Source organism: Mercenaria mercenaria, chromosome 5 (genome assembly GCF_021730395.1).
Source record: "Mercenaria mercenaria strain notata chromosome 5, MADL_Memer_1, whole genome shotgun sequence".
Classification (NCBI taxonomy): Eukaryota; Metazoa; Mollusca; class Bivalvia; order Venerida; family Veneridae; genus Mercenaria; species Mercenaria mercenaria.
The window spans coordinates 88,614,495-88,668,290 of record NC_069365.1 but is presented as its reverse complement, the minus strand read 5'-3'; the positions used below and the strand labels follow the sequence as shown (position 1 = coordinate 88,668,290).

The 53,796-nt window shown below is 31.6% G+C and overlaps 1 protein-coding gene across 1 annotated transcript; it reads right to left on the bottom strand.

Moving 5' to 3' along the window:
• Positions 1-6,317: 6,317 nt before the first annotated feature.
• On the bottom strand, positions 6,318-46,818 carry LOC123558624 (uncharacterized). The gene is made up of 27 exons (XM_053544758.1): positions 46,635-46,818; positions 45,987-46,130; positions 44,830-45,156; positions 44,069-44,452; positions 43,281-43,402; positions 26,814-26,964; positions 25,822-26,033; positions 25,356-25,509; positions 24,640-24,756; positions 23,796-23,978; positions 21,749-21,965; positions 20,087-20,268; positions 19,629-19,739; positions 19,103-19,271; positions 18,410-18,558; positions 17,589-17,702; positions 15,999-16,061; positions 15,300-15,413; positions 14,191-14,314; positions 13,293-13,367; positions 12,916-12,953; positions 12,364-12,541; positions 11,736-11,833; positions 10,925-11,119; positions 10,422-10,591; positions 7,381-7,537; positions 6,318-6,618 (listed from the first exon to the last, which is right to left on the bottom strand). The coding sequence occupies exons 3-27, from the start codon at positions 45,068-45,070 to the stop codon at positions 6,599-6,601; spliced, it is 3,738 nt and encodes a 1,245-aa protein (XP_053400733.1). The 5' UTR covers positions 45,071-45,156; positions 45,987-46,130; positions 46,635-46,818; the 3' UTR covers positions 6,318-6,598.
• Positions 46,819-53,796: the final 6,978 nt, after the last annotated feature.

The window sequence follows — 53,796 nt, the reverse complement described above, 5'->3', positions numbered from 1 at the left end:
CTAATTTTTGGTTAAAGTTTTGTATGTAAGTTGGTAGCTCGTTACCGACTTAATGGAAATGGAAATGTATTGAAACTACCAACACTTGTTCAACGTGACGATCATACATGCATTGTACAGGTTACATAACTCTGATTTACATTTTTACAACATTATGCCCCTTTTTCAACTTTTATTTTCATTCAGTTGAAAAGGCTGTTGAATAGTCCAGCGTTGCTATCCTCCGGCAGCTCTTGTTATATTTAGAAATAACTCTGATTGTACATATATCATGCTCGCCAATAAAATGTTTTAATATGTTTTTGCTTTATTGCATATTGACATCATTATAACACAACGTCTGTAAAAATATTAGATTAGTCATATGTACAGTATATATCTTCCCTCAGTCATCAATAATTCAGGTATTCAGTGAATTTACACTTATTACGCAACACTGAGAGTTTGCCTATATAGCTTTAAATACTTAGTCCACAGACAATAAAATGCCAAAATTATATTTGTCAATTAGTAAACGAATTCCAAATTTCAGAACGCATCAAGATATCGGCGAGACACGCAGTGTTGCGTTAGAAAACAACTAAAATTTTCCAAAAGGAAAAGATATGTCCCTATACCGCAGCTTCTTTAAAGTGCAATCAACGGTATTGCATGCATATACACACGCACGACCATCAAGCACACACGTAGGTGCACGTGCACGCAAAGACATGAGCAAAACAAAAAACAGACAGCGGAGACGAAACGAACAATTAAAGGAGCGCAATGGGGAAACCGTTCTGGAACCGTGGCAAAAACACCACCACGGAGCTTAAACCAGTTTATTGTGCGCATCAAAACACACTCTTCATGATCCTCCTACTTGTTCCAGAGTCACAGCACAGTATAAATTAAAGTAACCCTAACAAACGCAATGGTAAGAGAAGCCGTCACATGTAAAACTCAAAACTACCCAAAGACATGTAAGTTAACATAAAAAGCAACTCTAAATAACGTTAACATTTATTTATATACTTTTGCAAAAGAAACAGCGTAAACAACACCATAAAGTGCTCGGCGAAACATAAGACCCATTCACCTCTCAAAACTGTCTAGTTAACATAATATCCTGTTCAATGACGTTTCTGGTAATCGATGAAAATTCCCTTGAATGTTCGTAATGACGACAATTTAAATATCGCAATTACTCACTATGTATGTACACAATACTATACCTAATGCCAATTTGGCCTGCGATGCATCTGCGGAGCCCGTAGACTGCCCGTATCCTCCTTTCCGAGTGGCGGCCTCCATGCGAAGGCAGGAAGAGGTAGTTCGGTTTTCATACGGATTCATGGACTCCACAGCCTCTACGGTTTTGTTTAGCGAAATGTTAAACAAAATCGTAAGCCCGTAGCCCGTAGCCCGTAGACTTGTCGTAGGCGGCATTGCACAATCTCCGCACGGGCATCGTCCGGAGATTGTAGAGACGTGGGACCTTCGCGCGGCCATCGCACAGCTGCCGCAAGGCTGCCCGCGCAGTACACGTAAAATCACACGGATATTGAGCAATCATCGCGCTGCAACCCTACAGCGTGCGGTGGCCTTGGTATGAGCAAAACATTATATATATATATATATATATATATATATATATATATATACGTCGCTCTCTCCGTTTATGAGAAATGCTAGTTGTAGCCAAACCAATCACAATATTTGGCAATTTTTCATGAATAATTATTATAACGAAAGACGTTGGCCTCAAAGGTTCCCCTAATATAATTACGTTCGGATATACACGGCAATGGACATATGAACATGCATTATGATTGCTTTTCAAATAAAGGTGTTGTATGCTACACCGCCAATCCTAACCTTCACATCCTGTTATTAAAGACCTCGTCGCGGCATTTTTACATGCACTAATTTATATCTAAACATATTTATTCACGACTGTGACAATTATCTACACGCTTCACTTACCGAACATCCTTAATTGGTGTGGAAAATTGTGTTGTTTTTTTTATTTATCCGGCTTAAGATATATATGATATTAATACTACCCGCTGTTCCAAATCACTAGAACATCTATAACTTTGGGTCGTTTTTGAATTTACCCACTATTTTTAGGTTATTAGTTATGTATCAAGAACTTATGCATGAGTTCCGTATACTTCTCGATGTTGATAATATTTTTATTACATACGCATCTATTCTTATTAATATCATGTAATATATATTTTGTTCTTAAATCTGAGTAAATTTGAAAATATCGTCGTTTTAAACAACAAACATGAACATGACTTTACAGATGACATCACGCATCAGATATGAAAATTAAAACGTCTATATGGAAAATATTGACGATTTATGTTTATTATCAGGTTGAATGGTCAGCAATGGAAAATATTCATTTATACATGGTTTCTATGTTCGCATTCGTAGAAATGTTACATTTGTAATGAATATAACCCATTCAAATGCAAACTATTGAAGTATAAACAAAATCCTCAGCCCTGAAATATATTTGCTCTATGGCTTTGTTTTGGGAGCTCTATGCTTCCGGAAAATCTACCCTTACCTTTTATCTTTTCTTGATGTTATTTCTTCATAAAAGAAAAGCCTTGAACAAGCTTTGATCTTTGATCTGCATTGTACTTACTGAACACTTATTAGCAGAGCTACCGGCGAAAAGGCGCCGACAGCGTCGCATTACGGTTAGACGTGTGAAAAGGAAAATGAATATCGTTTATACTATTGAGTTGAAAACTCGTGGTAGATTCTACTTTTTGGAAGCGGTGCTGTTCGGGGTTCTTCCAGTACAGTATGCGCATAGTAATTATCGGAGTCAGTAGACGCTTGCTGTTTACGGATGACAAAAGCGTCTCGCTTACTGCTTTGAGCATTGAATAAAAAATGTAAAAGAGCGTTTGGTAATAAGAAATTAGCACTAAATATATTTCCTACGTAGAAAAAAACAACAACAATATTTTCAATGTGGAATGATTTTCCTCACGCTGCTTAAATTTATTATATATACATATGTTTGTGAGGTATGACGTCATAGTTCCACTGGCGCGTTCGCTTTGAAATCCAGAGGTCGGGAGCTTGTTCCCCACCAGAAAAAGACATTCTTTTTTTTAATTTCTTTTTTTTTTATTTCACTATTTTTTTTTATTGTATTTATCATGAATTTTGAAAATATTGTAACAAAAGTAATTCATGTGAAAATTTAACAAGCGTTTTGCTTTGATGTCAAGTTGCCTGTACAGTAGATATAACTTAAAAATGTTTTGGGGTCAAAATTAACAGGCGTTGTGCTCTGAAAAGCACATATTGCTCTTCTCTACTTTCACATATATTTCATCCAATATCTTTAAAATCACTAGGAAATAAACTATTGGCTAATACAAAATGATGAGAATTATCAATAAACATCAAAAAGGTTCCTACTACCATCCCTACTCTATAGAGCTAAAAGATTAACCTTAAAAAAACCCCCAAAAGACTGTTAACTTAGCAGTTCAGTAAATTAAACAGGGGTTGTCGAGAAATTCGGCAGTGTTTTTCTCTGAGTAAAATTCTGATCATTAACTTTTAAAAATGGCTTATCTCTTTTGAATTTAAGCAAGCTTTGTACATGTAAATGATTGTTCGTCATTCTCCCATACCAGACGTCTATCATAGCAGTATTTTTGCCCGAAAGTTGGACCCATTCTTCCTTCCAAAAAAAACCCCCGTAATTTGACAATAATGACATTAAAAAGAATTACAATAGTCACTGTCTACGATCCCAGGATTACGTAAATTCTGATCTCTATAAACTTTAGAATTGGACATTAAGTCCTCATTTCCAAACATTCACATGAAAAGAGACACAAGTTTTTAGGCTATAGGCCTAATGAAATTCTGTTAGGTTTAAAAATTTCACAGTCCAAGCTTTTCAATTTGAAGCAGTTATCATTTGTGACTGGTTTCTATGATAATAATTTATGTAAAATTGTTGATGCAGCACGTTTTAATATGAATAACAGAAATTATTCAAATAAGTTTTTCTCTTCATCTTGCAATTGGTGCAGATGTAAATCTATACCGAACTTTATTTTGTTTAGAATATTTGTCGAGTTTTCACATGTCGAGATTTAATCTTAATGCAGTCTAAGACATAACAAACTTATATGCATTCAGAAATCATGAATTGTCAATAATAGAAATAATTGTAATAGATCTAATAGAACATAAACGTCCTAAAACGGATCCATAATTCCAGATATTTGCAGCCACTGCAATAACACCACTCCTTTAAATTTTTATAGGGCACTGGTAGTTTTTCAAGGGAGCTCTGCCTTTTAGGTAACACCTAAATTCATATTATGACGTAATGAATATGTTTTTATCTACTACGTGTAAATGTATTGTGTGAATGATTTGATATATAATAAACTGATATTGGTTTGTGGTTTAAGTAAGTGAACACGAAATAAAAATCGATAATATCCGTGCGTTTACGTATTCTTTCTAGCGATATCGGAATTCTCCTGTATAAATGGACAAGCAGGTGTTCGTATGGGCTACATTATTGCCCGAAGAATCCCGAAACACCATACAATAATACGTAATCACACGGAAATTATCGACTGTCATTACAGCTCCACTACCTTAATCTGCATTCGTGCAAAACTTAATGTAACGTTTTAATTCCATTTTGCAATCGTCTCTAATATTTATTGCTTAATTATACTGCTTTTAGCTTGCCATTCAAAGACGAAATTAAATATAATATAACATCAATATATTTGAAATGGAGTTGAGGGTATGCAATACAAACAAAATATAAGTCGCTGGGTTTGCTGAACATGGATTAGAATATTCGAGCTACACCCTCGAGGAGAACATGGTCGTTGATCTTGAAAATAAATTACGGCATTGAAAATGTCTTGGAAAAACTATTAACGAAAAATAGGCGTATAATGAAAATATGGATCTGTCTTTAAATAATATGTCATTCTTCCCGCTGTAATGTTTTGATTCACTGCTTATGTTAGCCCTGAATTACATTCCTATTAAGAAGTCTTGCAGTGGAATATATATTAAAAACAATATTAGGTTAACATTGCAAAATGCGAATGCAGGGCATTCACACGGTGGAAACTAGTTTTACTTACCAAGCAAACACCGAAACACAAAGGTCTTATAACACAGGAGAGAGGACAGCCCCCAGTGAGTTTTCAGAACTGCTTATCATAGTGTTAACCGCATATTACATCATACAAACTTAATTAGTACAGACCATTACTATGGACACCAATACACAACTTACGACTCACTATATTAATTCGAAGTAAAAATAGGCCAAACACATGATGTCAAATTCCTCATTATGGATTTTAATTACTCTAATTGCTAAGTATGGTTGGCAGTTGTCATTTAATAATTCTTAATATATCAATGCTATTAATTATTTAATGAAAGGAAATGTATTGTAACTAATCGCTGATATTTACTGCCTAGTTCATTGTGTGCATGGTATAAATGTGTCACACTTCAATGTATTTTATATTACATGTATTGCTCATTGCCCTTGCCTGGATTATCATATCAATATTTGACAAGAAATAAATAACTGGTTTAAGCGGATAATTTACACAATATAGAGAAAATCGCAATATAATGAAACTGTATGTTTTGGTGAGCATTCATATTGCCAACATTTGTTTTCAGTTTATACAATATTCATTTCTTAAGCGACAGAAAGGATTGCATAATCAATATTCCTGTATAACTTTTAGTAAGTTGACGTTTATATTCTCTCTTGTATATTTTATATTCTTAGCAAGGTATATGATAATGTGGAGTACATTAGGTAGTACACCTTAATCACTCTTTTAAATAGAAACCTACTGAGCTATGTTGCAGTATACTAACTGAAACAAATACTAATATTAACTTGTCAAGAAATGTGCAAGCATAATGAAATGTTATTTCATCAGTTATCATAAAATGGACTCGTCCTCGCGGTTCGGCGGGAATCGTGTTATCACTGGGGAAAGTATAACTTATTTTGTTTGTACACAACAAAGTCGCTAGTGGGCGTCCTTCCTTTCGTATATTTTTTTTTAACATCGTTTAGCCTTAAAACCCGATGTGACCGATCTAAAGTCACCATAGGTACCTTGTTTCAGTCTCAAAGTATCTCGAAGTATCTGATATCTATGATATCATCTCAAACGCATGATATAGTATCTCAAGCGCTCGAATTTTATCTCGAGCCATCGACTTATAATCTCGTGCGCTGAAATATTTCGGACGCATGACATAAATTGAGAAAAGATGTCGAGCGATCGAGATACTACTTGGCACCTTCAAAATAAGATATTGAGAGCTCAAGATATTATGTAATATAACAAAATATTCATTGTCACACTGGGAGTGTTCCCCTTTTTCCCAACAACACTTCATTAATTGATTGAAGTTTTATTAATTCGAATATAAATGAAAGCAACATAACAGATAAAAGAATAGGAAAATTCTATACATCTTTATAAATCTGTACAACACGCTGTTTACTGTCTACGCCTTTCTTCTCCATTCTAAACAAAGTTGATAGCAGGTACAGTTATTGTCCAAGCTTCAAACCTAAAAAAACACAGTTGAAATAAGACGTGGCTGGAGTATATCTATACTGTTTTATCTGTTTACATTAAGCCTGCTGGCGGCAAGTGACTTTGCCTTAGCGACCAGTGCAGACCAAGATCAGCCTGCACGGACTGTTCGCTATAAGTCAGTAAATTTGCAATAAACATCCCTCTGAATAATAAGTGGACCTGCCAAAAATAAATGACGGGCCAGTCCATTTTAGAAACTTAGCAGGGTAAAGGTTAAGCTTATAAGACTTCCTCGATTATCAAGGTGGACTTATCTCCAAACTTCTACCATTATTTTTGAAAAAAATGTATAAAGTACTTTCAAATATAGAACCTGGTAGTAAAGGAGCAAACACAAATGGTAAGCATTTTATGTACAGTTTATAGATTATGTAGCAAAACTTATTGTTTTATCTAATAATGAAAGACTTTAGCTACACCTTTTTAGTATAATCCTTAAATGTCCAACAAATTAATTTTGTTTGTAGTATTTACAGAAGTTCCCTACTGTTTACCATATCAATATTGTGATGTACAATAGTGTTGAGGTATGTCCAGCACCATAGACTGGCGACTTTTACAGGAGACACCTTTAAACTAGGACTTCGGTCGCAAAAACAGGAAACGATTTAAAACTATCAGCTAGGATTCAACTTAACAAAACCAAGTGAATTAGATTTCATAGCTAGGAAACAACTAATATAGATATGTTTCAACATTTGCTTTACGTTTTCTTTACATCTTTAAAAAAGACCTGTCACATCTTTAATCCATTCTCTGTAATTTGCCACTGAGGTCAGTACGGTCGGTATGAGGTCATGGAAACAACTTCTGTACCCAAAACTCACCAAACCAAACAATTCCCACCGTCCACTGTTCGCCTTACAGACAAGAGGTCCACCAGAATCACCCTGAGTAGAAATAATTTAAGGTACATTTTAAAACAGCAAAGGCCATTAATAATTACACATGTATATGATATGACATTCTAACATGACAAACCGTGTTAATAATTAGAATACACAATGATGCCAGGTCATCCTATTATAGGGACTAAGAAATTTATCTGTCTGCACAAACCAAACATATTAGAATCGAAACAATATATAACAAAAGAGTATACTGTATCCCAGTACTTAGTGTTGATATTATTTATGGCCGCCTGGGAAAACGGAGCCTACTCCATGTTTTATAACAGAGTTCCGACGAAGCCAGTGCAAAGGCAGGTGCGGAGGAAATGGGAGTGAGATGTATTGCAGAAAACTGTTTTAAACAGACTAATTCAAACCGAATTTGCTTTAGTTTATACATAATTTATTTTAGGTCGATTGTGAAGGAAGTTCTACAACTTATATTTATCACTCTCGACACCTCATTCCTGATGGAACCCATCGCCACGAGGGTATGAGAGAAGAGGCCAGTTTCTGCCCTTTTAATGCTGAGCGCCAAGCAAGGGAGCCACTGGTACCATTTTTTACGTCTTTGGTATGACGCGGCCGGGGATCGAACCCACGACCTCCCGCACTCGAAGCGGACGCTCTACCACTAGGCTATCGAGGCGAATTTGCTTTGATTGCTAGTTAATTAGCAATTATTTTGGTACTCTAAAAACGGACGTACAAGAAACATTATGTAAACAAAAATAATTTGTATATTTTTCACTTTAAGTCTTGGAAAAGCGATACCAAGAAACCAGTGCCTGAACAGCAAGTAAAGAAGATAGCCAAAACAGATGCGCTTGATTGTCAGTAAGAAACAGTATAACAAACATGAACTGAAAGTAGAAAACATAAGGATGGGAGATGAGTGTATCCCTGTGACCTTGATCTAAAGGCCACAGCCCCAAAATCAATAACGATTTTTCTGAAGTGGTTATTAATCATTTTGTCGAGTTTGAAAGCTGTAGTTATTTTACTTGCTGACTTAAGAGTCCGGAATCGAATAAAAAGCCGACGTCAAGCATTATCCCTATGACATGACGCCTTTGACCTAAAAGTAATAGGGATCTGTCTCTAGCAATACTTAATCATTATGTAAAGTTTGAAAGCCATTAACGTTGCTATAATACTTCACGACAAAGATTCTTGAAACTATTTTCCGTCACAGTTTTTGACCTATTAACCCCTCCACCCGTGAGAAGATTAAAAGTCGTAGCTAAGAAACTTTATGACATAGTATCCGAAAATCATTTTAAGTCTTCAAGTCACTTTGACCTTAACCTTTGACCTAATGAGCTCCAAACCAAGAAATATCCCCCTCAGGTGGTGCACAGTCGTTCTGTACAGTTTAAAAGCAGTAGTCACTGTACTTTCTCTCTTTAAATCATTTGATAGACGATAGACAACGCTTTTGCATATTACGTCCTTTTTTTTTTCAAAAACGGTGATACAAAACGGTTATACGTCGTAAAATAAATATTTTGTCCTCATGAATTCAGTTTGCAAGATACATAACCGAGGGCAGTATCACATTACATTTCATGATATTTTATAATTAATTTCATTGTTTTGATTTACATAGGAACTTGGTGCCATATTAGCAATTACGAAAAGAGGACGTTTTTTTATTCTGTATAAACTGTACTTACAAAACTAATATCCCTCGTTCTGATCCTTAATGAGTTCAAAATGTCGTTTTATTCAAACATAAAAGGGATCCTATGTCACCACTGGCAGCCAAATAATCTTACACTTAAAAAACAGTATGCTGCTCGCGGATTATCTATGAAGGTGACCATTTACATTAAAAAACAAGCGCTAATTTTAAAACACGTATGCCCCCAATGACCGTCTGTCCATTTTCATTTCCGAAATCTTTGACCTTTGACAAAATGACTCCAAAAAAGGGACAACCTGCTCGTCTACTAACCACAGCCAATCATCATTAGAAATATAATCTATAGCATATATCCTTTGGAAGCTCAGTATGCAAGTAAAATAAAACAGACTTGTTTTGATTGGATTTGTTCATGAGTGGTCATGAATAATGTAACCCCACTCAGGTCTCCTAGCATCGGTTTAATTGTAACTCTGTAGTTTTCGAACTGTGTCGAAACATTCGCAACTCAATAAACAAAAAATAATTTCAGTATCGACATCAGTATGACTTTGACCTACAGACCCCCAAAACAGTAGGGAGCATCTTCTGACCACGGACAATCATCTAAAGAAGTTAGATACATTGTCGACTATAGGCTAGAGTATTCCATCGTTACTGAGCAGAAAGCATTTTTAGTCTCAAGGTCACTGTAACTTGACCATTGACATACTGACCCCAAAACAACGCAGTCATACTACTGACTACAGGAAATCGTCCTAAGAAGTTGGGCGACTTTGGGCACATCTTTTTGAACGGATAATCGGTTTTCAGTCTCGAGTTCCTGTGACATGGACCTATGAAATGTTTACAATAAAACAGTTGGGGACATTACTGATCACTGACAATAATTCTTTGATCCTTGATTACAGAGAGACCGCCGAGTATTCTCTAATTATTGATCTTAAAGCAAATGCTCTACAGACCGACATACCGACAACAACAGAATATAAGCAAAGCACATAACAAAACGATGAACATTGATCCTCTCTGTTTGTGTTTCTGTTTGTTTTGAGTTTCAAACCGAACCTGCAACATTTTCTTTTGTGTCGTGTTGAGCGACCTGTGGTTTTCCACTTTACTATTTTACCAATTCGGATAATTTCTAGCCTTACATTAAATTACAAAGCACGATGTACACTTAGGCATATTTAATGACTAACTAGGGCTCTCTGTGGTATAACAAAATCAGTTACTTACAAAACACACCGGTGAACTCGGACTCTCCGTGCCAACACAGACAACATTCTCTGGGAAGCTATCCGGATACAGACTTAAAGGGGTCCAACTTTCTGTGCAATATTCTTTTGTCAAAACCTGTACTTGTTTCTTCTGCAAGACGTCTGGGAGGAGATCAGCTGACGTAGGGTCTGTAATTAAATGCTTTATGTGAGATTTAGCAATAATTGTATTTTATTTCGGTCGCCGGTAATAGAGACAGACGTAGTTTTACACATGGCATTTGTGTTGAAAACAGATCGATATGGCTTTATTTCGAAAAGTTCAATTATTCTTTGTATTAATCATGCCAGCTGTTCGTTTCTTATGAAATGATGTCAATAGTTTAGCTTTTAAACGCACCATACATTTTTATCCAAACTGAAAATAAAACTACTGAACTATTCAGGATATACACAACACTTTTGAAAAGGATCCATATCAAACATTAATAGTATGTTCTTCCGATACATCCAAAATATTACCTGCAAAAAGCTTTTCTGACGTTCCTAGACCTATGACAAAACATTCTGCAAAGGGGCCTTGTGTTCTGATGTCATTAAGTGACGTCATAGTGGGCATGCAGACGGGTCTCGTGAAATTGTTTATTAGCGCTGGATATTTGAGTTTCAACAAGGTGATGTCATGCACAAGCCAAGGTGAGGTAATATAACCATATTCTGTGGAAGTTATAAAACATTCATCAATAGTCATAATTCTATTTTATCAATTTTACTGTATCTTTCGTATTGACCTAACTACATATTTATTAAATTTGTTGGTTAGAAATCATTAATAAAAAATGCATACTCTCTAAACAAACAAATAAATATAACCATCAGTGTTCAATTATATCTGAGTCATACTATAGAAACGAAAATATAAAAAGGACTTCAGTTTTAATCAAAAGATAAAATCTTAGTATTCCGGACAAAAAATTGCTTTCACTGTTAAACAGTATCCTAAACAAACCAAGAACGAAAGTCCAAGAGGAAAGAGTGCAGCCATCCATGCAGCATAAGTCGCATCTTTGGTTTTGATCCTTCGAATTGCATTTTTTTTTTCAAATCAAATCATTCGTGTTGTATGTATTATTTTTTTTTTCAAATTGTCTGGTTTTGTTTATCTTACAAATACACTTTCTGAGATAACTGGATACTATCAATTTTTCGCAATACACAAAGTATATTGTTTAAGAATATGAATAAATCCAAGTTTTAGTGTAAGACAAAACACAGAAAAACTATTATCGTAAGATTGTTTGACAAATTTAAACAACATCTTTTAAGGGCTTACCAAACATTTCTTGGACAGGGATTTCTTGATGCCATTCACCGTCAGAGCCTGTGCTGTCCGTTCCAAAACTGACAGTGTAAACTACGTGGAATGAATATCTGTCGAGGAAATAAATATTTCAGTTTTGAAAAGGTTGACTTCTTAGAAATCTCACTTTTAAGTATTACTACAAACTTCAAAGGAGTTTAGATTTCATCATCAACTACGGTCTTGCGAAGGGCCTCTTTACAGAATTAATTCATTGTATTTAAATCTGTTCGAGTCTATTAAAGCATATTTTAAAATGTTTCCACGTAAGCTGGTTCCTAAGGTGTGAAGTGTATAGTACCTTTTACAATCACGAATAGTCTTTCGTCTGCTTCCAATGATTATATTATCTTTCATAACCGACTGGGCAACAAGTAACTTCAAACAGTGTTATTACTGCTATCATGTAGTCCCTTCAACATAATACACGGTAGACGTCTGCTTACGTTTATGCTTGATTCCGTTTTCTGCAAAGGGATGTTATAAATTATTCAATATTTGAAAGAACTTTTTTAATCAGCAAATTGTTACTGATTATACTGTCCTTACGCAAAGCAACGGTTACCAGTCAAGCATTCAGAAACGTGTTTTTGGGACATACCTTCCGAAACAGTGTGATGCTGTTATTGCCCATAACGGATCAATGAGAGACAATCCACATATAAAAGTTCCATTCAGACGTAGATGTCCATACCAAGGCCACTCTTCGATAGACGCATCTCTTCCGTTTATCACGAACGGTTGAATGAAATTGTCCTGTATCATCGTGGTGCCACATTCTTTTATGAAGTAATAAATAGATATTACGAGAAAGAATTTTACATTTACTTAATTAATCTACTATTTCCAAGAAAGACTATTTATATTTTGCCTGCTTTATTTTATTAAAGACCATTAATAGTCTTAGTTTAAGTTCAAATTAATGTCATTTATAAATTTAAGACCTCAAGGTACCATCTTGATCTACATTATAATTTCTTTTGAAATATTGGATTTAAAAGTAATTTTTGTCAATTTACTGCTTTAATGACTATATACGCTATGAAAAAATTGTGTGGTTATCTACTTTTTTAAATTAAAACTTTCAACTAAATCAAACAGATCGGTAACATTCAAGTATGCGAGTCGTGCAAAAGGGGTATTAAAATAATACCTGGCATAGAGCACTTAAGTCTCAGGGGAAAACAGTTTCTGAAAAAATATATAAATACAGCTTGACTTACAATAGTAAATATGAGGTGTCTACAAATCATTAACCACCATCATAATCAATCATTCTTAAGTTACACAGTAGCAAACGACATTAAATATTAGGTGTGTTTACAAATCATTAAAACAAATCACTATTCACTATCAAAATCAATAATACTAATTTTTACAGTAGCAAACAATATCTATATAAGCAACAGCCATCATTAACAGTGTTGTTTTTAAATGATAATGGTATGCGTTATTTTTATGACTTATGTTTGAAAAAAAATTCAAAAGTAGTGCAGCAAAAAACTAGTAAGTAAATAATCAGCTAATTACGTCATGGGTTCAAATGTGACCGGATTTATGCCACGCTTTCTTCTTTCAAAACCACTTGATATTTCTGCAACGTCGCTGTAAATAAGAAGAAATTCAGTACAATTTAAAACATAATTATAGGAAAAAAAACATTCATCACGTTTGCTCTTTTCAATCAGGTAATGTTATTTCCCCAACCCCCATAAAAATAACTCTCACACATTTTCCAAAATATATGCTTACCATATTCATGTCCATATGCTTAACATACAAAGTCGTACCTTCATATTAGAACTGGAGACATAAACCTTTATTATATGAGCCGCGCCATGAGAAAAACAACACAGTGTCTTTGCGACCAGCATGCTTCCAGAGTCTGGTCAGGATCCATGCTGTTCGCTGACGGTTTCTCTATTTGCAATAGGCTTTGAAAGCGAACAGCATGGATCCTGACCAGACTGCGCGGATGCCACTACGACTGCACAGCCACTACGTTGGTTTTCTCATGGCGCAGCTCATAATTATAATACTTACAACCCAAGTATTATTTAATGCCCTAGTTATTAGGTTATGTAAACATCTGAAATGTGCTTTACACATTATTATTAACATCAGCAGAAGTTTGGGATAATTTGTATAGACAAAGTTAAAAAAATGTACCATATGTCTCATAATTATTCAAACTAATGAATTTGTTTTAACATTATCCGGTACATCCACCTCTTATATATTGTTTTATAATTAATTGAGTGTTGTTAACGGGTCTTTGAAATATATATCCAATATGGTGTTTCTTTTTGCGTTTGCGGTGCTCCATTTGTTCAGGGATTTTTCCACTTTTATTTTCACATTTTTGCAATTTCTGTACGTGTTAGATATCGGGTTAATAAACTGATAAAAAAAACTTCATGTTACATACCCTTGACCAGCCATTTGACAAAACAGATCAGCTTCTTCAAATCTAACATCATCTACACAGACTGTTTCCCGAGTAAGTGTGCTGTTCATAAACACAGACACCTCAAAGTTGTCCTCTATTTGAACTAATTTCAAAACAAACAATATTAAACAAGCATGAATATTTTTTACTTATCTTGTTTAACTTATAATTATTCTGATCTCATATGATAATACAATTGACAAAATTAGTCATATAGGCGCTAGGCGCTTTGCCGTAATTGGTCTGATATATTGTGGTGGTGATTTAGTTCGTATAAATTCTCTCTACTATATATATATATATATAGTAGAGAGAATTAATTAATACGAACTAAATCACCACCACAATATACCAGACCAATTACGGCAAAGCGCCTAGCAGTACAAACGAACGCGCACATGCCACAGCAAGTCCACTAACCCAATAAGATTAGTTTCGATACTGCTTTATATACGAGCCCGAATTGTACTACACATTCGTACTGGTTCAACATTTGCATATATATACTCAAATCTCTGTTTTCCTGTCTCACAAATCAGTAGTGACTTTTTAGTCTTTATAACTGATTGGGACCAGAGAAGCTATATTTTCTCTCTCTGAAAGTTAACTGGATCTCGAGGATACATTGAATATATATAGATAATATATATATATATATATATATATATATATATATATATATATATATATATATATATATATATATATATATATATATATAAGTTAAAAAAATCAGATTGAGTTGGAATTGTGTTTAACCAAGTTAAACCTGGGGATTTTCAGTGCCAACCACCCGTAACATTAACTAGCAGTGCAACAAACTTTCGAATTTTCGCAGGAAGTTTCACCTGACAAATTTATTCAAAATGTTTATAGAAAATTTATGATTATGAAAAAGTTCCAGTACGAAATATACCTGATGGGCGATCATTGTTAATCTAGGAGGTTAGAAATCGCAATATCTCTAAATAAGAAACTGAATGATCGTAACGTTTTTAGCAAAAAGATCCATGCAAAATTTATGTAGTTATGTGAATTTAGACGCCACCACCACCATTCCTGCACCTCAAATACAGGACAATACTTACCACATCGGTATTCGTCCGAAGCATCACCACAATCACGTTTACCATCACATCTTTGAGTCAGCAAAACACATTCATGATCAAAACATTCAAACATTCCTCTTTCCTCACAAGTTTCTGTCAAAATGATATTAAGCTTTTGCTTAAAATGTATTTTCAATTCATTCTAGGTATGTCATTCGATTTTACATAGTTCAAAACCATTCTTTTGAATATTGTAATCAACATTTACTTATGTAATGAATTACGTTACATTAACCCTTACCATTCACGAGTAGATTTATTCTGCCTTTGCGACCAATGCAGATCATGATCAGCCTGCACATCCATGATGATCTGCACTGTTCGCTATTCAGCCAGTATCCTTTTGGTAAACACACCTTTTAACAGTTAATGGCACTGTCCAAATTGAAAGATGGACTTGTTCATTATAGAATTCTAGCAGGGTAAGGGTTAAATGAAGTAACAAGATTTCAACCTGCCATCTATGGAATGCCCCCGTCAGTAGAATAGAGTATGAATATTATACATGTAGTAGATTTATATTAAGCACATATAAACCACGCCCATGAAGATTTAAACAGGAAATGTTTCCAGACCTGTTCTGTAGTGAATACTAAGTACATTTAGCAAAGACTAAGGCGAAGTAGCAATTAACGAAAGATAAACGATAAGACAATGTAAAAAAGACTTTCATCACACCGCATGTCTTATCATTGCATTCATCCACTGTATGCGTGCATTTTGTTTCGTCTTTGTAGCAATCTGAAAAAGCACCAATTTTTATGTACATTCAGAGTTTCAATTTTTGCAAAAAGATTATATTCATAAAGTTTGGGTGTGTTAGAGAGTTTGCCCATCTGAGTTCGTAACTTTAGTATCAAGCAGAGATTTGGATTTGGACAGGCAGCACCGAACTTTAATGCAACTGGGAATAACTGAAGAAAAAAGAGAGACCGAGGCTGATACAGTTTAGTGAACAAGCAGTATTTGTAATATAATCTTTGTCGTGCTTTCAAATAGCTTTGTCTTAGCTCTTTCAGCTGTTTACATCGATTCTTTGTTCTATTCGAATGACTTATGTACTGGTAAATCCTACAATTTGTACTGGACGACGACAATAGGTACGAAAGTATATGATGTGCATTCAAGCATCATTTACTATTCAATGTTCTAGCATGACCTGGTTAGTTTTCTTAGTAAACAAAGAAGACTGAAAATGTGAAAGTACTGCAGGATTAAATATCTTTTTGTACGTCATAATTATACTGTTAAGCTTGTTATTATTAAATTGCTCTGACTGCGCTTTCGTGATATATGACTTTGCACAAAACTTGTAACAATCATTTTATTTAAAGACCGCCAAAGGCGGAGGAGTATTGTTTCGGCGTTGTCCGGATGTTGGCCCGTCCGTGCGCGCGCACGTGCGTCCGTCCGATCACCAAACTTCATATAATTATCAAAAAGCATATGATCTCTGCTCACACATAGAATGATCTCTATTGACCAGGTAAAAGATTTTTTTCACAGTTCATCAGGATCTCTTCATTTACCAGAATTATTGGCCTTTGATTATTTTACAATCCATAAATTCCAACATAACAAAGTAATCCATTGACGGATCTTTAAGAAAATTTAACCAAATAGAAATCACTATAAGGCGGTGATGTTTGCGTCAATTCAATTCAATTTAGATTTATTCAGACATAAGCTCATAAAACATTATATATAACTTGTACAGTAAAAATACATGTAAACAATAATCAATATATTTATAGTGCTTTGATTAAAATTTTATAAAAATCGTAGAATATTTATGCTAATTAATACATGAAAGATTACGTCAAGTATATTTTATAATTTATGGCATAGAAAGAAGATATGATCTTAACGCCTGGGATGACCCATTAAAGTAAAACTAATCACTTATTTCCAGTGGGGTTCCATGCGTATCTTTCATCAGAATTTCTTCCGTAACTGCAGAGATATTGCCCTTTACTTGTTTAAAGATTCATAAATTTCCACAAATTGATGGATCTTCATGAAAATGATAGATAACTATAGAGCAGCAGAGTTTTCCCGTTAATTTTGTCAAAACATAGGAACCAACAAACCATCGCATGGACCTTTTTTACATAACTTGTGTATGTCTGGAAATAAAATATCCTTTAAAGTATACTCTCCTAATACACAAAAAACCCCAGCTTATTCGGCGGGGTATATAAATTCATTGAATTTGCTTGTTATAACATAAAATCTTATTCTTACTTAATTACCAAAAAATATACTTACAACATGTTGTTTCATCCATGTTGTTGGGACAGTCTTGTTGGCCATCACATATAAACGATCTCGGGACGCATGTTGATCTGGTTCCTGGACAAACAACTTCATCACTAAAACAAACTGAAAATACATTCACATTTTTTCAATATGAAACAGGTGACAAACGTCATCTTGAATTCCTAGAAATCAAACGAACTGCTTAGAGATAAAAGAAATTCGACTGGAATAGAGTCTTGTTACAGGCGTTTTTCGTTCAAGCGTATATAAAGACAGGTGTATTTTACAGTAATAGAGAATTTAGCAATTTTAAACGACCTTTGATCATAGTGTTTTTATATAATTGTTTACTTTCAACGCAACACGACCTTTTCATTTAGCAAACACATTTTTCCTTCAATTTCCTTCACAAATTGATACGTGAATGAATAGCAATTTGACTTGGTATGTCGAATTTGTCTTAAACGGGATCTGAAGAAACAGTGAGTTCGAGATACATGTATGTCCTCTTTATTTTCATAAATGATCACAAGAAATTGTTACTTTATTTTGTATCAGAACCAAAGTTATCAATGCCGCATGCCTCAGGTTTTGCTTCACTCCTTATAATGTGCATTGCATAGTTTAAAAGACCACTGTGACTACCTAATGTATCATTAAATCATGTTTACATAGCACTTTTTTCTCGACATGCTTTATCAGTTTTCCAATCTTCAACGCTATAGTTTCATTTGATTTGCAAAACTATATGACTTGTGTAAATACATAAATTGAAAATAATTTATATATCTAACTGTCCATTTCAAAACCCAACAATCGGTACGTCATACCTTCGTTAGAGCACCTGATGTAGGCATACTGATCACATTGTGCTGACGTCATATTGACCTGACATCCATGGTCGTCAGAACAATAAAGCTCAATGTTGGTTGCGCTGTACTTTTCCCAAAGTTTATATTTGAACGAGTCTGAGTTACCTCTGAAATAATTACCAACGAAATTTTAGTTTAGCAACAACATGTTCTTTAAATTCTTTAACAAAGATCAAGCTTCTGTAATAAGTGATTATATTTTAAGACAAAACGAATCAGAAAATCTTTATTTTAGAAGTAGCTGATTTATGTTAACTTATGTTGTTCCTTGTTGTTTCTGGAACCACGTTTAAGGCCCGTTTATTTCATTAATACATCATATACATATTAATACAATGGCTAATTACATGACTAAATACTAAATATATATATGAAAAGGTTTCATTAGTGCATAAAATGTTAACTGCAATAAAGATGAGATCTTTAAAGTGGATTAAAAAGAGAAAAGATGGTTAACTTATGTTACTTTAATTCAGCACAGTGAGCTACGTATGTGTTTTAAATTAGACACTTTTGGTGAACAAAGAACTGCCGTACTAAGATCTTTATTTCACAGGTTATCACTTACATAAATCCAAGTTCCCTACAAACACTTACATAAATCCAAGTTCCCTACAAACATGATGGGCTGTGTTTAACTTGATCACTTACATAAATCCAAGTTCCCTACAAACATGATGGGCTGTGTTTAACTTGAATAGATTTTGTTCATCATCTGTTTCAGGGTAACAAACCGGTCTCCAGGCACGGTCATAAAAATATGCAAGTTTTCCGTAAGATCTGTCTCCACCAATTAATTTCAAACTTCCATTCGGACGGTCTTAAATAACATACAACAATGTGTGAAAAACATCAACAGAAATTTTATTTGAAATACATGTATATATTACATGTCTGCTTTCTAGGACATAAAAAGCTTTTGCCCTTTTTTCTGGGTTTTATTAACTATCAAGAGCGAATAAAATTTTCTTCCGTTAAAATGCTTTTAATCTTCCGAAGAATTCTGTGATACTTATAACTATTTTGACTGTTATTTAATCCAAGCTCAACAGCTAGAATGCTTTCAAACCCTTGAGTCTTATTAATTAGAAATTAAAGTACATTATTAGAAAAGGAAATCCAAGTTTAGATTCATACAATTAAGATTTTTAAAAGTTTAGAAATAAAAAATACTCACCACAGAAACGCTCATCACTCCGGTCCTGGCAGTCAGCCTCACCGTCACAAACAAAGCTGTCAGGGATGCATATTTTGCCTTCAGTACATTGATGCATGTCAGCGTCGCAGTCTGAATTTAAAAAAAAATAGTTTCATCATCTTATTTTTGGTGAATTTATATCAGCTATAACATATCCTCTCATCCGTATTTTACTTTTTTCTAGCTCATACATTCACATTCAAGTTCTTATAATATTTGTTATTAGAACATATTAAATATAACCTTCTTTATTTTTTTTAATAATAAAGTAATACAGACTACTTTATTCACACATTTCAGTATTCGGTCCTTTATTTCTAACAGCCTTATATAAAAATGCTCTTATTACATTTTGAACATATGCAGATAGTCTTACTATGAAATAGAAATAAACTTTTTAGAAGGATGAAAGACAAAACGTTAATACTTTTTATTACTTAATTTAGAGATATGGCAGTTCCCAACAGAATACGCAACATCATCAAATGATACAACTCCTGTGAATCCATCAAATGGTATGGACGTTTTTGCTGTCACAATTAGACTAGCAGGTCGATTACCATACACTGCGACACCTCCCTTAACCCATGATACAAACGGACGATTTATATGGTCATACCTGAAGGATAATCATTGCCATTAGCGAATCATGTTGATTAAGCAAGAGTTTCAGATTCTCTATGGTGGGCTGTACAGAAATAGTGTTGAAATATAATGCCGGGTTTCATTTCATTTATCTTTATCTGAAGTGAAACATATTTTCTGTTTTCTGTATTTCAATTGGAGTAAAACATATTTCATGTACCTTCGTTGTAGTGAATCTTATTCTGAATCCTCACACTATAATGAAACAACGTTTTCTTTCACTGTTTCCTTTTGGAACTAATTTAGCATAACTGATCAGTGAGTCCGGTATTAGTAAACATATATGTGTTTAACTGTGATGGAAACCCGACTCTTGTACATTTTAAGAGTATATGGTATTTTAGCCACTCAAAATAAGGGACACTACTCAAAATTGTTTCTGTCAATTATTTGAGACTGAGTTGTGCTCAGATTGTAGAGCAGAGATCTTCGTTGATCTAGTAATGATAGTGTTTTTCATTCATCTTTTAAAGGACTAGTTGGACTGAATATCGATAGTGTGAAAAAGTCATTTTTATTTTAGCTTTTTTTCTGAAAGTGATCGTACTGGCCAAAGGCTAAACGATAACTTTGTTATTCATCTTCGTACTTGTACTACGTACAAATCGAAATGTTTACATCCCGTGTCCCATGTGTCCTCTTCTTTTGTACAGGCACCAACTTTTTCATATTGGCTCTTTGTCATATTGGCTCTGACTTTGTCATATTGGCTCAGACGAGTTTACCTTTGGCATAAACTGTTTCATATTATATGGTATTATTAGGGAAACGATCCTATCGATCCCTCTACGGTAACATGCGATATACCGAATGAGACATATACTGTCGAATTAAAAACTGTGTACTTCCGGCACGTGTACAGAGCGTCTGACTTCGGATTTTTTGGAAGAATACGCTTTTTTCTTGTGCCTAATAAGCGTCCACATAACTTGTCCGAACCGCAACGTCTTGCACATCAGTACAAATATGGGTATATGATATATATATACACGTAATGTGTTTATATATGTGTGTAATTATTTGTAAATAAAAGGCACCTAGTGAGCGCAGTTCATATAAATAAATATACCTCTCCGGATATAGCGTCATTCCAAGAGGCGGAAATTACCTATAATACCATATATTTTGGGCAGTATTGTTTTTATTCCAAATTCTACCGTTAAATTGATAGGGAATCAATCCTACACTTAGCGACGAAAATCGGGATCGATCCCTCTACGGTAACACGCGATATACCGAATGAGATATTTACTATCGAATTAAAAGAATGTGTCCTTCCGTGCTTTCATTAGGCAGTTCTTTTCCTGGACCAATGTTATGGGATGAGTTGAAGTCGGATCGATTTCCCGATTGAGGCAGTGCCTTATTTCATATTACTACTTTCCGTATGAAAATTCTTTCACATTAATTAAAATTGGATAATCGTACAAGTAAAATAATAATTTTACATTTACCAAAGCAATAGCTTCTCTCCTGTATCTTCGTACTGTATATAAACAAAGATTTGGGCGGATGTAGTTTTCGGTTGATGTTCGGTACTATTCAAATAATACCAAAAGGTAATACATCCGTCGTCTTCAAACGTTTCATAAGGAGATTGCATTGTTTCTACATCTACATAACGTGTTCTGTCAATCAAACCCTCATTGTTCTTTGACGTGAGGAAATGTCCTGAAAAATAATTTACGATTAACTCATCATTTTTGGATGTTTTAGTGAGTAATTATGTAACAGTGCAAACTCTCAAAAACATTTTAGCTGTAGTGTTGTGCCTCTTGAATATTGTACTGGCTTAACTGTTCTTATGTTGTTGTCTGGTTATGCATAACTACCAATTGTGCGAAGTAAGTCTGTTTAAAATCCTTTGGAATGGCATATATTGCCACCCCTCAGTTTGACCTTGACTATGAACGATTGAAAACTGCACTCTGTAGTATAAATAAATAAACTGTTAAAAAGAAAACAATATTTCAGTTAGTCAGAAAAATGGAAAATATACATTTAATTTTACCTATATGATCGCTGATCTCACTGCAGTACTGCACTGGCCTTAAACATGGCATATGCGTGTGAAGTAATGTAAATATGAATCAAGGGGTTTACAAGTTATAAAAATAGACACAAAATAGTCCTTATTAAATGTTAAGAGAAGATGCATTCGGGCAAATTGTTCCAGTGTGTAAAACGTACAGGACAAGTTATTCAAGGAAACTTTTAGGGTAAAATAGATGAATAGAGAATAAAAAACTCTCTATTTCAACTTTTTAAGCAAACGTAAAACTATGACATTGGACTGACATAGTTATAGATTGCACGCCGTCCCATTATGAAAAACAATTATGCTTAGTAATTACATTATTCTTTTATTTGAAGTCGAAAGAAATTATAATTTGGGCATAAAATTCTGAAACGAAACTGATCCCGTTATTCGCGTCATCGCATTATGGTAAATTATCTAAAAGGTAAAATGATACTGAGCTGACAGGTTTTATGACCGATGGAGTAATAGACAGATAGCCAGACAGACAACTGTACTGGAAATTATATGTATTCCTACAAAACAGGAAAAACACAATTGTATAAATAGAGGGTATTACAAGTGTCCTTTAAAACTTAATGTATGTAACGAGCTAATACAAAATGATAACATGCAAAGCTCTTCCGATCATTTTATCGTATTTACTCACAAGTGAAATAAACTGAAACTGAATAACTTGATTAAACGCCTATTTCTATACAATGACATATACAATGGCGTTGTACATCATCATAATCATCATCATCATAACTTTACTTAAACAAACAGTTATGACCGCACCCTGTCCCCTCAGGCCACTTTACCCCATATTGCCGATTACCAGTGCTTCAAGCCTTACATGCTACGCCTAGACGGGCTGCTTACAGAGGTTCAAACCTCCTAGTTAATAGTGTCATCACTTATTATTTTAGAAAGAGAAATACTACACAATAAGAAATACTCTTCCCATAGGGCCTGTACCAGCAAGTACATTTATTTCAACAAACCTTGAAAGTATAAATGTTGAAAAGTAAAACACTTTTACAAAAAATTAAAAACTATCACCTGCTGTTATCGCATATAAAACAATCAACAAAAAATTTAAAGCAATGCCCAGAAGTTATACATGAAGGAAAGTATCTTAAACTCAATCCTTGCTTTTACCGGCAACCAAAATAAGTCATACAATGCTTGTTCTCTGGAACCTGTTAAGGACAAATTTTGAATACGTTGCATCTTACGCACCTCACCGTTAGCTAAACCATATAGTAACAGAGATGTGAAATCAAACTAAGTTTCAGTGACTGCTTTTGTTTAATATTTTCTGATATTTTTTTTTATCATTATTAGCTTTCTTTTCAAACAGCTTTTTGATATATGTTATATGTAAAATGACGTCAACGTCAATTTTGTATTTCACTATAATAGTTATACCAAACTTTTTAATGACTTAATTTTCCCCATAACATCAGAAATGTGATTACCTTCACCGGAAATTTGAAATGTATGATCGGTTGTCGGTCTCGTGATACTAGAACTGGCTATGCGTTCCCAGACAGTTTGTAGGCTTGCGAACGATTGTCGGTAATCTATGTAAGTCCTTCTCGGAGAAATATTCACATAACCGCAGATAACGGGATGTTCAAAATCGCACACTACCTTATAACCTTCAAAACATATCATAATGGAAGAAACATTTCATAGTTGTTAGATCCATTAATTTTTAAAATTCAAAACTTAATGGCATTCTCATATATTATTGAACATGATACTACTTTACATATTCTTTTAATTATTTAAAGAAATTTTACATGTAACATTCCACAGGAAGACATTCGGCAACAATAAAAATTTACTGGATTTATGAAATCATATCGTAGTCATGTATTAATAAAGATGATTGTATTTGTATTTCACGTTTCTCGCCATTTGTTTTGCAAATATTAACGTCGTACAATATCTTACAGAAACTCTGACCTGTTCATTATAGTTTTTAGATAACTACTACTGTTCCATTCATAGACAATAATGCTTGCTGTGATATTATCCATTGGAAATAAATTTCTGGCATTTTAGGTGCTAAGTATTAAACATTGCAAACGTAAATTCTATCTATTTACTTTGTATGGAAGGTAATGTAAACATCTAATACTTTGTAATACCCAAACATACTTTTTGGCTATAAAAGCAATTTCATCAAAGTTATCTTTGAAATGTGAACAACTTCCAAAGGTATTCCTTCAAAACGATACACAATAAATATTGATCATTAAACATAGATCACATGGTCAATATATCATTTTACGGAAATGCTGTTATTTTACTTACCACAATCTTCCATTTCGTCCGATTCATCGAAACAATTAGAAACTGTATTGCATTTCTCGGCATCGGAGTAGCAAGAACGTTTGTCAAGACATACATTTTCTGCATCATTCGGACATTCTATAAAACATACGTACGTGAACATTTCGAAATGGGCGTGTTGTATTGTTTTCGACATAACAATATCTAATCAATAGATATACACTGAGGCAAATATTTCCAAGATGCACGCACCAAACTAATGTTGAATTATAAGGCGTAGTGCATGAGCGTTTCCAAGACTTAACATTTCTAAAGGAGTATAAAAAAGTAGAAACTGGATAACGAACTATCGGTAATAGAATGTGGCTACAATGCAATAAAAATATTCGCAATTTACACTGAAATTTGTCAAATCTAAGATTCAGTTTCATAAGTCGCAATGAATTGTTCATCTCCGTAAGTGATCCATATGAATTGTAAAAGAAGGTACGCTTAGACGACTACAATAGCGCAGTGTCAAGACTTTAAAAGGTCTTGCAAAGGGCAAGTCAAAATCATATATGTATGTTTTCTGTAAAGAAAAAAACTGACAACCTCTCGTACTGAATAAAATTATGTAGAAATGTAAAATTCTGAACATCCACATGTAATACTTTTTCGTTAATTCTGTTTGCAGATTATATGGTTTAGCAAAGCAATGCTTGTTTATTAACTTAACGTTTGAATGATAACTTTACCGATAGTCAGTTTATCACATGATCTCCCAGCATGCATTATAATCTGTTTAACTACAAACACGGACGAATCTGGAAAACTGCCCTGGTGGTCATTACGAACATCGAACATGTAAACATACAAAAGCAAACGGACATTCCCACTGGTAACGGGTACCTGTCAATTGACAAAATCAAGAGCATAATCTGAGGTCTGTGTTATGAAAAAAACATCTGTCAAGAATCGTAAAGAATTCAGTCCAGAGGATACAGGGGTCAAAAAGATTATAATAACAATAAACATGACTTCAAGAACAAAACTACTTGTGAGAAACTGATTGTATACTGACGGCATTTTTATGACAAAGCAACTGATATTACATGTTTCATATAATGAATATACTGCAATTAAAATTCACCAAAATCATTAAAGATACAATTTAATGCTCTATTAACAAAAGCTTATCATTTTTTTTTATTAAGGACTTACAGAAATGTGCCTCACGTCTGCACTGGGACTGACGTAGAAGAAAATTTCTGCATCTTTGTCGGCGTTACTTCCGTAAATGAGCTGGATTTTTCCATAAGGTACATCACCGAAATAGTTTATTTGCAGACATGAATCTTCTTCCAGATGATACTCAAATGATTCAAGAATACTTGGTCTGGCCAGAAGAGTTGCAAAGCGAGTTATCAGAGATTCTGGAATACGAGAATGAACTACATGTAAAATACTTTTATATAATGCCCATATAATGAATATCCACTTAAATCATGTTCTAGATAATGAATATTCCCGATTAAAGCAAGCTTACACACCTCAACACGTGTATCATTGAAGGTTCCATGTTCATCGCCGTTTGAATACATCTGCGGATGTCTCTAAATTGCTTTTTGTACTTTTAGTATGTGTAAATGTTGAGTTCTGCTCAACCCGGGGCTAGAGGGCGTGGACGGTAGCATGCATTTCCACTACCGTCCATGAACAGGCTCAATCAAACCGAGCCTGCAACATTTTCGTTTTTGTCGTGTTGAGCGACCTGTGAAGTTTCCACTTTTCTCTATTTTACAATATGAACAGTTTAATATGCTGTTTTTGTTTTTGTTTGGCTTTAGCGTCGCACCGAACCAATTATAGGTCATATGGCGACATTCCAACTTTTGATGGTGGAAGAAAATCAAGAAGGCCCTCCGTGCATTATTTCATTACGGGAGGTCACCTGGGTAGAACCACCAACCTTCCGTAAGCCAGCTGGATGGTTTCCTCAACTGAAGAGTTCAACGCCCCGAGTGTGGCTTGAGCCCACATCGGTGAGGAGCAAGTGAGTTTTATGTGATGATCATATATGTGTTTTATACAACAGTTACTACAAGCTGAATATTAATACTTTTTAATCGTGTCTTATAAGTTATTTAATCTTTTTCTGACGAAATATTTTACATTAAATGAAAACACCTTCGAAAGTGACAAATCAAACATACGAGAACTGATGAACTTCTCAGTGTCATTTACAGTAACTGTAGCATTTGATTCTAACTTCCATTCAACGTAAGATGAATCTGACGTTCGAAATCCTGTACGTTCCAGATTAGTCCCTGTTGAAAAACCCTTTAAATTTGGTTTTAAATTTCCCTAAAATCAAAAGAAGTAAACTTCAAACTAGATACATTTTTTAATTTCTGTTAACACAAATTATGTTTAAATCACTGTTTGGAAACATGTTAGTAAATTTTTCTTTCAGAATCAAAAAACGGGGTATTTTTCCTTTTAAAATGCTTTATATATAACCTTAGAGGGTTTCCCGTCCCTTTTTTTTGTTCTACTTATATGTTTATTCTTTAAGGGGGAAAAACTCCAGCAGGTTGTTTCTTTTTTGGGGGATTTTTTTTTATTCCCCCCGGTCCGAACAATTTTCAGCCACAGAAAAAAATGTCCCTATTTAGAGGCTAAAGTTTTTATTTTGCTTGCAGAAATTTATATAAAAAAAAAACCCATGCACCAGGGGCCGGGGGCTAATATAACCTCTATAAAATAAATTTTTAAATTTGAATAAAAAAATGTTTTCCTGTTTTTATTAGTGTTAAAAAAGGATGGTGGGGAGGACATATCTGACCCCACTTGCCATATGACCTTGACCAAAACCCGACCAATGCTGCCAATTTCAACAAATTTTTAAAAAAAATTTTTAAAAAATTATTTTTTAAACCCTATAGAAAAAAATATGTTTAAAAACCTTTTAAACCCCAAAATTTTTTTGCCAAAAATTCTGCCAATGGCAAAAAAGTGGCAGCCCGCTGCCAAATTGAAAAATTTTTTTGGAGAATTTTGGCAAAAAACAAATAAAACCCAATCAAACCCTTTGGCCATTTTTTCTGCAAGGGGGAAAGGCAATTTTCCCAATTCTGCCAACTTGGCAAACTTTTGGCCAAACTTTTGGCAGTTTTATTTTTATTGAAAAAATGAAAAGGTTTTGATTTTATTTTAAATTTAAAAACCCTACTTTATTATTTCTTTAAAAAATTTTAAATTTACTTTGATATAATGAGTTTCCCAAAATAAAATTTTATTGTTTAAAAGAAAAAAAGATTAACTGAAATATAAATCCTCATTATTTTTAAAACAAAAAAGGGGGGGGAAAAAAATGATAAAGGCTACTTGTTCACCCTTGGGGAAAAAAAATGAAATCAAATTTTGTTAACCGGGGGAAGGGAAATTTTAATTTTCCCAAAGCTTTGTTACCTTTATTCCCATAAGGGTTTTTTAACATTTTCCAGGTAAAATTTTATTGTGGGCCAGGAAATCCCCTAGATAATGGCCCCCCTTTGTAAAGGGAAACCTGGTTTGCGGGATGTTTTGGCCATGACTTTTGCTATGACAGTGGTAAAAAAAAGGGGTTTACATTTTATAAACAAATGCTTTTCCCAAATTTAAATAAAAAAAAATCAAAAACTTTTGGAGAAAAATTGAAAAAACATTTATTTTTGTAAACCTAAAATTAAAACGAAATAACATTTGGGGGGGGGGGAAAAAAACCAAAGCCCAAAAACGGGAAAAGGGGGGGGGGGGGGAAAAAATAAACCCCCCAAATCAATAGGAGCGAGGGAATTAGCAAAAAAAATTTACACATCCCCAAATTAAAAAAAAATTTAGGAAACAAAGGGGAGATAAGTTAAGATATTGAGGAACTTGGCCCGCGGGTTTTTAGTTGACATGAAAGTTTTTTAAAAATAATAAAAGGGGAGTAAAGAAAAGTTAACCTTTTATTGTATATTTTGAAAATTTAGGCTTGGGTTATTCCTTTAAAAGGGAATAAAAAACTGGGGGGAATCTGTTACGAAGCTTTTAAAAAAAATTAAATTTTTAGAAGGACGTTACCATTAATTTTGGGTAGATGAAGGAAAAAAAATTTTATAAAAAAAAAGTTTGAATCTTTTTTTGAAAAAAAAAGGGATTTTTTTGTACCATAAAATTTTAATGAAGGGAAAAGGCTGTATAATCAAAAGTTTTAAATAGAAGTTTAAAAAGAAAAATTTGGGGAAATTTTTCAGCAAATAAAAATTTACTTATTTAAAAAATTTTTGCAGGTTTGGGTTTGAAAAATATAACAAAACAAAACTTCTGGGAAAAAAATGAAAAAAACCAAAAACCAAAATTAGAAAAAATTAAAAAAAAGGTCCTTTTTTCTTTAATTTTTTATGGTGTTTTAAAAATACCAAAAAGTAAAAAAAAAATTTAAAAAATTGGGGGATCTGTTCTTTTTAAGCAAATTTAAAAAGACTTTTAAAAAAAGGATATACCCAAACGGGGACCCGGGGAAAATATTTAAAATTTTTAAAAAATTAAATAATACAAATCCCAGAACGCCCACAAATTTAAAGTTTAAAAACCCTAAAATTTTTTAAAGGGTTCATTTTATGAAAAAGAATTTTTTTCCCCTACAAACAAAGAATTTTTTTTAGAATAGAAAAAGTTATTAGACGGGGGATTTAAAGAAAAAACAATTTTTATAAAAATAAAGGTTACAATGAAAAATTTAAAGTTGGGTCCCATTTGTGAATTGAAAAAATTTAATTTAAAATATATATTATTAAAGGGTCCTAAAAATTTAAATTTTTAAAATAATGGAATGGAAACAATAGTTTTTTTAAACCCTTCATTAACCAAATTTGCTGCTCTTACAAAAAAAAATTTTAAAAATTTTTGGGGGAGAGTAAGCCCCCGGATTATTATTACAGCGGGTTTTTTTTTTGGTTTTCAGCTGCATTTGCATTTTGTTCCAGTTTTATTCCTATATTTGTACGTATTGCGGGCGCTTTTCCCCTCAGAAAATTCCCAAATATTTACAAAACAGACAAAAAACCCCTTGGGACAAACCAAAAATTTTTTATTTTAAAAAGCCCATCATCAAAAACCAAAAAAACAAAATAAAAAAAGCAGGTTTGGGAAAAAGAAAATAAAGAAAAAGGGAAAACAATTTATTCAGGTATTTTTTCAATACTTTTAGAAATGCAGAAAAAAAAAATTTTTAATCCCTTTTTTAAAACGTATTTAAGGAATTTTAAACTTAAGGGGATAAAAAGAAAAAAAAGAAAAAGGAGCTGTTTTAAAAATTTTACGGGTGTTTTTAGAATTTTTTTCATTTTTTATTTATATAAGGGTTAAATAGAAAGGAAATTAGAATGTTTTATGTAAAAATTATTTTTGCACTTTAGGAGAAAAAAAATTTAAATTCCAGATAAAAATTCATATAAAAAAGTTCTTAAAAGAAGAAATGTTATTAAATAAAAATTTTGTTAAAAATATTTTAGCGATAATAAAAAAACCAGGGTCTTTGATAAATTAAAAAATGTTTAGTTTCCTTTCTTCGTAAAAAACTTTATTTGAATGGGACTGGGGGTTGTCTTTTTAAACTGAAGAAAAAAATTTCCCTGAAACCCTTTAAGTACAAAAAACCTCTAGTTTTAAAAAGTTATTTTATTGTCCCGACCAAAAATATTAAAAAAAACCCCAAAAAAGGTTATTGTAACCGACTTTTTCTAATGAAAAAAAACTTTTTAAAAAAATTAGGCAGCTTCTAAAGACCTTGGTTTAATTCTGGGTTAAAAACAATGTCCCTGCAAAGGAGAAACCGAAAAAATTGGGAATATAAAATTTTTTAAGGGAAAAGTTTTAAAAATTTTTAAATATTTTATTTCTTCTTAAAGATAATTTTTTAAAACTTTAATTTTTTTATTATTTTTTAAACCCTTTTTTGTTTTAAAAGGGAATTTTTTTTTTCAAAAATTAATATATAGATGGAAATTGAGAGATCTCCAAAAAATTTATAAAAATTTAAAATTTTAAAAATTTATAGACAAGGTCCAAAAAATAAAATTTTTTTAAAACTAAAAAAGGGTCTTTAAAATTTATTTAAAAATCTGAACTTAAAATTTAAAAAAGGTATAAAATAAAACTTTTGTTTTAAAAAATAACTTTTGAAAAAAGGGAAAATAAAAACTGATAAAATTTTTATAAATCGCTTTTTTTCAATAAAAGGGTTTTTTTAGAATTATTTAAACAAAAAAACGAAAAAAAAAAAACTTTACGTCAAGTTTTTTGTTTGAAATAATAAATAAATTGGTAATTGAATTTCTGAAGGAAGTGGTTTGGAGAAATTAGGGGTCGTTGATGTTTATTATAAAAATAGATTTTAAGAAATAGTCCATTGGCTGCTTCATTTTTATTTGAATTCCCAAAACCATTAAAAAAAATTAAATTTTGAAAGGATTTAAATAAAAAAGAATGATGATAACGAATTTTTTTAGTTGGTGCCATGAGCTTAAAAATTTTCCCCGGGAAACCCAAAAATTTTTAAAGATTTTTAAAATCAAAAAAAAACAAAAAAACGATTTTGATTTTTACTGGAATAAAGTTTCCTTTTTACTTTAAATCAAATACCTAAAATTGGTTTTAAATAAATACCCTTTTTAAATATATTTGGTTAAAAAAAAATAGTTTTTTTCCCCATTGTCATATCAAAATTTTTTTCGAAAAACCCCTTTGGGGACATTTTGCTAATTAAAATTGATAAAAAAAATTGATAAAAAAAAATGATAAAAAAACTGATGATGACTGTAACCCCTCAAGAAACTGTATATTTCCAAACATTTATGTTTGGAAAAAAGACTTTAATAAATTAATGTTTAAAAAAAAAAACCCTGCAAAAAAAACCTTCTGTAAAAGCGTCTGCAACATTTTTCTCAAAAAAGGGAAATTTTAAAATGAACACATCCAAAATTGGGTTTAGCTATTAATGGTACCCAAGGGCCGAAAAAAAATCCCCAAAAAGGGGGGGAAGTAAAGTACAATTTAAAAAAATTTTCAAAAAGGGTTTTTAGCAGAAATTTTTGGGAAATTTATGCTTATTTTGAATCAATAACAAAAAAATTTTTTAACGGGTTTTTTTTTTACCATAAAATTTTTCTTCATTTACTAAAACCATATCAAAATCATATAGATTGTGGTTAGGGCCCAAAAAAATTTTGTTTGTTGCTTTTTATAAAAAAGTTATACAAAACCCAAACCCGGGTTTTATAGGGGCCCTAATGTTTTTTATAAGTTTTTTAAAAAAAGGGCCTTGAAAAAGGAATTTGTAAAGAAATATTTAAAAACTTTTTTAAAAAAAGGCCTTAAATGTCTAAAAAAGATAAAAGTAAATTTTAAAAAAAAACAAAAAGTTTTGTATATTTGTAAAAAAGAATTTTTATAGAAGTTTTAAATATCAAGTACGTGACCATTGGGCATATAACAGGGAAAAATTTAGAGGAAGTGCTCACTCAAAAGTAAAAATTAATTTTTAAAAAAAACATAAAATTTTTCCCGTTTTTTTTCATAATTTTAAAGGTTATACGGGGTTTTTTTTTAATGCAAAAATAAAGGAAAAATTTAAAAAAGAAATTTTTTGTTTTCCCAACAATATGGAAAGATATATTTGGGTTTTATTTTCCCACTTTTGGGCTTTTTTGATTCCCTTTCAAAATTTTTGTCTCAATTTAGGTAAATTAGTAAAAAATATTTCCCGAATTTAAATATTTTTCTCAAAATTTAATAAAAAAGAAATTTTTAAAAAAAAAGGTGTTTACCAAAGATTTACAAAGGATTCATTTAAAAAAATTTAAAGGGGAAAAAAATTACCTTCTAAAGAAAAGTTTTTTTCCCTTTAAATTTAAACACCCCATATCTGAAAAACCCAATACGAAAATGCTTTAAAAATTATCTCGAAAAAAAATTTTAAAAATTTAAAAAAATGGGAAATATCATGATCTATATTTTAAAAAAATGACGTATTACCCTTTTGCTGATGTAAAAAATTTTAAAATTTTTGGGAAAAATAGGGTTTGGGAGTACTACCAAAATTTTGATCCTTGTCATTAATTTTTGTGGGCCCGGGTTTTGCCCTTGGGATGCAATGTTAAAAAAGACTGGAATTAAATTGATTTAATAAAATGATTTGATATGTATCTTTTTAAAGGGAAAAAGGGCTGAGAGGGGAATAAGTTTATTTTCAAAAATATAGTAAAGCAAAAAATAAATATCTGAAAAAATTTTTGGGTTCAAAAGAAAAAGCAAATACATTATGTACCTCGGGCGCCAAAAATCTTTAAAGGTTGGGGCCAAGGGGTCAACCTTTCCCTCTGGAAACTTTAAATTTTTATCCCAAAAACAAATTTAAAAAAATTAAATTTAAAAGGGAAAAAATAATTTTATAGGGTTTAATTTTGGGGTCTTGAAAATTTCCAAAAAAAAATTTCTTAAAAACCCCAACGGGTTATCCTTTGCCCCCTGAAAAAATTTATACCAATCAATGGGGTTTCTGATTTTTAGTAAAAATATTTTTAAAACAGAATTTGGGAAAAGGAAAAAAAATAAAGGTTAAAAAAAATTTGTTCCAACTTTAATTAAAAAACAAAAAATTTTGTAGTTCATTTTTAAAAAACTTTGGGCTATATAAACAATTAGGGGGTTAAAAATAAAAAAAATCATAAAAAATTTTAAATTTTTACGAAAGTCCCCCTTTGGGTTTTTAAAAATATATTGATTATAATACTCAAAAAAAAATCTAAAGCAAAAAATTTTATTTGAAAAGGACTTTTTTAAGTTTTAAAGAAAAATTCTGTATTCGGTTTAAAAAAGATGGAAAATTTACGCAAGGGGGTTAATATTAAATTTAAAACATGATGGGAAAAAATTTTTTTTAAAAAACTAGCCAAAAATTCATTTGGGGGGTTCAAAGGGTGTTTAACCAAAAAATTTGTTTGGTTTTTCATAGAATAAAAGAAATTTTGGGTTTTTTTAAACAGGCCTTGTTATGTTGGAAAAGTGCATTTTATTTAAACAAAATATTTAATGTATTATTTTCATTATAATTAATTAAAGAAAAAATACGACGGTTTTTGTTTAAATTTTAAATTTTACCCGACCCTGATTCAAATTTTTTATGAAAAAAAAACCAAAGATGCATATTAAGGATTTTTTATAAGGCCCCAAAAATTTTTTTTGAAAAATAGTGAAAACGATAGAATTCAAAATTTTTTTTTGGGTAAAAAATAAAAAAGTAATTGGAAAATTTAAAGATGAAGCTGCTGGCATTCCCCTTGTTGAATTTTTTCAATTAAGAAATAAAATTTCATATTTATTAGAAAAAGGAAGGGTTAAAAAATTTTAAAAAAAGTAAAAAGGAAATTTTTAAAAAAAAAGTTGTTAAAAAAACAATTTGTTTTTATAAAAATTACAAAAAAATACTTTGTTTTAAATTTTAAACCCCCGTAATCCAACCCCTTTAAATTTTTTCGGTTTTAATAAAAAACAAAACTTTCCATTATGTTATAAATAAAACTTTTTTATCTTTTTATGACGATAAAAATTTTTATTTTTGAAATGGTATTTAACATTGCTTTTTCTTAAATTTAATTTTTTAATTAAATTCTTTAAAATTTGCTCTTTAAATTAAAAAAAAAATTATAGAACCATAAATTGTTAACTGAAAAATTTTTTTTAAAATTTAAAGAATTTAAAAATAATAACCCTATTTATTTTTTAAATTCATTTGCATAAATTTAAAGAAATAGATTCATTTTTTTTTATTTTTTTTGGATTTTAAAATTTGAAAAATTTCATTTTCTTTTTTTTTTTTATTTTAAAATTTTGCTTCCCTTATTAATTTGATTGGGATCAACAAAAATTAAAATGCAATTAAAATTTTAAATTTTTTACATTATTACCATTTTGAACTAAACCAGGGGTTACTTTTCAGTTTTCCATTTAAATAAAACCACCATCATATCTTTTGGGTTTTTTGGGTTAAAAAAAAAAGGAGGTTTTTTATTTAAATTTTCTTTCTAAATTTTTTTTACTTTTTCATTTATATTATTGAATTTTTTCCCATTTTTTAAAATTTTTCCAGTTAAAAAAAAACACAGTTTTAAAAAAGTTTTTTTACTGTTCTTATTGGTTTAAAAAAATTTATAAAAGTTTTTTTATTTTGTTTTTTTCATTATTAATTTTTTGTATTTTTTTTTACAAAAATCATACAAAAAGGGACTTTTTCTTTTAAAATTTTTAAAGAAAAATAAAAAATAATATCCGCAAACATACTTTTTTTTGTCTTGATATTGAAAATTTTTTGGGATTTTTCATTTGGGATAACTTAATTACTTCTTTTGGCGGGGGGGAATTTCCAAAAGGAAACGAAATAAATATTATTTAAGGGAAAAAAACCCCAAAGTGTTCCAGGGCCAATAGAAAGTTTCCCCAAAATTTTTAATTTTCCCCAATCTCCTTTTCTTTTAAAAATTTTAAAAAATTTTTTTTTCTACTAAATACACCCCTAAAAATTTTTTTTTTAATTTTTTTAATTTTTTTACCCCTTGTTCAAATTTTAAAGTTAGAATTCTTGGGTTTTTTTTTAAATTTTTTTTTTTTTTTACAAATTTTATTTTTTTTTTTTTCTAAAATTTTTTTTTTTTTTTTCTATAGGAATTTGGCTGTACGGTCTTTTCCCTTTAGAATCAATCGGGAATCCTTTTCCCAAATTAACAAAAATGTTATCAAAGGTATTTCCCAGAAATAACCGCCAACTACCTAAAAACCCCCCGTCTTGTTTTTGGTTTTTTTGTTAATTTAATCATCCAGATCCCACTAGTTGCTTTTTTTTGATTAGGTGAAAAGATATGGGGGATATCATATTTCTCTTATCATTAGCTACTGAAATCATACCATTTCCAAGATTTTACAAACACACATACTGCTAGCCCAGACAAAGAAACCAATGCCTAGAGGGCAAATATTTTTGGAGCTATTTTTGCTGCCTTTGGGAAAAATTGTTTTTCCTAACAAACCAGCCAAAGCTCCAAAAAATCCACCATTTTGACATTGACGGGACATTTGGCTTTTTGAAATTGAAAATTTCTAATCCCTTATTATTTGCAACAGCTTTTTTAATTTGATTAATTTGGTTTTGTTAAAAGTAAAGGAAATTTATCCATGAAATTGTTCATTTTTTTAATCTAAAAATGTGGAATTTTGTTGTTGTAGCTCGGCTAAATTTTCTTTTGTACATCTGTAAGGTTAACTTTATATTCAATATAATTTGATGTCATTATATATAATTTATATTTATTTTTATTTAATTTATTTTTATTTTATTAAACAAGACAGTTCATTTAAACCAATGACAAGTTCATTTAAACCAAACAATTCTTTCCGATAGTATTTATTTCAACTGTTTCCTCATATAATAAAATTGCGTAAATACGAATATTACTGCGGGTGGAATATTTAATTAGCGTTAATGTAATATGCTTAGGATCTTCTGTATTACTTCCTTTTATATTCCAAGTTAAAATGAATTAAATCCAAACAATCTATTAAGTTTGATCTATTTAGCAGACTTCCAGTAGTCTTATTATTTTGTTTTAATAATAATTAATTACATCATCATATATTCTTGATATACTTGTGTTTTCTGTTTCTGGATAAAAAACACCATTACCAACTTCAAGACGACAGGAGCTCAAGTGCAATTATATTTGCTGCCATTAATTTTCAAATGAAATCTAATAAATGTGGGTTATGTTGTTGTGAATTACTTTTGTCAGGTCGTTGTAAATAAACAAATCCATGTTGTGGTTTTGTACACCGCTGTTATTCTAAAGGTTATTTTTTTTTGTTGTGTATCAGTTGATTGCGTTTCATTTCCCCTAAGGTATGACCTCTGCTTTTTTAAATCTTTCAGTAGAAATTTAGATAAACCCCCAAAATTTCATTAAAATAAACGTGGAACCCATAGAATTAATTTTGTTACAATTCCCCTACCTGGATCAGCAGCATTAGCTCTAAAAACTAATTCATCATCACTGTCACTGTAGTTTATTTTAAATTTTTGACTTGGAGGTATATATTATTTTTCTAAACCCTGAAAAAATGAAAATTTAAATTAATGGAATTTTAGCTTTACCTCTTTACCCACCTTCGTTAAATCCTTTTCTAAAACAGCAAACCCCGAATTATATCCAGCTTGATCCTTCCTGCTTTCAGCATAGCAGTAGTATCTAAATAAATAAACTCATTTGTTCCAGTTGATTTTGAAATATCTTCAGATAGTTCAACTAAACCCCTTTACTTTTATTACTTTGTATAAATTATTACAATCATAAAAAATTTTTTCCATTTTGTTTAACCACTAACTGATAAATTTAAATGAAGCTGCATTATTAATTAGAGCAATTGATTAGCATCTCCATCGTCACCATAATTATTACCGTTAGCAAGCTTATTTACTTTAAAACTTACTTCAAAATAACCATTAAACCAATAAAAATATGAACTTCTATCATTAATTGTAAAGTGATAACCGTTTTTTTTGTTTTTAACATTTTTTTCCCAGGACAGATATTAAAGCTGTATCTAATTGAATAGGATTAATTCATATCTTTCGCATATTGTTTTGTTCTAAACATGTATATATTATATATTATTTATTTTTTTATTTTATTTTTTTATTCAAATTTTTTATTTTATTTTTTTTATTAAAGTTAAAAACTTTATTTTTATAAATAAATCTTTTAAATACGTTTACGTGTTCCAGATCCTGACAATATTCTATTTATTCTCATATGAATATCCTCCTCCTCCTTACTATTTTACTGTTATTCTTTTCTTGTAATTCCTTAGCAATTAAATTACCAAACCCTGCCGGAGCGGGTTTCTTTTTAAGTTTTTCAAAAATTTTATCAGCAGCTAAATTTCCAACTTCTGTCCCAAACCCTTTTTTTGTTCCACTTTAAAGTGCTGCTTTTCCTGCTGTTTCCAAAGCTTTTTTTCCAGCTGTGCTAATTGGAGATGCAACTCCACTGAAAACAATTTCGTTAAAGTGTCAAAGATACCTGTACCATGAAATGATTTTCTTTTTTGGTCTGAGCACACATAAATAAATATTCCTTTATTTTTGTCAAAAACTTTTTTGTACTTTATATAAAACTAAAATTTAAAATTTTCATAATTAAAGTTTTAAAACTTTAGTTTTAATTAATTTCTTTTAATATTAATGTAAAACTTGTTTCAACCTCATTAAAATTAATTATTCTACCGAATACACCCTGTAATATATACCCCCTAATGAATTTATAATATATTTTTTAATTTCAGAATATCCAACTCTTTGGGGTTCTTTTGAAAATGGATAAGCTCTTGTTAAATCTGCAGTACTTAAAGCATAGAATAATATCACTGAAATTACCATCAACAAGTGAATTTTATCAATAAGATCACAATGAATGTAAATTGTATCAACGATTTTAGTTATATTTGGTGTTGTTAGTTCCCCATTCGTATTTCCAATTTTTTTTCTCAATCCAAGCAATGTATAAAAATTTTGATATTTCCAAATCCAATTTAAAATTATCTGTAATTGAAATCAAAATCTTAAAACTACTTAAATAAAATTTCCCAAACTTTTTGGGAGCAATTTCTGATTTATTAAATTCAAAATCATCATTATTAATGTTTCCATGATATAATTATTAATATCTGTGTAACTGTAAGAACCATTTGTAAATATATATCTTTCCATTTTTTACCATTATGATAACAAATTTCCCTTTTATTGTCATATTCATCACTAATATTATGCCAAGAGTAAGTCATAGTGTTAATACTATCCAAACCCACAACATAAGTTTTATTTTTATCTAAAATTAAAAAACGACAAAATCTGTTTGAAAAATCACTCGGTTTATTTTTATAAACTTTAACTGTTTCAAATTTAAATACTATTTTTTGTTCCATTTATATAATTAAAAATTTTAATTAAAATCTAAATTCAAGAAAATAATTTTATAAATTTTTCATGTTGTTCTGGTAAATGAATTCATTTTTAATAGTTCATCAATTATTCTAATACCTTCTTTTTTTAGTTCTTCATTATTATTTCCAGCATTAATTGAACCACAAATTAACTCCAAGTCATTAACCAATTCTTCTGGATTACATGAACAAACGTCATAACCTTGTCCCCTAATTACTTTTTTAAATTTCATAGATCTTTTATTAATAGGTAATTATTTTAGAATATCGTTGATTGCGACTCTATATTTTCTTAAATTATCCGACTTAGCTATAATTTGCTTCCTTTTTGCTTCAGATCATGACTGTTTTGTTTTCTTTCTAGTTATTGCACCAGATTTGTTACCCATTTTTTTATATCCTCTGATACATTTTCTATGAATCCTCTACTTCTTCCCTAGTCATTTTTTCATCAAGATTTTCAGATTCAGTGTGAAAAAATCAAACACTTCTTGTGGTGTGTTATATTTTTCTGTATCTAAAAGATCTAAATCAATTTCTTTATTAAAATCAACTATAAATTCTTTTGGTCTTGCTCCCATTTCTTCTTTTAATGGTAATAATGGTTGTTGTAGTCCCGAGGTGGTGGTTTTTCCATTAACTCTGTCACCATTTTTAGATTTTCTATTTCATGTATCTTATCAGCAAACTGTTCTGGAAGTAACGCTAATTGCTCCTTAATTCCAGGTAATGCTTTTAACTGACTTGATAATTGTTCTTTTTGGCTTTCTATTTTTTTCAGTAATTGGCTTATAAATTTCGTATACTTTATCCCGTTTTGTAGCTTTTTTTTATTTTTCCTCATTATTTCTTCTCTAAAGATCTCTCATCTTTTGCCCGACTAATTTTTTTTCTTTTTATCATTTCATTAAGTTTTTTATTGCATTTATATAATAATTAAGTATTGTAAAATAAAGTAAATAATGTAATATTATATAAATGGAAATTCCAAATTATGATACAAAAAGTGATAAATCCAATAACTTTAAACAATTTTATCCTTTTATGCCAGATTCATGTTTTAGAATGTTAATATGTGGATCTTCTGGATCTGGAAAAACAAATACCCTTATGCATATACTTCGAAAACCTCTTATAATATTTGATAAATTATACTTATATGCTAAAAACTTAGAACAATCTAAATATCAAGATTTAATTAACCATTTAAGCCAAATTGCAAAAAAAATTAAAGTAGATCCAAATGAAATACTTGAATATTCAGCTGATCCCAAACCCAAAATTTAACCTTGTGAGAATCTTGAATCAGAAAAACAAAAAGTGTAATATTTGATGATTTTGTAGTGAAGATAAAAAAGTTCAAAAAGAAATAACAAAATACTTTTTTCAAAAGGGCGTCACAAAAACGTTGTGTTATTTATTTAAGTCAGTCTTACTATAAAACACCAAAAGATATTCGAATTAACTGTTTCACATTATTTTTAATTTGAAAGTCCAGGAAACGAGAAAATGATATGATTTGTAATGAACAAAATATAGATCGTGAAAACTTTTGCTAATGCAACAAATCAAAAATGATTTCTTATATTTGACAAACCAAGAAGTTTTTAAGAAAAAACTTACTGGTAATATATAATGGGTGTTTTTTAATAATATAGAACAAATAAGTGAACCTGAAAGTGTAAGTAAAGTTAAATTTGATATTGATTTAAGTGATTATGCTATAAAAAACAATATAAAAAGCTTAGAAAGGACATGGGAAACATTTCTTCCCCAGAAATAAGGAACTTGATAACACAAAGACAAGCATTAGATATGGAGGTATAAAATAATTAACCAGGAAATCCAGATAAATCCACCGATGTAGTTTCAAGACGGTTTTTTGTATAAAAAAGTTCAAAGTGTAATAGTGACTATAATCTTGAAGATATTAAAAGTATAAACAGACATTAGAAGCAGAAGTAAAGAAATTGAAGAATTAAAAAAAAGATTTTAAAAAGAATTCATTTTTAATAGTTGAAATTTAAAAGGGAAAATTGAAAAGAAAGAAAGCTATGGTTGATTCTATTAAAAAACTTGAAGAGAAATCAGATTTGACAGATGATAAAAAAAAAGAAGTATTTCGAGTTAATTTAAACATTTTATTCACCCAAATTTAAGAATTAAAGATAGTATGATTAAACATGAAAACTAAAAGACAAGATTATTAAGCTGAGAAAAAGTTACAAAATATGTATCAGTTAGAAATCAGAACAGAAATAAATAAACTAAATACTGAAACTGAAAATAAGCATAAAGATTTATTAGAATTAATTTCAAATAAACTTGCAGAATATAAATCTGAATTGGAAAAGGCAGCTTCACAAAGGGGGTGATGATCTGATACAGTATTAGAGGATTTTAAAAAGAAATTAATTCTAAAATAGATGACTTTAAAAAACAAATTCGAAATTGGATTAGTATTGTTGACAACCGTCATAATTTAAAGTATGCAGACTTAAGTAATTTTTACAAAAAATTACAAGAAGATATGACCAGCTTAATGCTAAAGTTGAAGAACATAAAAATGAACTGACTTTGTAGTTGAAAATCAGTTAAACCAAGGAGAGTTAATTAAATGCTAATACTGAAGCAATTACTGCTAATACTGAAGCAATTAACACAGTTAATAACAGCTGAAAATTTGAAGAACAACTTGTAGATCGATTATAATGTTGATGCACGTCACAATAGCAAGTACAAAGAGTTAAGTAAACTTAAAGGTTTATTACAAGAAGATATTAATGAATTTAATGATAAAATTAAAAAAATAATAAATGATCTTAACTCTGCAGTTAAAATATCAGCTAAACAAGGAGAATCAATCACTGCTAATACCCCAAATAATTAACTGCTAATACTAAAGCAATAACCGCTAATGTCCCAAGAAATTGCTAAATAAAGATGAAAAAATTTCTAATAATTGGGAAAAAATTTTAGAAGTAAAAGATGCTTTCTTAAAACAAGAAACACAATTAGCTAGAACAAAGGCTACTGTTGACAATTTATCTGCTTCTAAAGTTGCTACAACAAAACGACTTGATGATTTAGCTGAAATAATTCTTAAACTTTAAAAAAAAAGACAAAAAAATAGAAAAAAGGCTAGAGGAAGTGGGACATGAAGTGGTTCTTATTGAATATAACAGTTTTTATACATATTTTAAAAATGAAAAAGTATTTTAACCGTCTGGTGCTTGGATACATTCAAACAAGAAGGTATGGATGATCTGAACATTTAAATGGAATGGATTTAAGATTTGGAATTTTCGTAGATTATAAAGATTTTATACACATAAACCAACAATATAATGTAGCTGTACCAAATGTGGTTTTGAATGGTGTGTTTTGCGGCCAGAAAAAACTGAATGTATATAATAAGATATTAAATTTTTATTAACGGGGCCAGGCCCATAGGTGAAACCCGGGTAAACCGATTAAAAGCCCAATATCGCAGTTTATATTTAAAGGGGGTGGTATGATGACGATGATCTAATTCTTGGGATATTTGGCAGTAATAATAAATATAGTTGCTGAGGACTTTTACACCGATCGGTTTAAAATCTATTATAAGAAAAGAATTAAAGTTATCTATTACATGGAAACAATGTTTGATATTCATCCTTATAACGATCAGAATCTGCAGAATAAATTTACGCTTTTGCGGGTTTGTTACATCAGATTAACATATCGGGTGAACCTGCATCGAATACTGTATCGGATGAACCTATACCGGATGAAAACTGTATCGGATGAATCTATACTGGATGAACATGTATAACCTGTATCGAATGAACATGCATATTGAAAATAAGATCAATATGTTGTATAAACAAATGAAATCATTCGACGATGCATGGTTAACAATATATGAAAGTGACATGCGTTTTACATTGTAAACGTTACTAAAAAATAAAAGTATAGACATAAAAAAAAATTCCACAAAAGTTAAAAATAAACTTTAACGGAAGTGACATGCGTTTACATTGTTAAACGTTACTATAAATAAACACAAACATTGTGCACGGGATTTTCAAATAAAAAAGATAAGCGTTTACATTGTAAACGTTACTAAAAATAGGCGTTTACAATGTAAACGTTACTAAAAATAAATGTTACTAAAAATAAGCGTTTACATTGTAAACGTTACTAAAAATAGGCGTTTACATTGTAAACGTTACTAAAAATAGATTTACTTTATTTTACTATAGGTTTTAACAATAATTTGTTAAAATCTTTTTTTCTTTTTTTAATTGTCTGGCATTGGTCAGTCCTGACCAAGGGTCATATGTCAAGTGGGGTCAGATATGTCCTCGCACCATCCTTTCTTATACTACTGTTATTAAACAGGCTGCTAAATATTTTTCGAGACGTTTTTGCACAATTTGTCAAATCTTAGTTTTAACAAAAACATCATTCTATTCGAAAGCCTTTAATTTTGACAAAAATTTAGTAAAGTGATGAGAAATAAATAACTACGTTCAAAGAAGGTAGTCCCCTTAAAAAGAGCTCTTTACCCTTTGTGTATTGTTATTAATTGTGAATATTTCCTATTAGCAAAGCAGTTGTACAAGGTAAGTATTGTTACCACACAAAGCTTCATCCTCGTCCTCTCCATGGACACAGTCGACAGTTCTGTCACACTTCCGACCAGCTGATATACATCTGTCACCACATATAAATCCTGTACAATCTAAAATTAGATAAATCATCATTTGTAATAATCCGCAACAGGAAAATGCAATTTTCCGTACAAACGGAAATACGAACAGTTTAGACAGTATTTGAATTCTTCTAAATTGAACGTATTATTTTAGTTTTATCAAGATATGTTCTAAAACATTTCATTTATAACATTAAACTCATCAGAAATAAGTATATTTAAGAAATAATATATCTCATCCAGTAATTTGTCGTTGAATAAATCATTGTTTGGAGTTCAGATGCGAAGGAATTATATCACGAGGGCGCAGCCTGAACGACTAACAATGATTTATTCAAGAGCAAATCACTAAATGAGATATATTATTTCGATTCTAACACGTTACCAAGGATTTTTAAGTACATCCTTGACGACATTCATTAAATATTTGCCCGTTTTCAATCGGTTTCTTTTCCAGCGCGCCGCTATGCCGTTTGACGCCATGACGTAATAATTGTGACGTCAGAACAGTGATTTGCTGTATAATAATTCACTGTTTTCTGCCTTCTTTGTTTACATGTAATAGGAAAATGAATCGGACCATGTTAGAATAGTTGACAATGCATGCATTTATTCGTTACCGAAACTTATATTCAATTAATACTTGACATAACAGACAATTCAGCTCAGTTGATTAGATTGAATATAGTTCATAACCTGAAAGATCTTTGCATATCCCTTCTTGAATGTAAGTTTCAAACAACATATATGATCCTTTCCCTTCGCTCTGAAAATACAGATCTGTTACATCTGCTTCCAGAGTAATCTGGACAGTGCTGTTTCCCGACCTTGTATTTCCGTCTGTTTTCCATATTTCTTTTTCATTGCGATATAAATATAACGTTGGTAACTCGTCAACTGAATCCACAGCTTTGACCGAGTACAAGAACCCATAGCAATAACTTGTCGAAAGCAGTACTGGCGGAGCCCTAACTGTCCCTGATCCTGTGCTCATCAATGTTTCCGCGAGTTTCCACGTATCTCCAGGCGAATTGTAATTGCACGTGTTCCCGGAGGTAAAATCACATGATAAAGATGGACCTAGATGAAAAGATAAGTTTGACTTCGGTTCTTACTTTTATAAAATTGAATCCGATCTCAGGAGTTGCCCCAATTTCAGAGTCAATACCCGCAACCTACTTTGCTTATTAATTGACAATAATAGAAGCGCATGTAATAGATAAGATATCGACATATACGTCAAATTATATTTTTTTTTCTGCAAAATATTTTCATTACACTTACACTCCTAAAAGTACGTGGGTGTCATAATATAAATCGAAAATCTCATCAGACACATAAAATAGTATTTACATTCTTTAAATTTCAAGTGCAAACTATCATAATATATATATATATCAGTTAGTAATTCGATGACTGATATAAGATTTATTGAAATAATAATGAAAATGCCTTACCCGTGCATTTTGTTATTTCTACAAGTTTTACATTGTCAATGGCTACGAACTGAGCTTCTGTCTCTTCATTTCCTATTCCAATTACAATTTCTCCTTCAAAGTCCTCAGGAAGGTCATAACAATCTGACAATACCCAATGTTCTCTTATATCGACTGGAACCATCCGTTGTTGTTCGTTAAAGTTGACATGTAATGAAGTCGAAGTTCCACCAATCGAAATATATGAGAATTGTATCGCCATTGGTGATGTAACCGAAACATCAAAGGTTATGTTATTGTTTTCAGTATTTGAAGAGAGTTCATTTGGCTTAATGAAATAAAAGTAACCTGTAAAAGTGAAAACATTTAGAAATCCTGAATTTCCATATTTTCATTTAATATCAAACTACATATATAAACAAGAAGTATCTATTGTAAAATAAATGGTCGCATTGAAACATGTTACAATCTCAAGATTTTTACGTGCATACGTACAATGCAATGACACTTTTTTTTTTAAAGAATTACAGCTTGCGATTAATTACATATGTCTAAATTATACCAAATGAATGTGATTACATAAAAATGTGATCTGGTTTTTAAACGATGTAACTATATTTACATTGATGACAATAAAGAAACTGTACTAATTTATAAACAAACAATAAGCTATTCAGAAAAAAATGTTTTTTTGCTTTTTGGAGAAAAAAGCATGTCAGTTATTAAGAAACGAACCTGCCTGATTATTTTGGCCGTTTGAAGATAATTAATCAGTACAGAGGTTACAAACGTTTTTTTTCGGTTTACGAAACTTTGTCTTGCATTCAGATTGGAATATAACTGGTTTACAAACCACGGAACCAAACCGCACGTCCTACCTTAAAACGACTGTGCCAAAAAAGGTTCTAAATGGGGACGATATTCACGAAGGGACCAAATATCCTTTTACTATTATATTCCTTTTCTTTTGTATTTTGCATTTTGCATTTTGCATTTTGTACGGGAAGACAAACGCAAGTAGTTATTTTGTAAGAATAGAACGTTACATTATTAGAAGATCTTTTTTATAACTACCTTTTACTTGATTTAATAATCCTCTGTTTCATAACTGAATCTTTACCTTGTGAAAAAGACATCTTCAAAAGTAAGAGAACAATGTTTATGAACAGATTGCATACCCTTTACATTATAGTCAGCATCATAAGTTACGCCTTCTTGCAGTATGCTAGGACTTCCACGCCTCCAGGTGCTTGATTCACTTGTTCGAAGTCCACATAGTATTGGGTTTTCAAACGAACAATATTCAACGTCATTTAGCGCACCTACGAATAACGACAAAGTCAATGACTGTGGAGTTATTAGACTTTTATGCCCTATAATGATTGACATTTCATATTAAAACCTTCAGACAGCAACAAAACGAACACGTTTTAACATAGTATCTATATTAAACACTGGATGGCAAATTAAGCAATAGCGTTTATGTACTAGTAGATCATGTCGTGTTAGAAAATCTTAAAAGCTTTATCACACTTTGGCAATTACTATCAGTGTGATTTAGCAATTACTATCAGTGTGATTTAGACTTTCATTCAAAAAGAAAAAAATACATTATTTGATAAAGTTGCTCTTTTATATTTATTACATCATATAAATATAATCATACATTTCTAATTCATATAAGAATATTTGGTAACATTTCTTGAATGTAACGGACTTTTAAGGAGTATCTAACAATTTTAACAATTTACTTAATATGTAAAAAAAAGAGAAAAGAATATTTTAATATGATGGCAATTACGTTTACAAACCAAAGTAAAACTTACTGTTGCAAAGATTTGTTGTAAATTCAACATTGTCTAGCAATATTGTCCCAATCCCATTGCCTTTTGTAGCAATAAACTGGGTATAGATAACTTCCTTATCAATAGGTACTTGAAAAATGAACCAATCTTCTCCTAGATTCCCATTAGCAACAAATATATCACGTGAATCATTTTTTGTATGTAGTTTTACCTATGAAGTGAAGAAAGAACCAATTCAAATTGGTGTAGATGAAAAATTGCAAAGCATTTTTATTTGAACAACGTGATATTTTGTTACTTATCGCCTTAAACATTGTAACGCAATTACATACACTTCATTGGGTTTTCAAAACACTGGTTACAAAACCGTTTTCATATTACGATAATGTTTAATGCCCACAAAATTTATTGTATTATTAAATCCAACAAAAGAAATACTTTAAGTCACAAATTTTGATTGCTCCCATTGTCTTTATAACAAGGCAGTCTGAAAGACAGCTAAATCTCCCGCCACTGCTATGGATAGTGAAAGGGTAAAACCTTTGATTTTAGCTGTGACCTTGACCTTGAACTGACACGGCTGACTCATGAATTCTGCACAACGTCTTGATGAGGTGATCATTTGACCAAAGTTTCATGAAAATCCTTCAAGGGGTTTAGGAGATACAGAGCTGAAACCTTTGACCTACAGTTGTGACCTTGACCTTGAGTTGACATTGCTGACTCATGAGTTCTTGATGAGGTGATCATTTGACCAAAGTTTGATGAAAACCCTTCATGGGGTTAAGGAGATACAGAGTGGACACCAAATGGAAGGCTCAAACCTTCGACCCTTAGTTGTGACCTTGACCTTGAGCTGGCATGGTTGACACATAATTTCTGCACATCGTCTTGATGAGGTAATCATTTGACCCATGTTTTATAAAATTCCTTCAAGGGGTTTAGGAGATATAGAGTGGACACGAAATGGAAGGCTCAAACCTTTGACCTTCAGTTGTGACCTTGACCTTGAGCTGACATGGCTGACTCATAAGTTCTGCATATCGCCTCGATGAGGTGATCATTTGACCCAAGTTTGATGAAAATCCTTCAAGGGGTTTAGGAGATATAGAGCGGACACAAAATGGAAGGTTCAAACCTTTGACCCTAAGTTGTGACCTTGACCTTGAGCCGGCATGACTGACTCATTGGTTCTGCACATCGTCTTGATGAGTTGATCATTTGACCCAAGTTTTATAAAATTCCTTCAAGGGGTTTAAGAGATATAGAGCGGACACAAAATGGAAGACTCAAACCTTTGACCTTGAGTTGTGACCTTGACCTTGAGCCGGCATGGCTGACTCATGGGTTCTGCACATCGTCTTGATGAGGTGATCATTTGACCCAAGTTTTATAAAATTCCTTCAAGGGGTTTAGGAGATATAGAGCGGACACAAAATGGCAGGCTCAAACCTTTGACCTTGAGTTGTGACCTTGACCTTGAACCGACAAGGCTGACTCATGGGTTCTGCACATCGTCTTGATGAGGTGATCATTTGACCCAAGTTTCATGAAAATCCTTCAAGGGGTTTAGGAGATATGGACCGGACACGAATTTGTTACGGACGGAAGGACGGAAGGACGGACAGACGGAAGGACGGACGCAGACCATTCCTATAATCATTCCGCCACGGCGGGGGATTAATAAAAGCATATGACCTTTCATATCACAAGTAAATTTATCAGGTATAGAAACCAGATAACACTACCTAATATCTTGCGTTACTGCCTTTGACGTTTTACAGTTATAGGAGAATAACTTTTGTGCCACCCTTAATTCAATTTTCCGAAAATATATTCTGGTTTACTCTAGAGTTAAGTTTAGACATGGTGGACATCGGTGTATCTGATTTTGATGTTTAATTTGTATAAACAACATTCTTGTAAATGTTTTCATGGGTATCTTTATAAGACATGTTGCCACTATACTTACTTTCAATGATCCTGGATTATCAGTTCCGCTAATTGAATATCTAAACTGCATACATTTAACATTTTCTGATCCAAGGAGATCATCAGATTCTAATACTGCAATAGCACCTTCTGCAGTGGTGGAGTCGAAGTCAGCTTTCATGTAATATCCATCTGAAACAAAGAATAAAAAGATTAAATAAGAATTGCTTTCATGTAAGCATAAAGATAAAAATGTAATGACTTTCATGTACAATCATCCATCATCTGAAACCAACAATAAAAATCAAATAGGAATAGTTTTCATGTAATATCCATCTAAAACTAAGAGGAATAGCTTTCTCGTTATATCTATCTTAAACCAAGAGTAAAAATCAAATAAGAATAGCTTTCAAGCACGTTTCGTCTGAAACCAAGAATAAAAATCAAATAAGAATGGTTTTCAGGTAATATTCATCTGAAAACAAGAATAAGATAAAAAAAGGAATAGCCACAATCCAAGGTCTTAGCTTCCCAAGAACAAAACTTAAAATCGTTAGCAAAATAGTTACGGCCATTTACACAAATATATAAAACAGACAAAAACATAAACACATTGAGGCTAACAGTGGGGCACGGCATTTGAGCGGTCATCTTGTAAAACGCGATAACTGTCCAGGAGAAGACATACATGTAGTTGAGAAATTTAACATTCCTCGCTAGAGTTTTAGCACTTAATTTCGCATGTAGAGAACTTCACGGGAGGTTGGGAGAGAGAAGAAATTTAATTACATGCGAAATTTAAGTTGAATGTTTTCATGTTTTAATCCTTAGCTAATATTTCCGAATAGGTAGGACAATTTATCCAGGTATTATAATGAGCGGATGCTGGAATATAGACAAAAACCTATATATCGGTGTCACTTAGCACAGGTACCACATGGTATTACCCGCCTTCTAGCAAAAGTTTGCTAGTCTTACAATTTCGCTAGTCCAGCGCGATGATTATGCCTAGTCATTAAATTTCGCTAGAATAAACAACACTACTAGCGAAAGTTAAAAATCCTCGCAAGGATTTCAGCACAATAATTATCTTGTTATAAACCTCGCAAAAAACAGTTACATTAAGCATATATATTTCTCGTTTTACCAGAGAAATTTATAGTGGCCGTAATTTACCCCCACTCATCCCCGCTGTAGATATGTAATTACATTTAGCAGGAGGATGATTACAAGTTTAAAAATCATCACCATAAGGATCAGTCAATAATTCTATAGCCTTTAAAATGATATTTACTGTCTCAAGACAAAAGCGTGAAAATCTAACAAGTTTGATTTGAACTACAGTATTTAATTTGTGTTTAAGATGTGTTTTGTTAAATTAAATGCTGAAATAACATGAATTATACGTACTATTTTGTGCAAAGTAAAAAACAGATTTCTCTTTACTCCACACATTCTGTGTATCATTTTGAACTGGCAGATTATACCTCAAGCTACAGTCGTCTTCAAAATTGCAACTTAAATAGTCTGAAATATAAAAGACGAATGCTTTTTAACTCTTTAACTCTAAATAGGAATTTCAGATTTGTTCAAATAAATAGTGTTTTGCATAGAAACTACCTATATTTTGTATGCGCAATAATTTGTTGATTTTTTAAATCGGTATAGTACTCTGTTTACAAGGGTATTTAAGTTTTGTTTGTTAGAAAGAAAAGAAAGTGCTTCTGTTTTTTGATTCCTCAGAGGAACAAATTTATACAGTCGAAAAAAAAATACTTACAGGCGCAAGGTTCCGACGAAAATGCCATATCATCGATAGCCAGGGAAGCAGTGGTGTGTTCAAAAACACCTGCACGAAGTGACAAAGACAACAGTTAACTTTATACGACATGGACAAAATACATTAACACTTCAGTGTTCATAATATTGTTTAACCTAAGAATATTTTTCCCAGTTCGGCTTGATGATGTTCAGAAGATTGATTATATATTAAAGATAAAAGGGATGCTTTTAAACACTGTGAAATTATTTTAATTAACAATATTTTAATGTAACAACCCTCACCGTTGCATACTGAAACCTCGGCGGGGTGTACCATTCCTCGGGTGAGGAAGCAATCCAGCTGACTACACAGATGCTGGCTAATAATGAGTATATCTTGAGAGCACCCGAGTAGGACCCTTTACCACAAAAAAAACTGGAAAAGTCGTCGTATGTCTTCAATTGACTCTAAACCCTCCAAGAAACAAATAATAATACACTTTTAATAGACAGCAAATCAGAATTTCTTTTACAATCATCCCCTACAGGTAATTACTTCAACATCTTACCATTTTGATTGTTTTGTGTACCTCCAAATATTAGCATGAGGTTTTGCGATTTGAAATCGGTAATATTTATACATGCTTCTAACCATCCACATCCAAACTTCTGCACTTGGTAGATTTCTACTCCGCCTGCTTCAAGTATCATTGCCTACAGAATATTTTAGAAAGTTATGAGTCTTTTAAACTATGTGTAATAAAAAGCGGTGACTCCCGTCGTTGAAAATATACTTTTTTCTAAAGACACCAGAATTGTTTTCATGAATTATTTGTATTTCACCTGTAATTATTTACTTGGCGGAAAACAAACCAAAATTTTAGTACAAATGCTAGTCGCAGTTTCACAAAGAAAAATAATAAATGATAAACATGCTAATTCTCTAAGGAAATTAGTCGTTTTGTGTGTATATTGACTGAATAATATTAAAAAAACTCATCCCTGTCATTCACTTACAGTGTTACGAGAATAGTTAAGTCCGTTGTTTATTGCATAATAAAACCGGAAGTATCGGGTTTCAGCAGATACTTCCGACAAATCCACAAGCGGGACAGATGTTCCTTCGTTTATCAGTAGAAAATGACCTGTAAAATAAGCACAAGTCGAAAGATTTCCTGCGGCCAGAAGTTATACAGACCAGAAATTGTTACGGATGTATGTGTAACCACTCACCCTAAAAAGTAACTTATGGGTGAATAACGTGATTGTTTTCTTTTCTTTTATTTTATTATACCAATACGCTTAAATGTAGGAAATATTACTCCATTCTACATGATTTACAAGTGGATCTATGAAATATGTATTTCTTAATTCTGAAAATTATTGTTTTGAGCAAACATAACTATATTTTTTTTCATGTATAACATAACTTTTAGCTCAACTGGTCATATTCCTCGACTATTAAAATACTTTGCTAGAGCGTTCACAAATGTGATTTCATGTCTTCACCTGGACTTCGTTGACAACACAGGACCATAATCCAGGAAACTGAAGAGCAATTAACACAAAAATCCTTAGGCACAACTAGGTATCAATATTGATCATTGCTGAAAGTTTGAATAAATTATATGAAATAATGAATGAGGAATTCAGGTCAAAAATATTTCTCTATATATCATATAGAGTGCCAGCTATATTGCAAAAACGGCGTTCCATAAATGTGATAAGTCAGTCGCATATCAGTAAAACGTCACGTGAAATCACCCAGTCCCCATGTGCTACACTACTTGTTGCATTCCAATATGTGATTTCATGTCTTCACCTGGACTTCGTTGACAACACAGGACCATAATCCAGGAATAAACACAGTCTAACTGATGGCAACTACGTTCGCACATTCTCGGAAATGAATCAGTATATGAACCTTACATTCTTGCTCAAGACTCGTACATGTCCCAGTCATAAGTTAAAAGTATTTCGAGGCATTTAAAGTAAATGAAATAAAAGCTGGTGTATGAGTTTGAAGAATCCGCCCGTCTCATCTAGAACACACACCATAGAAAGATTTTTGAAACTTAAAAGTCTATTAATTTATTGAGGACACTCGTAGAACCCACGGTTTAAGTCAATTGAATATAGTTTAAATATGACAACTAAATATGGCATAATATACCACTATAAAAATATGCAGTATTTCATCATTTACCGCTATGGTATGTTATGATTACAAATTAGTCTGATAAAGGATCGCAGTTAACTTACCATAATTTGACTTGTAAGTGTGATCGAACTTAATCCATGATTGTCCTCGTGAGAATGTCAAACCGTTAGTTATAACCTTTGAACGATTCTGATCTTGGTTACGGTTACATGCAATTTCTTCTATGTTGATCATATTGGCACAATCTTCAAAATTTTCGAATTCGCACCGAGCTCCACTTTCTTCATCTGGAAGAAATTGGTTCCAAATGCAATGTAAGAAGTGAAGGTAAGCGCGTTTCAGAATAAATGCAAGTTTGACAACCTTACAATCATAGTTGTCTTTCATACGAACGACATTAAGATTTATGATTAAAGGACAAGGAAGTCTGTCAATAAGTTAATTTCATATGAAAACCATCTTCAAGCCTTTCATAACGCTGAAAGAATTTTTAAAATCGGCCAATTATTAAAAAAAGATATAGCAGTTTGAAAGTCAAGAATATTGCTGATCACGGACGCAGCCATTTTGTGTGTTTATGACGTCATTTACACACTGCTGAATTCCTAGCAAATAACCTTTTAAGGTATTGGACCCGTAATAGAGTATCTCCTTTTTGAAGAGTATTCAATTCCTACTATAAGCCTACTTTGACTGCAATTTTCAGGGGTGCGTAGGTTCAAGCCCCACTGGGACCAATTTTTTTCTTCTAATTTTCCTTTTTTTCTAGCAGGTTTTACTTTTTTCAAGACTTATTATTGATGTATTTTACAAAAGTGGAAACTTTTTTCATTTAATAAGCGATTTATTGCTGTTCAAAGTGAATTTACCTCTGAAACAGAAGGGGTAGAGTTAGAAATCTTTGAAAATAATGAGTTACGTACGGTAAAAGTTCTCTATTTTGCCTTCATTCTTTAGATTACGTATTGTGGAAGAAATGTAGGTAGATTTTACTTCTGCCCCAAGGTTATTTTTGCATGAAATGAGCAAAATCCAAACCAGACTCACAGGATTCAACCTTAATTTTTCAATGTTGGAGTTAGAATTCTGTCTCATTAAATCTGTTTACTTGAGACACTCTCGAAAGAAATGATATTACCATTTTTAGTTTGTGTTTTATGATTGTTTACCAATAGTTTGATGTTTCTTTTATCAAAATTAATGCTATATTGAATTCTCTGCAAATGTTTTAGATAGTGGCCATCACGTTGAAATTTGTCCCTACTTGAGCTTGAGGAAATACCATAAATTATACAAAATTTACAAAAAACGGCACGGTAAAAGTTGTTT

Coding starts and splice junctions, on each gene's coding strand:
- LOC123558624 (XM_053544758.1), bottom strand. CDS start 45,070: ATGGCGATACAATTCTCATATATTTCGATTGGTGGAACTTCGACTTCA. Junction 11,834..12,363: donor GCATCACACTGTTTCGGAAG/GTATGTCCCAAA, acceptor TTTCCTCGACAG/ATATTCATTCCACGTAGTTT. Junction 7,538..10,421: donor CGAGTTCACCGGTGTGTTTT/GTAAGTAACTGA, acceptor ATTTCTACTCAG/GGTGATTCTGGTGGACCTCT.